Source organism: Seriola lalandi, unplaced genomic scaffold (genome assembly GCF_002814215.2).
Source record: "Seriola lalandi dorsalis isolate HSWRI2012SDOR001 ecotype SW California unplaced genomic scaffold, Sedor1 jcf7180002054519, whole genome shotgun sequence".
NCBI classification, from domain to species: Eukaryota; Metazoa; Chordata; class Actinopteri; order Carangiformes; family Carangidae; genus Seriola; species Seriola lalandi.
The window spans coordinates 217,465-289,152 of record NW_019525072.1 but is presented as its reverse complement, the minus strand read 5'-3'; the positions used below and the strand labels follow the sequence as shown (position 1 = coordinate 289,152).

The 71,688-nt window shown below is 40.5% G+C and overlaps 5 protein-coding genes across 5 annotated transcripts in view; 1 reads left to right on the top strand and 4 right to left on the bottom strand.

Moving 5' to 3' along the window:
• Window positions 1-22,176: 22,176 nt before the first annotated feature.
• Window positions 22,177-31,084, bottom strand: arf2a (ARF GTPase 2a). The gene is made up of 5 exons (XM_023413881.2): window positions 30,936-31,084; window positions 26,274-26,484; window positions 26,043-26,153; window positions 25,779-25,903; window positions 22,177-24,323 (listed from the first exon to the last, which is right to left on the bottom strand). Exons 2-5 carry the CDS (start codon window positions 26,416-26,418, stop codon window positions 24,162-24,164), a joined length of 543 nt encoding a protein of 180 aa, XP_023269649.1. The 5' UTR covers window positions 26,419-26,484; window positions 30,936-31,084; the 3' UTR covers window positions 22,177-24,161.
• Window positions 31,085-31,472: 388 nt separating this feature from the next.
• LOC111660439 (complement C1q-like protein 2) lies at window positions 31,473-32,586 on the bottom strand. Its single transcript, XM_023413722.2, has 3 exons — window positions 32,320-32,586; window positions 32,081-32,215; window positions 31,473-31,991 (listed from the first exon to the last, which is right to left on the bottom strand). Exons 1-3 carry the CDS (start codon window positions 32,570-32,572, stop codon window positions 31,705-31,707), a joined length of 675 nt encoding a protein of 224 aa, XP_023269490.1. The 5' UTR covers window positions 32,573-32,586; the 3' UTR covers window positions 31,473-31,704.
• A 914-nt stretch (window positions 32,587-33,500) lies between these two features.
• On the bottom strand, window positions 33,501-36,704 carry LOC111660438 (coenzyme Q-binding protein COQ10 homolog, mitochondrial). The gene is made up of 5 exons (XM_023413721.2): window positions 36,482-36,704; window positions 36,023-36,175; window positions 35,355-35,547; window positions 34,648-34,749; window positions 33,501-33,937 (listed from the first exon to the last, which is right to left on the bottom strand). Exons 1-5 carry the CDS (start codon window positions 36,583-36,585, stop codon window positions 33,788-33,790), a joined length of 702 nt encoding a protein of 233 aa, XP_023269489.1. The 5' UTR covers window positions 36,586-36,704; the 3' UTR covers window positions 33,501-33,787.
• A 1,758-nt stretch (window positions 36,705-38,462) lies between these two features.
• Window positions 38,463-41,617, bottom strand: hsd17b1 (hydroxysteroid (17-beta) dehydrogenase 1). The gene is made up of 6 exons (XM_023413720.2): window positions 41,506-41,617; window positions 40,673-40,834; window positions 40,415-40,594; window positions 40,155-40,248; window positions 39,849-40,032; window positions 38,463-39,170 (listed from the first exon to the last, which is right to left on the bottom strand). The coding sequence occupies exons 1-6, from the start codon at window positions 41,600-41,602 to the stop codon at window positions 39,015-39,017; spliced, it is 873 nt and encodes a 290-aa protein (XP_023269488.1). The 5' UTR covers window positions 41,603-41,617; the 3' UTR covers window positions 38,463-39,014.
• Window positions 41,618-61,936: 20,319 nt separating this feature from the next.
• Window positions 61,937-71,688, top strand: part of stk17al (serine/threonine kinase 17a like) — a 13,048-nt gene continuing 3,296 nt past the window's right edge. The window contains exons 1-4 of the mRNA XM_023413968.2: window positions 61,937-62,327; window positions 65,923-66,135; window positions 70,533-70,677; window positions 71,484-71,610. Coding sequence (XP_023269736.1) covers window positions 62,215-62,327; window positions 65,923-66,135; window positions 70,533-70,677; window positions 71,484-71,610 — 598 coding nt within the window. The 5' untranslated portion in view covers window positions 61,937-62,214. The remainder of the gene's footprint in view (window positions 62,328-65,922; window positions 66,136-70,532; window positions 70,678-71,483; window positions 71,611-71,688) is intronic.

Here is a 71,688-nt window from a genome sequence, read left to right as displayed (position 1 = left end):
AATGCATACAGCATCTGCCATTTTCATAGCATTTAACCCCTGAGCCTCACTTCTCATAAATTACCCTTTGCTGCCGGTCTGCTTCTTCACTGCGCTTCTACGGCCTCCACAAAAGCAACCGGCTCTGTGAACCTCTCTTGTTTCCTAGTAACTGTGGGAGGAATGTAGAGCTTGGTGAACTCAGCAGCTTAAAGCAGCTCTAATCATCAAGTGACTGTCATTTGTGTGCATGCATGCAATGATTTCCAAATGATCACATGACCACATGTGTACACAAAACAATTTTTTAGCTATGCCAGTGGCAAGGCCCTGAGGATGACAAGGGTGTGTCAGTTGGTCAGTCCACCATCTCGGTCCAGACTGAAATATCTCAATAACTATTCAATGGATTTGCAAATATTTTGTACAGATATTCGTGGTTATGGATAAATCTTCATAACTTTGATGATCCTCGGACTCTTGCTCTAACGCCACCTGAAGGTCAAAAGTTAAAATTTTCTATGTGAAATACAGTATCTCACCATCTGCTTGATGGATTGGCACAACATTTGGTACAGACATTCACGGTCCCCAGACAATGTATCTTAATGAATTTGGTGCTCCCATAATTTCTCCTTTTGTGCCAACATAAGGTTCACATTTGTGGTTTGAAGTGTAATGTAAAACAACTGTTAGATGGATTGTCACTGCATTTGGTACATTCCTGTGCCTCAGGATGGATTTTAATAGATGTTGAGCCTTTAACGTTTCATCTTCTGGTCAAAATTTCATTCTGGCTGGTATTTTGGTTTGTGACTAAATAGCTGCAAAAATAATGACATTCCCATTAGCCTCAGCTGCACTTGGTTTATAGTACTAATTTGCAAATGTTAGCATGCGGCACCAAACTAAGTTGGTGATCATGGTGAAACTCAGTCCTCTTCATTCATTAATTTCTACAGTAACACAGGAATAAATTTAGGCTTTGATTCTCATAACATAGTTAATTAATCAATTATCCTACTGACAGATATTAAGCTACAACAATTTAGATAATTGATTAATTGTAATTAAATCGAGCAAATGACAAATCATGACTGGTTCCAGTTTCTCAAATAAAATGATAAATAAAAGAATATAAACAAACAAAATAATCAATAATGAAAATAATCACTTGTAGCAGCCGACAGAAAAACAGAAATTAAACCTAAAAAGGAGGAACACATCCAGACCATTAAAACCTTCAAACAACCTTGTTATAACCTACAGGCTGAGCTCTGGCTTTGGCAGTGATTACCTCTGTTTGCCGTTCTCAAAAGAGCTCATGTTATTGAACAAGGTCAAACATTAGAAGGCAATTGCTTTCCTTGCTGCTGAAATTATGACCAATGCGTGACTCACTACAACCAGCAACAATAACTAGGCTACACGCGAAACCAGAGGAACCCATCCAGTCATATTCGGCACAGCCATTTTCGTCCCTCTTTCTCCTATCCACCTACTACTCACTACAATCCAGAGAGCACCATCTCTGCACAGTGTTCATCTCTCTCCTGCCTTTCTTGTGTTTATATTGCACACTGGCTGTGTTTCATGTGTCATGCACTATGTATAGGAGATGGATGCCACCCAGCAATTTGATCAGCAGACACAAAACACAGGAAGCATCGGATGAACCAGAGGGATACGGGTCTGTCTCAGGGGAAAACAGATATGACCTTTTCATACTCACTGCTCTAACAGTTTATGACAGTGAGGTTGGCCTCATCCATGGATTCCACATGTAATGTTTGTGTCTGCAGTGGTCCACATTACAGAAAATCCATCTTTTAAGCTTGGCTGGATTACTGGATAATGCAAGTCCGTATCTGCTCCTCAGCCGGTTACAAGTCATTACATGTATATTAGTGAGCAATAACATGGGAATTGGTTTCCTTGTGAGAAGGGTAGCTCCTAGTGGGGAAAATGAGGAAGGAAATGAAAAGTGATCCACAGGGTTGCAGCGGAGCATAGCCTTTCTTACGGCAGAGACTTGCAGTCACATGGATAAATACAACATAGAACAGAAACACAAGGACATGGACAACCTGAAATGAACAAGCCAGTTACGAGATTGAGACTAGAACACATAGGACAGTAAATGCGACAGGGATTTAAATGTTGACTGAGGCAGAGTGAAGATGGAAATCAAAATTTTAGCCAAACCCCAAGGCAGTGCAAACATATCTGATGCTTTGCAAACCGATTCTAAATCTCTTGTCGCAGTTTGATAAATCCACCTTTAGTCTGAAAGTAGAGAGTTGCGTGGAGAAGAAGGGCAAAGAGGGAGATGGTGAAGGAGTCTATTGAGACCAGGAGCAGAATGAGATGAGGGATATTTGGATCTATTCAGGAGCAGAAGGAGACTAATCTGCCCAAAATCATCAGAGCCTGCGCTGTCTGCTTTGTATTCCTGCCTGAGCATTTTGGGAGTGAAAATCAGAAGTGATGAGAGAAGAAGATAGGAGGAAACTGTCTAAGTGAGAAGAAAGAAGACTATTACTGCTTCTTCTTCTTCTAGCACACCACTAACACCGTCATCTTCACTTCCTCTCACTCTCCTTTCTTTCTTTCTTCTAGGAACATTTTGGGGAACAACTATTTCCCTCTTTAAGGTTTCTCAGTTGCTTCACAGTTCAGCCCCCTTCATGAAGTAACACAGATGAGTCTTTAGCCCAGAGGTATCTGAAATGTAAGCTAAATCAGGCCCTTTCCAATACGAAATGCATTCCATCCTACACTCAGGAGTCCATAAGTGATTCGGCTCAACTTGCTGTGAACCCTTTTAAGCATTCACCTGGCTTTAAATGTTTAATAATAACCACAAAATCATGTGCATGTAACAAAACACAACCTTTCAGAAAGGAGAATAGTGCAACATGATCTGCATCTCCTGTGTTTAGACTACTGCTGCCCTGTGCAGGGAGGAAGCATGTGCATTTGAATCTGACACACTGTGCCCCATTTCTACTGAATATTAAAAGCAGAGTATATGCATGCTGCTATTTCAGGTACGATATAACACCAGGTGAGACTTGTGTGGATGTTATACCTCTTTGTTTCACAAGAAGGTGCAGACGGTGTACTAGTAGATACTGTGTAGATGCATAGACAAAGTAGCCTCCTGGGACATAAATCTTGTCAGTGGACTCATATGTCCAGGTCTTTCTTTTCTGCCTAAAAAAACATTTAAAAAAGTAGCTGTAATCAATATTTCATTTATACTGTGTGACAATGTGAAAACAATGTGACAAAACAACAATGATGAACTTACAAAGAATTATGACCCAAATCTGTACCTCCCCCTCAGCTCATTGTTCAGCTGCCTGGCAAACAACTTTCCTGTTTTAGTTCACTCTAACAGCCCTCACAGCACTGTTTTCAGAGAAAGAAATCCTCTAAAAATCCACGGTCTGCTACCTGCCCAGCACCAAACAGCAGACAGACACAGGTAGCAACTAGCTGGTGAACACAGTGCATTTAGCGGGTAAAGAGCCGGATATTTCCACTCAGGAGTTGGTAAAGACCAAAAACAGAGCAAAAGGAGATATAACTCTTGGATTTATATTCAGGTGACAACAAACATGACTCCAAATGAATGATAATGTTGCTCTGTAACCACTGGGTGTGTAAATAAGCAACTGTTTGCTAAATAGTTTAAATAGATTAATAGCTCAAATAAGATCTAAATCTTGACATAGTCCTGAGATTGTATTTAATTTTCCCTTCTTTATTGGAGTTTTTAGCTGATAGTCTGTCCAGACAGGCAGACAGTCTCCACTCCAACAGAGAACACAAGCTGAACTTTTGATTTGCAATAACACATACATGGTTAAGGTAGTTAATGCACAAAGTGTTAACATTCTAGTTCAACATTTTGGGAAATGTTGTGACACTTAGATGAGAAGATTGATACCATTCTCATGCCTGTATGATAAATATGTGAGTGGAGCCAGCAGCCAGTTAGCTTAGCTTAGCATACAGAGAAGGCCCACAATGAACAGCAAATATTCATCTTTACACAGATTAAAACAAACGAGATATTAGATGTTAATTAGTGAGCTTTAGAGCTGCTCTTAAGGGATTTTGTTACTATTGGACAGAGCCAAGCTAACTGTTTCCCATTGTTTTTTAATGCAAAACTAACTGGCTGCTGGCTGTATTCATATTAACTGTGCAGACGCTAGAGTGGCATCAATCTCTTTCCTGACAAGAAAGCAAATAAATGCATTTCCCTAAATATCAAACTGTTCTATTAACCTGAACAGAGCTCAATTATTGAATTCACTACCACATGACTCATTTAGATTGGTTAAAAGTCACAGGGAGGGGTTGTGTAGTGCAGAAAAAACTCCATCTTGTACAGCAGGACTGCATCAGACGGTTGATCCAGTGAATCAATGTCGAGTTCATTACAAAACTGAAAACAAAATCTACATGCACACACTCTCCAATGACCTCAAAGTCAGTTTTACATTTCATAAGTTGATGTCTAAATTCAGCAGAAGTTCACTGGGAAACATAATAAAATGTCACCATCCTCGAAATCCTGAGAGCAGGATTAGTGTGCATGCTGTCAGTCACGTGTGGACTGATTGCCACAAGCCGGGCGAGTAGTGGAAAGAGAGGAGAAATGAAAAATTTGTCATTATCTGCTCAGCTTAACATACTGGTAAAATACATATGCATCTCAAAATAAAATGTAACCAATGCAGTTTCACTTAAAATGTAATCAGAACAAGTTTTTCAAAGAACCAAAAAGGGCAAAATGTGACGACTAATTTGTTCTGAAGCCAAGCAACTGTTTTTTGCCTATCGAATTTGAATATTAACCTAATTATCTCAAGATTTTAAAAATTAATCTGTAGTGTGCCAACTGTCAGTAAAGCAGAAAACAGATGCTGCCTAAAAATCTGTTAAGAAGCATTGTAATTACTGGTAGGGTTTTACCACGTAATAAAGTGTCAAATAGACAAAACATGGAAAAGTTGAATTTTGCATGCCATTTAAGTCAATAATTAATCAATTATTCTCATGAACATTTTGTCATTACATTTCAACACCAATCACATATGGATCTTTTTCTCTTTTTTTTTCCTGCTGCAGTGCGAAGAGCTCTGGTCAGCTCGGTCTCTCAAAGAGTCAGCAGAGAGCTACTTTTGATTTAGAGTCCATTTTGTTATGTCTCACTTCAGAACACCTTAATAGACGACAAGTTATTTTTATGACTCACAGGCAGGAGCTTTCAAGCAGCACATTAGGGCAGCAAGACTTTTCCAACATATCACAATGGACCAACTAAAGCTTTGTGAGCAGGGGAAAATCTAGAGGATAATGAAGTAAATACTGGCCTCTTGGACCCACAGTGCAATCACTTCAGGATGATGTTGAACATGAACTGCTGGGGAGTAATTTTATTGTCATTTTTTCTACCCAACAGCTGCAGCCATCTCAGTAGTCATTTGATTTGTGTTCTGACACGCAAACTTAATCAGCTGACAGGATGACTTGTTGGTTTTTGGACTGTTGTTTATTTTCATGTGTAAGTACATAGAATTCATTAGGGCTGAACAATTTGCGAAAATAATGTAATTGCGTTTTTCTATTTCATCTTCTTTTTTAAAGCCAAAATGGTTCCACACAACCAACGTACTGCTCCTCTTGCACACTAAAGTTTCCGCAGTGCCAGGTTCTGACGAGACCGAGGCCATCACACAAAAGGTCAAAGTGTAGCGTGTCAAGTTGTTGCTCCCTCTTTTAGCCAGCAGCCTTTGTGGTTAGAAAATCGCATTTTATCATATTGCGATATTATCGCAAAAGCAATTAATCATTCAGCCCTAGAATTCATCCAATTCACCTTAGTGTCTTCGTATCAGAAACAGATTGTGATTCCTCAACTCAATTTATCTGCTGATTCTGAATACTGACCTCAAACCAGAGCCATTGGTGGAGGTGAAATCATTCACATGTTGGCACAACAAAACTCTTTTCACCAGCAAGGTGATATGATCAAATATGAAAAAAACTTAAACCTTTTTATTTTTAATTCGTCCAAGCATGGCATGTTAGACTGTAGTGACATGTTTTTAGGTCAATGAATGGAAGAAATAACTTTAACATTTAACAGAATGACCAGCATGCTTTTAGAGAACAGAAGGTCATAGACTTCCTAACAACAGCTGAGGCTCAATAGCTCTCCTTTCTTTTCAATTTTTTCTGAAAAGGTCAAACTGAATGAAATTAGAGGAGGATTTCTCCATTTAATTAAATGGCTTAAAAATACGTTTGCACTGATTTTGCCATAATTTGTACATTTATCTCTTTCATAAACCAAAAAAAATTTAATTTCATCATTACATCAGTCCATCACTATGCACAGATATCAAACCCGGCCATGCACATAACTGTGGCATGGAAACAAGGACCTTTGATAAATGCATGTAATATTTAAACTCTTAAATCATTAATGACCTTGAGAGCTTACTTGTGTGCTTACCACTGAAGCTGTGAGAGAAACATCATATAGACCACAAAACCCTGGAGTAAAAGGCCAAACCATTCACAGAGAGTTTGATTTCTGACTTGCAACCTCAGTTCACATTAAGGAATCCTTGCTAAGCATGAGAAAGCTGACAAAATGCCAAGACTCTTGAATGAGATGTGAAGACAGTCTCAGCTCTGTGGCAACCACTTTTTCACAGATCTGTTATATTCTATTGAAGCATGCTTTGATCACTTTTCCTCTACAATGCCCCAGTGCTGCATGCACTGTATATAAATTGTCCCTCTGTATGCTAATAGAAAGTGCATATTTGCACACACGCATGTGGTTGTACGTATGTGAGCTCAAGTCCTGGTGCGTTTACAACTTGCTGTGACAAGAACGCAGCATGAAGCAAAGCTAACATAAAGAACAGCTTGCTGGGTTGGACAGGGAAGTCTGGCATTTTCCCATCACAAAATCATTATGTGCTCAGCCCCTTTTTGTGCACGAGAGGTTGTGCCCCAGAATATGTGGAGGCTGTATATCATGTTAATATTTTGTTCAGCTGATTTACTTTAACATCAGTACGACTCTGGTAACGCTATTCCCAGCAGGGTCAATTACATCGGAAATGCCCTCAAAACATGCAGCTCCTCTGCCATGAAGCATTGCATCACCATCAGCCAATCACAAAGCAGCATTCATGGGGCTTTGTGTGGCACAGACCTAGGGAATAAGCAGGTGCATAAGTACAAAACAATGACTCCACAAACATACTGAGAGCCACACATGACTGTGTGCTGTTGTCAATAACAGACACGGAGCAGAGCAGGGAAACTGTGGATTTGGTGATAAACATTTCTACCAAAAAATCTCATTAGTTGTGCTACGTCTCTTATCGTATTTAAACAAACCTAACAAAGGCAAGGATATAACGTGGATCATTTGAAGTTGTGTCCTTGCATGTTAGATAAATATCTACCAGGTACGTGATGACGTGACCCAGCACAGTCCACCTGTCTACTGCTTTCACTATTGTCCTCTGAAATGAAAAGATGGTAAACAGAGCAGAAGAGCTCAGCTGGTTTGAAAACAAAATCTATTGTCCTGTCAGAAAAGCATTTCCATTAATGCATTCTTCATGTAGCTTACATTAGGTTGGAATTAAGTACTGTGATAGAAGCATGAATCGATCAATGTCAGACCAAAATATGACTGAATTTGAAGTTCACAAAGGTTTATCGTCCCACATCCAAACTCTTACAGTATAGAACATCCACCCAGCTGCACTTAGCTGTAATGTTGCCAACATGTCTCAAGACAATGTCAAGACAACATCCGCTTCTCTGTGATCACACTGTCGTACAAGAAAACACATTTTCAGTCTTAGTCCAAATGGTACTGGATTGGGTTTATATCAGGCTATTCATCACCACATCATGTACAGCCTGTCAATGCTCATGTCTTTTTCAAATAGTATAACATCATTTAGACATGCAACATAGCAGCGTCTCAAACACTGCAGGCCCCTCCCAGACACGATTCTGGCTGTGCCTCACCACAGAGGATCAGCAGATAGACAGACATGCGTGTTGACATAAACCTCAGCTGAGCATACTAGGTATAACATGGAGGCATAAAGCTACGAGGATCTGCCGTCTCTGCACAATGGCAACATTACGATAAGCATTAACTCTCCAGCAGGCTAATACTGGGCTTAATGCGTGACTCTGCTTAATCTATTCTTTACGGTTTAGCCCAGCACTGTGAACTGGTACAACTCTGTAATGGGCTTATAAAGATGCATCTATTTGCGATGATAGGCTGCAGTTAAACGGTGACAACCAAATGTAAATGCCATACTAGGGTTGACCCGAATGCCTCGAAGCTTCAACCGTTGCCATGGTAATCAACATCCAAATCAGTATTCGAATGCTGCAATGTTCTTCTGCTTTTTTTATTTTTATACATTATCACAAAAATCCCAAATAGCCCATGAAATAAGCAATTGTTATCCAACATTATTCATTAAGCATCAACGTGAATTATTATTAGTTATTCACAGAGAAAGACATTTAATCTTACTGACACTGGGATAGTGACATGTGACAGGCTTACAATTTAGCAATTTAATAATCTAATAATAGCAAGACGTAGAAAAAGTCAAGCGTCCAGAATAACTTGGAATTTTTGAAGATGTCGAGTGCCAGATATGCCCAAGGAAACTGGCATATCACAAATCTACAGCCAGTTTGGCAAATCACCTGACATCTGTACGGTAACAGCTTAGCCGTCTCTCATGTAAGTGTGACCTGCATACTAACAAAGTACAACATTGAACTCTGATTTTTGTCCCTTTTTTTTTTTTTTTTTTTTAAGTTAAACTGGTGCCTTGAATTGCCACGACCAGCAATGGCAATCCTGAATATTGCATGTGTACACATCTGGTAATCTTTTGTTCTGGTTATTAAAACCTGCTCCGCTTCTACAGGAAAGAAACTCATTACTTTCAACATTCAGCCGACTCTATTCTCCATTTTGAAATAAAAGACACCAGTGGCTCTTCAGCCTAATCCATGTCAATCCCTCTAAAATAGACACACTAAAACAGACAGAACTCCTTGGACAAGCTTTACAGTGATAAAGCAAAAAAATCCAATATACTCAGACCAAAGTATAGTGTAAAAGGTCTCATGCCACTGCAGCTTTAGTCTGCCTTCACCTGAGCCTCAAACTTATTTCCTGGAGCATCTGACAGGAGAATTCAAATATCAACTTGGAGAAATGAGAACTTCCAAAGGTCACCCCCAAAAAAGCAAAATACAGCAGCCAAAAATTGACCTGACAAGTTGAAGGCATCAGTATTCTACAGCAAACGTAGCAGCTTACAAGCAAACAAGTTTAAAGAGCTGTTTACTATTCCACTGTTGAGCCTGTGCAATCATTTCAAGTAATGACCTTATTCAGACACTCAACACTGTTAAAGAGAATTATGTTGCTGTTTGCCTCTGCAACACATCAGCATTACAACTTACCTGTCCATCTGTGAGCCAACCCTTTTTTTGTCTTTTGTTCTTTCAAACTTCCTTTCATTCTTTCCCCTTCTTTCATGTCCTCTGTCTCCTGTCTCACTCCCCTGACTCCCCACTAGCTACCAGACTGTCCTTTAGTGACAAGCACACAAGGGCTTAAGGGGAGGGGAGAAAGAAAGCAGGGAGAAAAAGGTGAGGGAGAATGAGGAAGGGAAAAGTAGGTGGATGAATTTCCCGAGCTGTGTGGTGCTGCCTTATTCTATGAAAAGTGCGTGTTTACCCCCCACCCCCTCTTCTCCTTTCTTCATTCCTTTGCATCCTGATACTAGATACTTTTCTTCTGTCAGAAGCCTTTCAATCCCATGAGTGTTTCAACACGCCTCAAGTATATTTCCCCCCAATCCTTTCTTACTTTAACCCCATGCCCTTCCCACCCTTTCCTTATCATTTGTCTCTACATCCGACTCCTTGAAACACAGGTGTCACACATGGATGCAAATACACAGTATACTGCATGCAGAATAACATTATACAGAAATGCACATATAGACACATATAGACGCCTGCCTCTCATGAGGAATCAGAGACTTTCAGTTAATTTTCAAGCGCAGCATTTTCAGGCTGCAAAGCTCGCAAATAGAATTTACCATAAGGACTGTAGAAGAGAGTGAAACTGAGAGATTAAAAGAAAGATGAAGAGATTAAAAAAAAGAAAAAAGAGATATAGAGGCCCAAGGGGAAGAGAGAGCATTACAGGAAGGAGTTGACCCACCCGATCATCCATTTACGATACCATCCCCCCATTTCACTCAAGGCATCATTTCATACACCATAATTTCTTTTATTTGTCTTATTCATCTTTGGTCCTTCTCTATCTTATTGTCTTTCACACACACAAACATATACACACACACACACACACACACACACACACACACACCCCTTGGAGCGCCTCACTTCCCAGAGGTCGTCCATGTGGCTGACAGCGGTGATTGCAACACACAATCACACTTTCACACTTTGCGCTCAACTACACACACAACAAAAATCTCTCACTCATCACCTCTTACACACATACACGCGCGCGGGCGCACACATACACACACACACACACACACACACACACACACACACACACACACACACACACACGCTCACACCCACCAGCACCACCTGCTTCACTGATGGTACTTCTGCTCTACACCAGCCCCCTCCCATTTCTTGCTGCTCCCACACATGGTGCCTCCACCCAGTGTCTCCAGCACCTCCAGCACCTTATCCTCGTATTCAACATCCCTGCAAGCCTCTCCCCAGGTGCCTCATTCCTAACGTGCTACCCATTAACTGATGCTACCTCACAACATCACTCTCCGCAAGCGATGCCGCTCTCCACGAGCCCTCAGCCCAACCCCCATCCTCTGCTCTCACAGAGTGTGACAGGAGGACAGCCAGCTGGTTGGATAGCACAACACGCAGAATCAAAAAAATACCTGCTACACAAGTATGCATTGAGATAGGGTTGACATGCCTTGGGATGGTGCATTGCCCATGCTGCGACACGGACCGCTGCAGCTGAAAGTGATCGCGTTTCCTGTTCCCCCTCCTCTTTTTTTCCTTTCTCCTCCTCCCTCCTCCTGTCCCTCGCTTTCTGTTCTTCACAAAGCGCTGGGTCTCTCCTTCCTTGTGCCGGTCCCCGTGCTCCTATTCGCTCCTCTCCTTCTACCGTCCTCCTTCCCTTTGTCTCGCTCTCACTCTGGTTTTCTCTTCCCTCCGCTGGAACCTCCTTCGCGAGATGGCTGTGGTCCAGCAGCGGCGCTCCTGACAGCACTGCGCGTGTGTGACTGTGAGCACGTGTGTGTGTATGTGTGTTTGAGGGAGAGGTTGGGTGGGAGAGCCTGAGTGTGTGTGTGTATGGAAGAGAGAGAGGGGCGTACTCTTCAACAGGATGCGCCTCAAGAGACTGTGCATGCCGGTGCAGGGATGCTCAGCACACAACTAAGAATGAAGCACAAATTTTGCCCATGATAAATTCACACTCCCTCACCCACTCTCTCTCACTTGCTCTCTCCATGCCTTATTTCCTCCCCATTACACATTATACTCTCTCTCTTAAAGACACAGGCTGCCCGCTGCATTGCTACACGCCTAGGGCACATCTCATGATATGGTAATAAAGGGGAGTCCAGGGACACGGTCCTGTGTGGGGCTCAGCAGCTGAGCTAGCAGGGGGGCGGGTGGAGAAAATGCTTGAAGCATCTACTGTACCAGGAAAAGGGGGAGGATGGGGGAGGGTGGTGCTGGTGATGCAAGTAAGAGAGTGGAAGGGAGAGACAAGATTGAACGCTTGAAATATCCCCTAGTGACAAGAGCAGCTAATGATGAAGCTGTGTTGGACCCGAAGCAAGGTTGTAGCGGATTGGCATGGCAACCGGAATGCAGTGGAAGGTGATAATGACGAGAAGGACGCCACAGGAGGGCAACCTCAGCATCACTGTGGCCTGTGGCTCTTCCCTGCTGGATGTTTGTTTGCAAGCATAAATTATTACTCTTTTGAATCCTGGCAACTATCAACTCCAGTGACCAACAATCACAGTCCAGACGTAGCCCAGCATTATATCAGCAACTGACAGTGAGGAAAAATCCAAACTGAAATCAATCATGTATTATACTGTATCTGATAGTAGACAAAGGACAAAAAATGAGCCACAAGTGGCTGAGAAAAGCAAACAGATGGGTTGAAATCAAGGACAAATAGAGAGGCCAGTGGAAACTGCCAGGTGTCGTGGATGAGAGAGAGGTGCAGAGTGTTGTTGTCAAACAGAGTGAGGCTATTCTTTTAATAATAATAATAATAATAATACATTTTATTTAAAGGCGCCTTTCTTGGCACTCAAGGACACCGATAGTAGCTAATGGCTGTTGATGAATTAAGTAAGTGGGGGGAAGAGAGGGAGACAAAGTAAAATGCCAGGAGATGGAGAGATAAAAGAGGATACAGGGCCTCTTCATGATGAGAGCGATGAATAATGTATGGGCAGGCTGCTCATGACTTACACAGCACACTGGCCTGTCCGTCATGTCCAGCTGGTTCACAGTTTCCGGGTGGGAATACATTCGCCTGTCAGCCAGCACCTCACCACCTGAGCTAAAAACAAGCCGACAAATCCCTGCAACAGCACAAAGTTATTGCCTTTTTCCTGAAGTGAAAGGTGAGGGAAGTTTACAAGACTCCTTTCATGAGGTCAGTGTCTACTTTATGGTACAAACAGAAACAACCTTTATAAATGTCATGAAAGCATCCTTGGTGATCAAAATGTCACTACATTTGGCAAATCCAGGTGAAACTGCACAAAAAACATGACCTTATATGCCACAATAACTGCATTTAAATTCAACAAATTTTTAAGGAAATAAACGGTGATTCTGATTTACTGTCAATAATAATACAAGTAATAATACAATAATAATATAAGTAATACAAGTAGATAGGTTTTGCTGATCAGTAAAACACACCTGTGATGAAACCACAGGTGTGTTTTAGCAGCTTATACACTATGGCATCAATGAAGCACAGCTGGTACAGTCTGTGATAGAGACAGACTCCTTTTTAAAAGTTATCATTTCAAACATATTTATAGGTATTTGATTTATCCCACACGTAAAATGAAATCACAACTTGTATTATCTTATACGAACATTCATGCACACTTGGAATATAGGACTCAACCTCAGTCACAGCTGAAGGACCTTTGTCTTGGGGCTGCCTCGTTTACACTTTTAAAGAATATCCTTTGAAAGATGCTTCCCAAGCGAGCCATGTCCAACCTCACAGAGACCAAAACCAGTGGTGCATTGATGTGATCATGGTCATCGCAAAAGAGGCATACAACAATATAAATTTCTTTCGTCTGCAGTGTGCTGTTATTATTAACATAACCAGGCTGCTACCAAGAACAGATTTTATTTGTTATGTCCCTAGCTTCCATTAATTACGTCCTGCTGTGCCTTCTTCCATGGATTACTTGATGTGATATTCACCTCACACTTGACAGGCATTATATATGCAGATTGTAAATGTAATAACTCCTTTACACCACTGCTCTGTGGCTATATCTCATGTTGTATGTCTGCGTACTGCAAGTAAACAAACAAATATAAAACTGCTGCAGTAGGTCTCATAGATTATCAGTCCAAGGGTGCTATAGTTGTCATATTGAGATAATTGCTATGATTTGTGAAACAGCTTACCATAGCACTGAAACACTGTCTAAGAAAACAATAGTGGAGTTTAGGAAGGGCTAATGGCATGTTTTGCCTCAGGGTTTATATATTTTCCAGAGAAGGAAGCTGATCGTTGCAGAAGTGCAATTTGCTGAGTAAGTAGCTTCGTGGAGTTGATGAGCACACTTTGCCACTGTTTTCTAATAAAATGACATCTTGCTGCCTTATTGTTGGTTCTGAAACTGTCATATTTCAGAGCGATTTATCAGGATGCTGATTTGTTTTTTTTAGATGTCATTTTACAAGATTTAAAGTCATGGTCTTGAAAGAAATTTCTGGTTATCCCGAAGGAGTTAAAGGAACCCAGTTTGTCCTTGTTGTCCTCCTTCCCTCTCCCCATCTCAGCTGTGCGAGCTCATCGACCCAGAAACCCTTCAGCACATTCAGTGGCACAATAGATCTGCCCTCGCTTCAGTGGAAACTAGCCATCTGAGGTTATTAGAGGGGGGCTGGGGAGGAATGTCAATGACAGTGTGACTTGGATGCAGGAAGACAAGACACCATGGCCAGGCAGGGGCAGAGGTGCTCATACTGTATGTGAGGTAACTGTCATGACACATCCATCATCTCTCAACCTTCCTTTCACAGCATGCATAAACACCGTATGCATACATGGGCTAATGCACACAGTTGCATATGTCTTGTAACCTTCAGAGCGCTACCCAATGTCACTGCTTATTCAGAGCAGCGCAGTAGAGTATGTAGAATCCTCTGAATACAGAGAGAAGAGGTAAGAGGAAAAGTATGGGCCTTAATGTCCACAATGATTGATACCTCTACTCTTTATGTCCACTAAGCCTGCATGACACAGTGAACCAAGACTGTTCGAGTTATATGACAAACATTTATCATCATAACCATTTTAAACTTCAGCAGTGTCACTGTCGCTAATGTACTTATGACCCTATTTCTACTGGCGAGAATAGAGAAAAATTTTTATTGGAGCCAATGAGCCACATTCGGTCCGCCAACTCACAGCGAACAATTATAAATGTCTGCCAAAAACTGGATTAGATACACAGTCTGACACAAGCTATTATGCGGAATCTACTATGTGTGGGCCAGGCTGTAACTATCATGTGGCAATTCCTTTGAAGACACCTCTTACCAAGAGGGGGACACACTGTAAGCATCTTGTACTGTATGTGAGCAGTGGGTATGAGCTGCCCACTGAGATGGATAGAAAGTTGGCAATCAGACCTGAGATACAGCAGCTGACCACGACACCATAGCACAAAACTAAGGAATCTAAGATTCACAAACATTCATGGCTAGTAGTAGACCGCCTCTACCACCAATGTATTGATCAGCAGCAGATGACCATCAGTACATGGATAAGCTTAAAGCTAGCAAAGAGTGCAACCAACTGTAGCAGCATGTAAACAGGGAAAAAAGGAAACACAATTATAGAGACCACGGACTCAGCTGTGCATAAGACAACAGACATGTTTATATCTCTAAAGCCAATATATATTATTACTTGCTACTATAGACTGAAGTTTGCAGTGAGCTTTGGAGCAACCCAAACAGAACAAATGCACTAAGCTACAAGGGAAAATGCTGCAATTAAGCCTGTAAACCTGTCTCAGCGTACACATCCATTCCAAATACAACTCACAATACAGAAGTCTACTCTATACACCATATTACATTGGTGTATAGATTGGCAATACTGAGTATTCATATAACTGCCCAAAAGTTGAGCAGAGTAATTGTCAGTTGATACTAATGCACTGTGTCCACTTAATTAGGTACACCTGTGCAATCTCATGCAGCTCTGCCATAATTTGTTAATTTACGAGATTTATAATGTTCAGTTGTGAATTCAATTATACGTCTATTGTTTGAGTCAGAGCTGACGGTGATGTTGTACAGGCCTACGTTAGCCTAGGCTATACTCAGAGGTGTTTTGTCCTACCCGTACAACTATGGCACAGCACCACCTATGACCTCAATGCTAACCTCTATGATGCTAACACATCAGATAGTACAGGTGTAACTAATAAAATGGCCATTCACCGAAAGAAAGAGAGAGCAAAGACAGACAGTAAGCTAAATAGCAAATACTTACCTTAGGTCGTGAGTACTTCGCCATTTGGCTTGGAGTAGCGTTTGGTACAGACAGGTGACACGAAGGACGACCAGGGAAACGACCCAGGAAACGGGGCATCTCTTAAACACTAAGTTCTCTTGAAACAAGCGTGAGCAGAGTGCTGCTTGGAAAAACCGCCTGATCCTAAAAGGTGGGCTTGATGTATGTCACGGCGTGTACCGAATGCCAGTTCAAGTGTGACAATTTCTTCTTCGCTTAATCAAATTGATAATTCAACCTTCACACCACACTTAGCATTTGTTAAAGAACACGTGTTTATTTTCTTCTGTATAGATTTCAGCCAGTGTAAATTCACCAATAGTTTGGAAGCGTATGCTATACTTTCAGAAACTATTGCTGTGTTGTTATATTTTGCTAGTTTGATTACTATAATAAATGGATGGCATATATATAGCCTTTTTCAGTTGGAGCAGGAAAGATAAAAGTAGCATTTCCACCCTGTAGAAATAGAAATATGGTTAAGTAAAAAATTATTTGCATTCAATCAGCGTTCTCCAAATGCCATAATTATGCAGAATCCATTTCAGGATCATATTTTTTATATTAATGGATCATAACAATGGATGCATTAATGTATAATCATTACTTAAATGTTGCAGCTGGTAAAGGTGGGGCTTATTGTAACTACTGTAGCTTAACCTATAATATTACATCATAATTTGTTAGCTGAATTTATTTTGTATTAATAATTTGAATCTATGTAAATGATAAATGTAGTGAAGTGTATTTAAGTACAGTACAACGCAGTTTGGGGTTGAGTCTTGCTCAAGGACACATCTGTCTCCGCAGATCGAACCACCAACACTACGATTAATGAGCCTCTCTCCCAAGTAAAATCAATATGGCTGTTCATATATTGAAACCTCAACAAGAGGGTTATGGGAAAAAATAAAGTAAAATGGCAATTAAGTGTTATAAACATGAGTCATAAGCATTGACTGTAGTGCAATAATGACTACATTTAATGATAAGGCTTTATTCGTATTAAAGGATCTAGTTTTTTCTTTCTTCATATACAGCAAACATTTGTCTTCAACTGGGGACTATTTTAACTATTATGAAATCAAATAGTTCCTGGCCTCAGCATTAGTCTGTTGCCAATCAACTGGACAAATCCGGTGTTTCCATGGAGATGTGAAAGGCTAGAGAAGACTTGTCTTTATAAAAAGGTGTAGTCAGTAGTGAACTCTGTTTCCTTTGGCGTGTGTGTGGGTGGATGGCCAGAATTTAAAATATCACCCCAGCTACAGGCACACTGCTGAGCACCTTCTGTGACTTCTGCACGCCAAGAAATGCAAGTGGCCATTAATTTTACATATACACCATATAAGCACATAGATAGAAAATGTTGTAATGGAATATTTAACTGCACTGTCAAATGACTTAATCACTGCAGTACACAGGACCGTGTCAGCAAATGACATGTAAGCAAAGATGTACTACAACCTTTTAAACCCTTTTTTGTTTATTGCTGCTAAACATTCCCACCAGGCAAAATTAAAACAAATATGAGATACTGGATGTACATGTGATCATGGCTTCATCTACTCCTCCTCCCCTTTACCAATTTATTACAAAAACCATTTGATTGATCTTCAGAGGTTGCAAATACAGCTACAGCTGGTCAATGCCAAACAATGGTGCAGTGCCACAACTCCCATGGGATGGAAGTCATCAGTGGCGGAAAAAAATATTCAGATGCTTTATCTTAGCTTTTTGTGAAACAATGGAGTATTTTACCCCCTTTGAGTATCAAATGCTTATTTAAATGACACCATCTCAGAAGGCTGGAGGGAAAGTCAAAGAGTACTCCACCAGTTTAGTGTTCCTCCATTCAATCTTATAACATTGTCAGATTCATGGTGGACAGTTTAAAAAATGATCAGAATTGATGCAGCAGAACCAGAAATATCGTCTTTTTTATTCCATGCATTTTTCTTCCATGTCAAAATCTGGCGTTTGCATTACCCCACAGTACAACTTGACTGCCAACAGTTCAGCTAGAGATTCATTAGCGGCTGATGTTGATTCAAGCCACCAGCCTCAAGCGGAGATGAGGACCAAACTATTGAGGTCTGGTAAGTTCACTTCTTTCTAACTGTTCTTTCTAACTCTGCACCCCCAGATTTTTATTTTAGTGGGATTCCCTTTCACTTTTGGCTGGAACTGCTAATAAATCATTTACCTATGAAACATGGCAATGGTCCCCAAGTAGATAGTGATTTTTACCATGGGTCACAAGCTAAAAAGGTTGGGCACCACTGGTTTAACCTTTAATAAAGTAACTAAAGCTGTCAAATAAATACAGTGGCGTATAAAGTAAAATATTTCTTTAAAATATTAAGTATAAATTAGCATTAAAATTGAATTACTCAAGAAAATTGCAAAATGTGCTTTGTTTCTACAGGAGGTCAGAGAGAACGAGGGATGCTGAAAAGTAGACATCATGTTGGGTTGAACGAAGGGTTAATGTGCTGTGAAAGAGAGTGATGTCACACATCAGGGTGCGATTTAGTGAATCCACAGAGAGCACCCACCAAAGGTCAAGAGCAGCACAGTGTGGAAGGAGTGTGATTCTACATATCTTATTAGAATTATTTCAGGTCATTTCAGCTTTATTTGCTAGTCAGGGTGAGTGAGAGACTGGGCTAGATTATGGCAGGAAAGACGGGATATATTTGAGGGCAAATTGCAAATGAGTTGAAGCAGTGAAAATGATTCAGATCCACAGCGCTGGGATAATAACCTGAGCTCAAGCTAAATTACAAAGCAGCATCTTTCAAAATAAAAATATGACCAGATTACTTCATCAAGCACCTTGTAAATCCAGCACCCCAGCATGTGCTCTCCAAGCTAAATGAAAACCTTCATCACAGTCCCTAACTTGTTTCTTTGCTCTCCCGTCTCCATGTCTACTCAGTCCCTCTCTATAAATACATAAGGTGCTGTTTCCAAGGTAACAACTCTATGGAGAATTGGCCACCTGAAATCTAGATGGAGTGAAAAAGGAGGGTGAACAGTGGTCCGCAGGCTCCCTGATTGCCAGGAAAATACCCTCATCCTCACTGTCGATCTCTGTCCTGCACAGTGACCCCTGGGACCATCAGTCATCATTAACCCATTGTCTAAAAATGATTCCCAGTATTGTCAGCTTATTCGGTTGCTATCTGATCTGTAGCTGAGTGGATCATTTGTATATCAATCTCATCTTAACTCTCTGCCCAAAATGTTGGCATATTCCTTTCTACATCTCTTGTGATAGATCTCAAGATCTTGCTTATACTGTGGAGACTTACTTATTAGCAGATTTGAACTCCAGACACATTGCTGAACTGCATATTGTACCCAACTCATTAGTTGTTCTCAGTTACTGATTTATACTATTCCACTACATTTCAGAGGGAAGTATTGTACTTTTTACGATGCTACATTTATGTGGTACCTGTAGTTACTTTGCAGATGAAGATTTTAAAAAGGTATATGAGCATGTAAAATATAGTGTATTGTTACACAGTGAATTAAACCAGTCAACTGCATAAAAATTAGTAAAATTAGCTCTACATTAAAATGGGTACAACATTAAAATGCTTCTTACATGTTACTGCATCAATAAATGTAAATGTAATAATAATAATAATAATCTAATACATAATAATGTATCAATGCAAAGTGTGGTACTCCAAGCATATTTTTTGATAATAGTTACTTTTACCTGAGCTCCTTTTTCTTAAGAGATCTAAATACTTATTGCACCACTGATATATAATATCAGTAACATTATAATAAGTAATAACAGAAGTATAGTATAAAATAATTATTAAGGGCTGTTTCAATAAAATGTATTTGGTTTCTGACTGCTAGAAATGTTCATAGCAGCATCAAGGCAGATTAAATAGCATACTAACACTAACAAAAAGAGTCCAACTCTTTTGGGTGCTTTATTGTGAAGGTTCTATAGGAAGTATGTGTATGGTGAGTGTATTCGGTATCAAAGGTTTTTACAGCCCTCTAGTCATCACAGTGAGAAACTGCAAGACTAAATAAAATTTTAATCTAACTAACAGTTTTAATATCAGTATTGAATCATTATTATGCTTAATATGTACAAGTGTGATCGTTATAATTAACAGCGGTGACATTCAGACTGATAATAATTGCTATAATAACTGTTTTCTGGGGTGGAGACCAGCCTAATCATGCAATCTGCACGATATTGTATCACTTCTGGTGAATGCCCAAACATACTTATCATGAATGATGTATTGTTCATCAGTGGACACAGTGATCTTCTCCACATTCTTCAGTGGCATTAATATTTATAGTGAATATTATCATTATTTAGATGCATTAGGAAGGATATTCATAATCATGTTAGTAGTTGTATATTTTATTTATATATCCAAATATCACTTATGTGCCTCAAGAAGTATTTTACAATGTGTACTGCATGTCCATAGACTCTCCATTTAGATAAGGAAAAACTCCCCAATAAGCCTTTACTTGAGACAGACATGCAGCGATGACCTGTGCACAGAATAGACCAAAACAGCAGAATTACAATATGGAAAATCAAGATGACATTATAGATGGATAGTATACTTATGACATATGATTTAGTACTGTGTTAATAGAATCTATATCATTATACACATAAAATACTTAACAGTGGGAAGAATATTAGTTGTACATGCTAGGTATTCATTAACAGTTGATCTGAGTGTATTCATAATCATGCATGTTTGCTGCCCTCCAGTGGTCCCATTCAGGAACTGCAATGCCATACTATCAGCTTTATTAAGTTTTCTAGTGTGGAAACAACTCTAAGGATGTTCCCAGTGCCAAGGCCGGCATAATAGCATGCTAACACTTAGAATTAATGTAACCATTTAGGGCTGCAACTAATGATTATTTTCGTTATCAATCAATCAAGAAATCAAGTGGTGGATTAATCTATAATGAAAGTAAGTCATTTAGTAAATAAAGCAGCAAGCAAATTAGTTGTTTTGTCTATGAATCATAGATTGGAGAAGTTGGAACTAGAAATTATTTGGTAATTTTTGCTTGAAAAATAACTCAAATGTTTAAATTTATTAAATTTCAGCTCATACTCAGCTCTACAACCTTAATATATTTCATTTAGACATGTCTGCTTCTCCAGATTCACCCCAATCAGATTCAAAGTCTTGCTTACGCAAATACCTGAGGGGATCTGATATTGAGCTACACACAGTATTTGATTTGTCTGAGCAAAGCTGTTGGTAACATCCGTGTATGCACAAGTAAAGGGTGTGTCAGCAAATGCAACTCAACATGGTGTGAAAAGATCCACTGGTACAGTCTAGTGTTTAGCTGGTTGGAAGCTCATTGTATATTTCCTAAAAAGGCAGAATAATTATTCATTTGAAGCTTTAATACTGCAATTAACCTTAAAGAAGTTAATTAAATCATCACATCAGTAGTCATTATCATATTTTTTTCCCCTGATAGCACACTGGAAGGAAATTGAAATTAAGAGTGAAAGGAGGAGCTGGCAGAGAATTGCTATTAAAACTACAGATGCTGCCAGATGTTCTTCATATCGTCAATCTGATAGAAAAAAAAAAAAATCTTCTCATTAACATCTGCAAAGACCTGAAGAGCTGATGCACAGAACTTTACCATGATTGTGGATTTACCTAACAAATGTCTCAACTGTCAAGAAAAATTAATTGGAACAATTTTTGCTGAACAAACATCATATGGCCTGTAAAAAAAAAAAATCATCTCTGAGGACAGATCTGCATGGTTCTGAGCCTGCTGACTGACAGGTAACACACTGAGGAAGGTGAAAGTGTCATGTTTACACATTTGACTGAGCAGGAAAATAAGATCCGAAAGGCAACTCACATTCTTGACACCTGTCAGGTCTTTGATAAGCATTAAATATATGTGGATTTCTGACAGGAAATGGCTGATATGATCCACACTCAAACAGAAAACATGCTATCAGGTTAAGAAAATAAAGTGACGAATGAATATCATTTTTAGTTAATCAGAGCTTTTATGGTGTATGGTATGACTGCACACTGTGACTCAAATCCATTTACATTAACCATCAGTCATTTTCTTTCTTTTGAATATTTAGTTTCTATGTGATGTTTGCTACCTAAAATGTATTTTATTCATTACTTTAATTAATGCATTTCTGATATGAACACCCTGAAATTCATTTTTAAGTTATGCAAATGAGAAGGGCAATAATGCAGATGTATAATAGAGATCTCTTTATTATAGTGCATTTATCAGATGTTACAAGATGAGTTTAAAAAAGCATAAAAGGTACTTAAGAAATACATATGCACATACCTTGTTATTTGTACAGAAACGGTCTTGAAAATTAAAGCTTCACATCTGAACAAGGGTAGGTGGACGATGTCAAGTTAAAATACATTTTCTTACAGAATATTATATACATTTGTATTTCTTTCTGCATACCAGATTATGTAATGCATCTATGAAATCTACGGATGTTTAAGGAAATACCATAACGTAAGGGCGGAGAATGCCCAAAAGATTAGTCATTCAGTTACTCAAACTTTCCAAGAAAACATCTAAATGTCCAGTTATAGAAAAACAAAAGAGGGAAAGTGAATTTCCCTTTAGAGGTCAGTGTGATATTGTGACCTTAAAGTCATCTTCACTCAGTAATGGGTGTGCACTGTTCAAGATTTTTTCTTATTAATTGCAGGAGCATTTGGGATCAATGCATGTGTGGGAAACTATTCTATTACTGGCTGATCTAGGGTAACATTCTCACGTGCACATTTTAACTGTCTGCTGGTGTAGAGCAATGGGGAGAGTTATTGTCTATGGGTTCATTGCAAAGGCTGATGGATAAACTGCTTTCTTCACACAGGCCTGTGTTGTGCAAGCTGATGAGGTTATGCAAATGGCATCACAGGGACACGATGTAAATAACACCAGGAGAAGCACCCTGGATACATGCAGGGAAAACACCATACAGCCTGAAGCATTGAGGAGGCATTTACAGTGCTGATTCATACAGCAGGCCAGAGCAAACACTTACAGATCAACTGTACCGTCTATCACAACACTGACAATTTGGTCAAGAGCGTGTGTGCCCTCCGGAAAACAACAGAGGAGGCGACTTCACGCTCTGCGGGCGAATCCATAGCTGAACCAAACACAATGAGCCATTCCTGAATCCAACCAATTGGTCCCGAGAGCATTTTACTCGAAACACTGCACACCTGGCATGTCAGCTCATGCTGAAGTAAACCAGGTCATGCATGCATCAACAGTAACATAAAAAAACTATAAAATAAAATAGAGTACAGACCCTAAACCAAAAGAACTACATACAAGCGAAAATAAGACTATCAGTAAATAAAAAGCCAGAGTGGGAGCAACTCTTAAAAAAAAAAAAAAAAAAGGCCTCGTCGTTCCAATGGACTGGATGTAGCTGAAACCCACACAGCACCCAGAGGATACACACATCCACCAATGATGCTGTAGCTACACTCAACACACCTCTGTATATGTAAACATGCGCTGACTACATTTATTGCCTTTTCCAGACACAGCTGTGACAGATCTTCTTAAGCCTGTGTGTGTAAAATAAGAGACCTAATGAAAGGGTCAGGGAGGAGGGACTGATGCTGATGCAGGATATGGACTTGAGAGTTCAAATAACTATAAGAGAATCAACAAAACATCCAGTGTTTGCTGTAGGAGTTGAAACTTAAATCTGCAAAATCTCAATTTTCAAAATAATCTGAACTGATCTTAGATGTCAGGTATTTTATTTTATCAAATATCACGGGTGAATAAACAGTTATCATAAAGGCCTTCATGCCGCTAAAAGATGCAAATCATATTTATCTTTTTAACAAAAATTCTTGACAGATGACTTGTCTCGTGTTGTCTTTTGCTTTATGGAAACCAGTACCTTTGGGTGTGCCGACATTGGAAGTGGGAGGAGGTGTTTAAGAGTTAACTGTGGTCAAGGCACAGCAGGGCTGCTCCCACTCGGCTCACACATACATTCATTCTTCCAAAAAAAATACTCATCCAAACATACATACAGTACACAGATGCAGTGAGCGGGGAGCACTGGCCAATGGTCCAACTCTTCAGAGGAAAGAGAGGAGAAGAGGAGTGAGCGAGACCAGGACCAGTGCAGTCTCCCATTACACTGCAGACAGAGATGACAGACAGGAGGGGGAGAGATGGATCATTTTGCGTTTTTCAGCTGGCTTGAAAGCCAGTCCAGACCCTCATAGAGACCATCTCCACTGGTGGCGCATGTGGCCTGGATATACCAGTTACGTTGGCGCAGGGAGTGCAGGGTCAGCTTGTCTGTGATCTCAGCTGCATTCATGGCGTTGGGCAGGTCCTGAAAGCAGAAAACATGCAATAGTAAATAAACAAGAAGAGAAAAATTCCCTGTTAAGGTTTGCATAGATCACTTGCAATCACCAACTGCTTAATAATATCAGAAGCAGGTGACTGATTCAATATACTGGATCTATATCAGTGTTATTAATCACCATTTTAAAAATGTAATAATGCAGCTTTATAAAATTCACAACAGTCATGACTTATAACGACAATATAACTGAAATTTGCACAAGCCTGTAAAGTTTTTGAATGAGCGTCTCGCCAGAGTTAAGTAGTTCCAGCTAGAGCCGCAACAATTAGTTGATTAATCCATCAAAATAAAGTTAATATTTTCATCATAGATTAGTTGTTTAGTTTCAAATGTGAATATTTTATTCTATGACCGTAACCTGAATATCTCTGAGTATTTTGCATGTTTTGCTCAGATAAAACAACACTTTTTTTTTGGACCAAACGATTATTTGAGAAAATAATCATTGTGGCACAGTGAGATATATCGAGTTCATACTGAGGAAGGAGCACTGGCATAGGTTGATTACTCACTATTGGCTCATTATAACTTTTTAGAATTATAAAGGTAAAAAGTAAAACTGTAATATCAGCTCATTTGGTTCTTTTGAGAACTTGTGTGACTGCAGTTACATGAGCTGGGTGTGTTGGTACGCATCCCAGTGTGACACTGGGAGCCCGGATTCATGCATAAATGTCTTATTTTATGTGTCTCCCTGCATTGTTACTGTTGCTACTGGTGTCATTTTATTCCACACTGTGCTCCACCATGTCTCCAGTTTCCACTCTTCCATAGTTGTTATACAACTAGTTATTATGAGTAAATGCAATTAGACTGAGTGATGATGTAAGCGCAATTAAGCAGATTTAATTTACTTTTAGCTTCTAAACTTATTCTAAATTAAAATTAATTGAGTGTTTCAACTCACATAAATATAATCTCTGCTTATGACACAATTATAGTTCATAAATTTCACAGCTAAAATGAAAAAAAAAAAAAGAATCATAATAATTATATGACTGTTTTCTGGTCATCTTTTAAGAGATATGACCACTTGGGTTGTTTTTTTGTTTTTTTGAATTATTATGTTGTGTTATCATATATAGATATTTAACTCTTTACTGTGAAAATTAAATTGCAACTCAAACAACAGATCTCAATCTGCATGTTCTCTTGGGATAATGTACAGATAAGATCAATTTAATTGAATTAAATTCTCATCTACAATTATCATACCTACTGAGAAAAGAAATAATTTGTATTTACAAATGGGTTCATAAATGGGGGTTTTCTTTGATCATAACCATCAAATGGCAATGGGCCAATCTCCTGTTTAGTAAATTGTCTGGTTGACTAAGATCAGCTGATTGGTGCCAAGTTATCCGTCTAATGATTTTGTTTTTTTCTTTTCTACTTTTAAGAGCAGTGACACAAATTTACCTGTTTGTTGGCAAACACGAGCAACACGGCATCCCTCAGCTCGTCCTCAGCCAGCATTCGCATCAGCTCCTCCTTTGCCTCACCGACTCGTTCCCTGTCATTACTGTCTACTACGAAGATAAGGCCTGAAAATTGAAAAAAGGCATGGTTTACTGTATAGAAATGGATAAAGGTCTACAAGTGTAATGCAGGATTCAACCAACAATGGGCTAATCCTTGTGCAACAGACTTTGAGAGATGTGGAAACATTAGGAAGCCTATTACCTTGTGTGTTTTGGAAGTAATGCCTCCAGAGTGGCCTGATCTTGTCCTGACCACCGACATCCCACACTGTAAAACTGATGTTCTTGAATTCTACCGTCTCTACATTAAAACCTGTGGATGAGGGGAAAAAAACAAAGAGAGACACAAGTTAAAAATGTCTGAGTTCTCACATCAGTACCAAGGTACCAGTCACTCAGGGTTAAGCTCATGAAGATGCAAGACAGGGCTCACCAATGGTAGGGATTGTGGTAACAATTTCTCCCAGTTTGAGCTTGTACAGGATGGTGGTCTTTCCCGCAGCATCCAGTCCTACCATCAGGATCCTCATCTCTTTCTTGCCAAACAACCCTTTAAACAGGCTAGCAATATTCCCCATCTTGGCTCACCCGCAGAAGGACAAAAGGATATCGAGCAGTCACGTCTCTAAAAAAGTTGCACCACACTGTAATGACAGAGAGATTATCAAAGAGTTAATGTTCCACCTTTCAAAGCTGATGCTGTCTGTCTGTTAGATATACTGTCGCTAGCAATGTTGCCACAGAAAGCTTAAGTGCTGTCAACACCTCCTCAACACCGCCCCTTCAAAACCAAATTCAAATGTGTATGCACATTTTAATGACTGTAAAAAGCTCTTCTGCTATCTCTCAAGTTCCTCTTCACCCTTTTATGAAAAAAAATTAAAAAGGCAAGTAACAGATGGTAACAAGCTGGTGATGGTAACTGCTGAGGTAAACAAGATAAACCAACAATATGATATTGATATTAATCAAACAGAAAAGTAGAGGTGAGTCAGCCACTCAGGCAGTGTAAAGTTGCTTCATTTATGACTTCAGTTTGCCAAGCCTCTGTCACAGGTCAGCGGAATAAGCACAATTGTGAAAAAGAGCACAACCTGCATTTGACCCCATTCATGTGAGACTATTGTCACATGACATCGCCAGACTCCTGCCTGTAGTTCTAATTTCATAAACATAACTGAAATACCAAAAAACAGCATTCACATACATGTAATTATATTACAGAAATGAATGACCTAATACAATTAAGTTTGTCTTTGCTGTGTGCTCACTCTCTACCTCTTATTTTATATGTTGGCAGTGACAGAGAAAAGCAGTCATTTGAATGTCAATATATTAAAGTGAAATTCCCATTTATGACTGACATGTCATCACAGGCAGGAGGTCATGAACCAGGGCTAGATGTTGCACAAATATTTAATTTACAAAGATGTGAAACTTAAATTAATGCAATTCTTTTCATTGGAGAATTTGTGTTTTGGTAAATTACTTCAGGGCTGCAACTGACAGTTTCTTAATTTGCTGATTATTTGCTCAATAAAGTAATTAATTGCATGATAACTGTATGATCTATGACAGTGAACAATGGCAATCAAGATTTACTTGTGACCAGTGTGATGTTTGGTCTGGCAGTCCAAAATCCAAAGAGAATCCATTTATTATAATTTAAGGCAAACAGCAAATTCTCACATTCTCACATGATTCATTGACTTAATGTTACAGCTCTATTTGAACAATAATCACATTATATGTCTATTCACCCAAACATGCTGCAAATCCTGCAACCTTACTAGTAATATTAAACTTCATGACAGGAAAATTACTGCAGACATAAACAATCAATGAGGTCCAGGAGTAATTCAGTGATCAAATGCTGTAAATCATATATCTGTTATGTTTTCTTCAGCCTTTACCCAATAATTTTAAGGTTTTTATACACTGTCTGTTGACAACTAGAGGCAAAGTGCCTCAGCTTCTTCTGCTCAGCTGTGTATTATACAGTCTTTACAGGTGGCGAGCACAGTAGAGATAAGCACCAGTAAATAAAAAAGAAAGCACATTCCTCCAGCTCAGGAACAGCAAGAGTTAGAAACTAAGAAAACAACATGTCCTCTAGTAGTGTTGGATTGTGGACAACTGCATCTTTTGTCAGAAAAGAAACTGATATCGCTGATGATTGTTGGCTGACAATGCAAAATGTCCAGTCTAGAGAAAAGCCCTTTTGTTTGGTTTCAGTTCTGAGGAACTGGCACCAAGATCTGCTGCTCACTATTCATGTTTTAGACGGTTACAAATTCTCATGCTACAATAGGAATATTGACATCACATCACTTTGTCTGCTATAGGGCTGCAACTTATAATTAGTTTAATTCATCTTCTAATTATTTTCACTATTTTTACGCATATATTTGGTACTGGACATGATTAGTTCAACCAAAAAGTTAGTGTTTTCCTCATTTTATATGACAATTTTTTTGGAAACCTGAAGATCTAAAATATCTTGCAAAGCTTAAAGAGAAGATTGAAAAAAATGTTCAGATCTTTTTTTTTCTGCTTTCCTATCCTGAAAATCATTTTGTAATCCCTCAGATTTATCTTGCCACCATTTGTGGGGGTCAAAACCCAAAAGCTGAGAACCACTGAATCAAACTATTTATCAAAATTGTTTCAAATACATTCAAAAAATCCATGAATCGACTGATCGTTTCTAGTCCGCTGTAGGTAATGGCAACCATGTTGTTAAATCTTCAGGGATAAAAAAAGAAAAGCAGCTTTAATCCAGCTATACAGCTGCTGAAGAGCTGGTTGTGTGAATACTGACTGTTAGTGTGAACTCCATTATGGAGCATTTCAAAATACCTTCACAGCTACAGTATGTACTTGTGACCAGCAGCTGAGGCTGATCATATGGCAGGCATGCTGCAAAGCCAATAAACACAAATCCTAACCAGTGGACAAATCCTAACCAATAATGTTTCCATTAAACAACCAGACATGAGTAAAGACTGTTTTTATTTTTTATAATTGTGACTGCAGGCAGCAGCAAGTTACCATTTTAACAGTCCATCCACAGTTTTAATAGGTGGATAAACAAAATTATAGTCAGTGGGCCTCATAATCTTGATCGATTTGAGAATTTTGAAGAGAACCAAATCAGTCATGTACCAAAAACAAGAAGCACTAATGTAGTTTCTACTTCTTAAACAGCACTTCATAATAATATAGTATAGTAAGATAGTAATATGACCAAATTTGTGCAATCACTTCAACTCAGATTCAACTTATAACTTCCATGTTCAGAAAAACATCTTTTTCAGTGACGCACTCTATAAAAGTATTTTGTTTTATCAGCTAATAAAAATCTCACCAACTCTAACTCTAAGACCTTGGATACAACACTATGTTTTAAGATAGCCAAAATATTCCCAAGCAAAAGTTAACATCTGTGGGCAGGTAGCAAGATACAAGTATGGATTACAGAGTTTTCTCAAAAACTATAAACCTCTAATAAGGTCTAATAAGGCAACACCAATTATGTATCAGCTGACACAAATACAACACTGTGTATTTGACATTACAGACATGAAGCACTATGAGGTTTGTCACACCCGAGACTAAAGAACAAACCTATGACAGTGAGAAGAGCTGCCATTGATCCTTAACTCTTTGAGAAGTACATTAAAGACCACCGATAGAAGAAAACAAAGTGACAAAACAAGACACAAGACAAGTCACTCAACACTTGTTAGCATTAACAAAGAAAAGATTTCCATCGGTCCACATGATAAACAACAACTCAGAAGCAGAAAAATCTGAGAAGCAGAATTATATAGTGCTGAAATGATTAGCCAATGAATCAAGAAAAAAACATGCTGGTTGTTCCTGCTTTATTTTGTTTTACATAAATGTAAAAAAAAAAAAAAACTTTGGTTTTTGGACTGATTGGACAAAGCAAGCAATTTGAAGACATCACCTTGAACTCTGGGAAAACATGATGGGGTATTTTTCAGTATTTTGACATTTTTATAATTAAGTGATTAACTGCCTAATCAAACTAAATTTATATATATATATATATATATATATATATATATTCCGTGCATCCCTGGAAGCATGCAAAGTATAAAATAAAATCGTTTTTGGTTTTGCTTATTTTTTACCAGTATCGATGCAAGAATTAATTTCGGTACTGATAAAATTCAATTCAAAAAGACATACGTCATTCTACTATCTATATCTAGGGTTGGGGCTATCGTCCAGTCTCAGATGAACGAGGAAGTCCTGTTAAGTAAATGCTTCTTTAAGTAAACAGGAATGACTGGTTTATGTGCACTCAACAGCAAGAGGAATTCGACTTGGACTGGAGAATTAGTATTAGAATAAGTCAGGGGTATTATTCTGACGGACAACTTAAACCAGACAGGATCTTTTTTCTTTTTTTTCTTAAGTACTACATGTAAAGTTAAAAGTAATGAGCTATTGGAGCATCTCTTTTTAGCATCATCAGCATCTCTCTGTCTTTGTATAGACGTATGTGATGCTAATTTACACATATTTTTGTGTATTTAATTTAAAAAGAATGCATCTTCTATTTCGCACTGCCTTCAGTTAAGGTTGCACTTGACTTGTGTAGTTAATTCCAGCGACCATAAAACAAAATGTTAGGTGTTTAATATAGCTTTAATCTTAATTCTTACAACACTTATGTGTTGTAAATGCTGTTGTAAGTGATAATAATTTTCGGTTAGCATGCAGCAGGAAATCTAGCATAGCCTAGCTTTGTTTTGGATGTCACTAACGATATTAGATTATCAAAGCTTATAAGTAACACCATACGTAAAAGGCTTACAACGGTTGATAAATCTACTGATAGTTTAAGAGCAGAGTTAGCGAGCTAATGTTAAAACTTCTTAAGCTGTGCTAGAGTTAAACTGCTAAGGAAACAGCTAACGAACTGAACTGCAAGCTTATACGACTTACAGCCATCTGTAACCACGCAGACGTTAACTTGTTCACGCTTGTCTCTTCCCTTATTCAAAATGTAAATTGCATCTATGACACTCGGATAGTAAATGTTTTTAAATAATGTTTGTACCTTTACTAATGCTTCTCGATCCTTCTTCGCTTCTCCTGCTCAACAACAAAATGGCGTTTTCCGGCGTCGTCGTATTCTTCTTCTTCGTCATCGTCAGCCTCTTCGTCTTCTTCCTGGTGTTTTTTTTTTTTTTTTTTTTTTAAAGACGGTTGCAAACATCGAAACGGTGCATTACTGCCAGCAAGTGGTATGGAGTGTGGCTTAAGAAATAATATTGAGATACGGTGACATTATTAACACCTGCATTTTTAATACTATTTGAGAAAAATGTAACTATACAGTATCATACGGAATATTTATACTTGTGATTTAATGTGGTGTGTTTTCAGTCTTCAACAACACCTCTTTACAAGCAACATTCAGTTTTTCTTTTCTTATTGCAGATGTTTCATTTAGGCCAAATGATTTCTAGAAGGCCGGGCCAAATTTGGCCCAGAGCACAGCCAAATCTATTGTTCAAGGGTAGATTAATTGTATCTGTGTACATGTGGAAAACAATAATGCCATTGTAGAAAAACTCACGGGCACCAAATGGAATTAAGAAGATTCAAGCTTGATATTTATTTGATACCCAGACGTAACTAATACAGTAACCCATCTCAAAAATTAACCTCTCCAAATTTGCTGTTTGTTCAGCTAAATACATACAAAGCAGATGGTGTCACAGATTCCACTTTCCAAGCTACCACTCAGCAGTATGAACACTGAGATATTTCCTCTACAGTAAAACCATGAAGAGCCATGCAGACCTGAAATCACGTTGTTTAAATTACACAGTGAAGAGTAGAAAACCACTGAAGGTGTTGTAGTTCATGCTATCATCATAGACAATCCTGTTTGCCTGGAGCTCTACATACACGTTATCTCCCAGCTCGAGGGGGATGACCACAGCATTGCTGCCCATGTCGTTGATGTCAGAACCTGAGGTGTCCCAGACAGAGACCAGCCGCTGACCGTTCTTCATGAGGCTTACAACAGAGTTGGGAACAGGACTTAAGTTGTTGAACATTGAGAATCGAAAGAAGTACATTCCTTTGACCATTGCTGTGAAAATGCCTGCCAAAATAAGGGGAATAAAAAGAGGATTTAAATTTCATGGGTTCTTCCCTCATTTGGGTTCTCTCTCTCCCCCTGAAATACACTACCTGTTGAAGGATTGTAGCAACTGCCAGTGTTTGAGAAGACCCTCTTGTACTGCAGAGCGATAGCAGTATTGAAAGGTCCAATGTCTCCAGAGCCAGAATCCCTGAGAGCTACAGAAAAGGCCACCTGAGGTGTGCCTGAGAACATAAAAATTACCACAAACACACGAGAGGTAAGAATTTATACACGGAGGAATTACATTCCATTATTGTGTTCCATAAAACCATTTGTTCTATATCACCTCCAGTAAGGCTCCGCAGCTCCACGACTTCTTTTTCAGTGTTTTGCAACTTGGCCTCCAGGAGTGTTATTTTTTCTGCCATGTTTGTGATTTTCTCTTCCACTGCTCCCAGGTGGGTTATGGAAGTGAGGGAATAGATTTTACAGCAGCTGGATGATCCTCCGCACTGATGGACTTTATCATTGTTTTCATTAACCTGAACGTCACATAGACTGCAGGTGAGCGCAACAAACAGGACTACAATCTTCTTCATCCTCGTGGTTGTGAATCTCAGTCTCTGTACAGTCTTTCTCTGCTCTCACTCCCCTTTTATACTCTATCTGACCTTCTGTAAACCAGGAATTCCAGTTTAGGGAAATAACCTTGCTCCTCCCTCTTTATTGATGTCTTAGTTGGTGGAAAAACACACATATTTCCAAACAACGAACCAGAGTGTGTTTTAGAAATTTCTGCAACAACACCACTGGGCCGGACTTGATTCGTATTTTCAGGCACATTTACCAGGATTCCAGACATGAGGAGCACTTTTGCTCCTCCAGTAAATTTTTTCTTCTTCTTATGGGGAAGCAGAAAAGCAAACCAGAAGCAACTTTGTGGCAAAGGCAATTGATTTTGTACTAGTAGTTTGTATTCTGTGCTGCTAAAGTGGTCAAGCACAAGCAAAATCATCCCATTTCCTTTTAGAGGTTTCTCAACATGTAACAGACCATGACGTACATTAAATGCTGTAAATAAAAATAAAGAAAACTGTGTTAACCTCTAAACACACAAGACATTGATCAATAAATAGGTCTAATGATTTTTCAACATCTTTTGAGGGTGATTGTAATGCAGCTGAAAAGAACATTTTAAAACTGGACTAAATGTAGTTTAAATGAAGTTTTTGAATATAGGCTGCATATAGCCACATCATTTCAGTTTTAACAGGGACCTGGTTAGGAAGGAAGTATTGACTGAGGTCAGTGGTACTTCCCTTTATACAACTGGTCCTGAAAGCACATGCTTTTTTTCCCACACCTTTGGCCAGACATAACAAGGAGTAAGCAGTTTCAGATGAAATGCTTGGACACATGTTTACCACACAACAAGAGCTTTTTTCTGAACCCTTTTAGATGTTTCAGCACTGAGCAGCAGTCACTTGACTGTACATTATCCCAGAATTAAAAAACAAAACAAAATGATAATTGAAAACAATGCATTTATTCCTAACTGTAAAATAAATATATAAGTACAAGAAAATAAATAAATTAGTTTGTGGCTTATAAATAAATAGTTTTAAGTATATTTCCTGTGCATGTCAACTCAATAATAGGATATGAGTTAGTGCAAAAAGAATCTGAAAAGATCCCGTCTCCTGTGTAAAACAAGTGTTGACCGTAGGTATGAGCAGCAGGCTGGCAGGGTTTGTTTAAAGGTCCGAGTGGATGTGGATAGAGGGTAGGGTCGCCTGGTGTCACTGAGGAGGCGGTCATGTAGACCGCCTCCTCAGTGACACCTGCTGGTTCCTGTAAAGTGTTGCCGCCCGTGACTCAAAGGCACTGACCATCTGCTTCACCACTTCGTCAAAGAACACGCTGGCCAGCTGAGAGTGCAGAATGGACCTGAACTCAAATGACACCTGTAGGGGATACAGGAGGGGGAAAAATATGTTAGCTTACTGTTTAATAGACTGTTGTTAATTCACCTATGAGTTAAATTGATTGCTTGCAAGTATCTAGACACATCACTGTCAGTTCTCTGGTTGTTGTCTGAGGTGAAAATCACAACCCAAAACATCTTTGTCTGATTTAAAAGTTGTTTTTTAACAGTCAGACTTTACTTTCTTTAAATATTCACTGATAATCATTCCCACAGCATCCTTTATCTAATGTTGTGTTCCATTGAAATCTAACTACTTCCTGACTGATCCTGAGGTAATCTGAGCCAACATTAGGGTTTAACTCCTGTCATTGGCTCTTTAACACTGTTCCCTGCCCTGACAGCTATTTCAGCCCTCCAGGAACACCAGCATGCTACTCAAGGCTAAATTTAGACTATAATGAGATTTTACTCAACACTTCCTTTCAGTTGGTAATCCACTCTCAACAGTACAGAAGCGAAGACTTGGAATTAGTCTGTCCTTAAACATGCGACCTGATCTGGGTTGTTCATTTCATGGATTTGCTGTCACTGTTTTCTTCCCTGCCATTCTTTACATTATTCTACTTTTCCCCATGTCTCAATATCTCCGACTACTGTGGGTGCTGCAAAGACCTGATGTCCTTGTGGCTCTCAGGGTCAGATATTAATTTAATCATAATATCACATAATATAATCTTATACACTTACATAGAAATCCACTTTGCATGAGTCTGGTAGGTCTTTGGCTCCAGGGGCAAACCTCCATGTTGTTTCAAGGTGGCTGAATAGGGATCCATCAGTGCACACAGCCTGTTTCAAAACAAATGAACATTTACTTATCATTGATTGCTAAAAGGCAGTGAGCATACCCTGTCTCAAAGTCCAGACAAAGCGGTTTTCATCTCTGCTCTCTGGAGGAGCCCAGAATCAAGATTAAAGACATCTGTTGATAAAAACTGACATTATATCTACAATCCTGTGCATGATGCAAAGATAAGAAGGAACCGATAGGAAGCCACTGCAGCTGAGAGATGTAAATGTGAAAGCTGCACTTCCCCTAATGCCTGCTCATGCTGGTCCAGAGAAAACTTCCACTGCATTGATGTCACTTTTCTATTCAACACAAATTACAGCTACCTTTTTTTAAGCATTTCACTTCTAATATGTGTCTTGTTGATGATCCAAATCCAAATTCCCAGCTGTGATTTGCAGAATTATGGGAAGTAATTCACGTAAATCCAGGTGCCAAAAATGGCACAAACATTGGGAAGAGAAGAGACTTTGCAGCACGAGGGGGCTGCTCACTGTTCAAAAATGTGAAAACCTAAAGCCTTAAATGTCGATTTTCTGTGTTTGAGGAAATAAGAATGTATTTGTAATGATTATTTTCTGGATCTACCAGGACCAGGACTTACTCTGACTTGATGGTTTGGGACAACTGTGACCTCAGAGGTGTAGCGCTCCACGATGGGGGGAAAACCTATTTCGAGCTCCGCCCGGACGTCACCATTTTGTCCCTTCACCACCTGAGACTTCTTGCACCAGGGAACAAAGTGGTGGTACTGGTCCACACTGGCCACCACCTTGTACATCTGCTCTGGAGTATACCTGAGCACACAGTGACAAGCAGACAAAGGCACATCCAATGAGATGATGTTACTACGGTGATATAGAGTTGTGAGTTTAAAGTTGTTTTTCATTTCTATTTAATATATATATATAGTTTTGCATATTCTGGTACCATTTTTAAGGTTTATATTTACATATTTTTTAGTTTAATATTTATCAAAGCTCTATTTTCAGTGTTTTTTTAAATTAATATATAATGCTCTCAACTGGGGCTGCAACTAGAAATTGTTTTCATTAAAATGAATCTTCAAAATATTCTCAATTAATTGATTAATCATTCTGTCTATAAATCCTAAGGATAGTAATAGTAATAGTGAAAACTTATATTCATCATTTCCCAGAGCCCAAGGCTATGTCTTCAAATTGCTCAGTTTGTCAAACTAAATTCTTTTTTTTGTGAGTTACTGTTTTCTTGTTCCAGTTGTTTTATCACATATTACATCAGGGCACTCACCCTAATGTCCGGCACTCGGTGTACTCCATCCTGCGGGTGCTGATAGGAAGAGCCAGGTTGATGAAGCTGCGGCTGGGGATGCAGATGGAGGTGGCGGGGCTGAGGGGCAGGCTGCTCCTCCTCACTGCCAGGGCCCCACAGGATCCCAAGTGTCTGAGGAGGAGGAAGTTGTATGCATGACAAGACATTGATGAATTGTGCCCTGGTTCACTTAGGAGGACCTGTACCAGCCACCAGACTGATCAGTTCAGCATTTGCCTGTGCATTCAGTCTATGAGCTTACCCCGTATGTAATTTATGTTAAGTGTCTAAGTGTTGCACCTTTCTCAAAAAACTGTGTTGAGTCTACCATTCTGAGTAATAAAATAACTAAATTTAAAGAATATGAAGAATATGAACTTAACTTAGCATTCCGTCTACCTGTACACATCTCTGCGGGAAAGTCCTAATGTGACTCACCTGAAATTTGCTCCTTTAGTGTTTCCTCGCACAACTTTCGAGGAGTGGACTTCAGACATGTCCAGCAGCGCCTTGAAGAGAATAGGTGTCGTTTTGTTCGCCATTGTGAAGTTTACACACACACAAAAAAAGAAGCTAATACAAGTTCTTTAGAGAGACGACGGTGTTTTTAACCGCAGCAGCAACAACAGCACTCAACGATGTCCAGACTGAACAAGTCGCTGCACTTGACCATTAAGGACAGTAGTGACGTAACGGGAGGCGCTATTGGCTCTGGCCAATCAGAGAGAAAGGTCGAAAAAGTTTAAAAAATGAGATTGACCAGTTATAGGTGAACACGTGATTCAGGACTTATATGAGTCATGCACTGACTTGATTAAATGGTTCACTTTTGCCACCCAGATATTAATGAAAAGAAAATACACATTTGTTTCCTCATGTGAAGTGGACACACACAGTATTGAACATGTTTGACAGTTGGGTACACAGGGTTTGAGATGTTTCTGTGAGCAAACCAAAGTCTACATGATAGTGTGTGGTTGAGGTAGTGAGCGATGAGTCCAACAAGCACACGCTATGCACATGATCAACCTGGACTTTGGTGCTACACTGGAATGAAGTCATCACCTGCACAGAAAAAATTTACTGTAGCAATGTTCAATGGAGGATCACCTATCTGAAACACTTTAAAGCATAGACTGATAGTAGGAGAAAGGTTTAGGAAAACTAAGTTTCATATAAGTATGTTTTACAACAGCTTTTACTCTTTAACTCTCCTTATATTGATCTGCATAATACTACAGACTCTAAGAGGCTGACACCTCTCATTGCTGCTGTACTAAGTGGCTGTGTGGTAACACAGTAAGAACTGGAAGTGCAGGATCCATTTCAGGATCTTCAGACTGGAATTAGGGCACTTGTTCATGGGGGATTTTAGAACCTCAGTTAATCCTATCAAAGATTGGCCAGAAGCGTAACACTTCGATGTGCAGACAAGATAACCTGTCTCAGGTTGTAAGAGAACATACTCGAGGGCTTAACGGCCCAGCCAAGAGTTACACAGCTACTGTTCCAGCTGGCGCTCGATCAAGCTTTGATCTTTAAACTTTGAACAGATCAGTGATTCAGTGGAAAGCCTAACTGAAGCTGGTTAAAATCCTCCTTACAACTTACTTACAACAATTCAGAAAGTTTTAAAAGACATTTCCTAATGGTCCATAGACTTTAAATGACCTCTTTTAGATTTCTAATGAAAAGGAAGGCTAGTAGAGGTCATTCTAAATTTCATACATCTTGAATTGCAGTGTTTCTATTTGATTTTTTTGTTTGTTTATGCTTATTTGTATTTGTGGGATTCACTTAACTATCCTACACGTTTGATGAAGTCACTCTATTGATGTCACTGGTTTGTGAGGACGTCAAAGTCTACGTCTCTAGCTCACTTGCTTTTTAACAGATGTATTAATCATTGACAGGTCTTCATCCAAGCGATCAATGAACGTAATTGTATGTGTAGATTTAAAATATGTCTCCCAGTGTACAAAATATCACTTTTGATTACTTTTCTAAAAAACCTGTCTGACAAAGACCCATAAGGATTCCTTTCAAAGATTAAAAATACATATCAAGACATATCGAAATCTAATCACCATAGAATAAATGAGGCCATCTCTCTTTTTTGTTCCAGTATGTACGAAGGACCAGAGAACACAGAGAGAATCCATTTCTAGGTGAGAGGGCACTTTCAAACTAGACCAGCTGTTTGAAGGTTGCTAAAAAAAAAAAGGGTTCAATCACATACTGCATTTCCTGATTATTATGTAGTTTCATAAATTTTTGACATACAATAAATACTTGTGACATATGCCTTGTGAGACCTACCTCGACTATTTAATATTTAGAGAAAGTTAAGACACAGGGGTGACAACAACATGAACACCTGCACAGTACAATCTGCAAGTTTAGTTCATTTGAAGCACTTTATTCATTTATGACTATATGGGAAATTTAAGATAAGAGGTAAAGCCAACAACAGAAAAGAAAGACAACTTTCAGTATCATTCATTCATACAAAAATCAAGCACATTGCTTTCAATGCTTTTAGGAGTTTGCTTAAAATGGCCAATTATAATTTACATAAGTAAATTCTTGTGAGTGTTTTCACTTAACAATGTGTCCAGAAACATCCCAAGGAAAATATGCCCCCCAGTGTGAGTGTGAGCGCACAATCAAATGTCTGGAATGCTAAAGCTGCTGTATTACTCAAAATATAAAACATAATCTCCATTTTTATCCTTTTTTGTTATAAGGAATATAACTTTTGATAAGTGACATACAAAACATAGAAATGTTGAGTTACACCCTTGTGTGAACTCACTGACCTTTCGTGTTGAGCAACAACAGTCAGTCAGAGGGCATCAACTTTAACCCAGAAATCTAAACTAAAACAGCAAAATATCAACATCTACACATAAAATAAAGGAAGAGCAAGAGTGGAGGAAGTGCATGAAGTGGAGCTTTGCATGCGTAACAGTTATTGTTCCTCAACTGAGAAGATTATTTTGCTCATAGCACGGACGCACTGTGAGCCATCTGGCTCTGTTATCTTCAGTTGGGTTAGAGGTGGAACACCACCACTGGTGAAATATCTGAACGTGGGGCTGGGTGACTGGATGGCATCTAGAAATACCTTGCACACAAAAACAAACAAAACAGTGAGATGTAGAGCTGTTCTCATCTTGACACTGAATTTGACATATTTGTTGTGATAAACCTGTTCTACATATACTGTATATCTATATTCTTAGCCTTCTACTGTAGTTTTATATAACTACAAAAGTCCATTATTCAAAAAAAATTAAAGTAAATATTTACATAAACATTAACATAAGATATGAAAGTATTTGCAGAAAAAAATTAAGTAAGCATTTCAAGTATAGAAAGTAAGAACTTAATACACAGAATAGCTCCCGTTGGTGATTTATTCTTGCATTATTGAATGATTATTATTAATGCATTTAAATGATGTATTTTAATGTTATAGCTGGATGAAGTGGATTATAAATGTATATATACATATATATATATACTAATATATACTAATTAATAAAATCTTGAACTAAAACTAACTGTACTATCAACATCTTTTCCAGCCCATCAATTGATTTAAAATACAGATTTTGCTTTTAATCTATGGATTTTTTTATTTATTGAAAATAAAAAGTCAAAAGCTATAGATACAGGATTATGTGCCAGCCTGCAGACAAAACTGTGCATAAGTAACTAAAACTGCATTTCAGAAATTAACTGTTCTTCATGAATACATTTTACTAATGCAGTTATGACCTGCTGTAATCGTTCAACATACCTTTACAATGTCCTCAGTGTCCTGTGCTGCGTTTTGGAAAACAGAGTCACAGTGCTGCAGGTATTTTTCATAGAGGCTGACTGTCTTGGTATCAACCTGTTGGAGAGAAGTATTCCCAAGCTCCGCCTTCTGCATGTTGACCAGGAAGTCTGTGTTGACTGGACCACACTCAATGAGACTGACACTGCAGGATGAAGGATGAAGTCACTAATCTCTCCTTGTCATCAATAATAACGGTTCAAAAACTATATACACTCAACAGTCTCTAAACTCAGGGTGCAAGATGCAGCGAACTTTAAAACTCACTGGATATTGAAGTTTTGCAGGAGGACGGCCAAACTCTCACATGCTCCCTCTATTGCAAATTTACTGGCACAGTACACCTCATTAAAAGGGAGACCTGTGAGAGTGCATTAAGCTTCAAGATGGGTTATTTTGGCAATGTCATGCATGGCATCAAGTCTTAATTTGGTTTGTTTACATGATTTCAATCAAATCATTACAGAAACTGCACACGTGGAACTCTGTTGACATTCAGTGACTCCTCAACCATTTGCTTGTCTCACCGTGAAGCCCTTCGGTGCTGCCCGTGACCAGAATGCGGCCCTGGCTCTGAGCCTTCATCTCTGGTAGGAAAGCCTGGATGGTCTGGATGGTACCTAAGATGTTGACCTCCAAAATTTGCCTCATCGTGTCCGAGGACTGCAGCTCCAGGGGCCCCATCAAACCCACACCAGCATTACACACTGTAAGTAGTAAGGATAAAGCTCATTAACACACACAAATTGCAATCCTAATCACAACACACGGACACTATGTCATACCCAGAATGTCCAGTCGTTTCTCCACAACCCTGTCCCTCGCATCCAGAATTGACTGCCGGTCCGTCACATCCATTTGGAGAATGTCCAAGGTGTCTTTGTGCAGGCCTTTCACACACTCTAAAAGACGCTCTTTCTTGGCCAGGTTCCTCATTGTGGCATAGACTACAGAACCAATCAACAGAATCAATCATGTCAACATGGACGAGAATCTCAAAGGAATGTTTCCAACATCATGTGGACTCCATGCATGCACAAAGAACTGAAGCTATTTTGAGAGCAAAGAAAGGCTCTACCCGGTGTTGTGGAAACCTTACAAAAGGTAAAGACTCAGACCTGTCTTTGTGGTTTTAATTCAACTTAGCATATGCAAATGGGCTGAGTACAGAGATCAATGGTCCCCACAAAGTCTGAAATGAGAACAATCCCAGTATTTTCTAAATGTGGGAGTATCCGCCTCTAGCTGAGAGTTGGGAGTATCCGGCATCTAGCTGTAAATTCTCAGGAGACAAAACCCGAATGCAGATGAAGAACTACTCCTTTACCTTGAACTACAAAGAGGTTAAAATGAGGTTACATGAGAGCACACATATGATGGATAAAATTTTTCCCATTACAATAAGAAGACAACTTACAAATACAATCACACTAAGATATTCCACAACACTCAGTATTGGTATGGAGTTCCTAATAAAGTGCTTCATGAGTGTATGGCACAATATTACATACTATAGAGTGTCTCAGTGGGGTTTAAAGGTCCTTAACATCAACCCAGTGCAAGCTCTCTTGGAAATACATAAAAAACACCATGGTGGGTAGATGTCAGCTCTTGTTACCTTTGAATGTTTTTTCAGGGTCAGATGCCAGACGGACAGCCAGGCTGAGGCCGATTCCCGAGGAGCAGCCTGTGATCAGCACCACCTTCTTGTCCATGGAGCCCGACTCACCAATACTCTGCTTCAGTAGAGAGCAGCAGGAGCAAAGTGAGGAAGACACCTTTGAATTGGGCCAGACAATGGGATGGGTTGGCGGCATGTGAAAATCTGTCTGTTATCAGCCAGATGGTCTCCTCCCGTTTTTCTCATGACCTTGTATAGTTGGTTTTTTTTATCTATGTATGTGTGGGAAACATTGTGTGCATGCACCACTCACATGAGCACCAGGTGGCAACAAAACATCAAGATATCAGTCCTGTACTCGGTCATGAATAAAGCCATACTGACCTCTGAGTGCTCCACTGATAACATCCAGAGAGTGAGGCTGAGAGCGGCCACCAAGGAGCACAGTTAAAGGGATCGAGGAGGGAAATCCCTATGTTGCTCACAAACAATTTCTGATTTGAAAAACTTTTCCCAGGCTTGAGTTGAGTGAAAATATTTCAGGCAACAGAGGCTCAGAACAGTTGACGGCAGTGAGTTTTCAATTGCATGTCACAGCCTTTATTGGCCGATGAAAGCGCTGATAAAGCTGGTAAGTGGGCAAACTGTGTTAAAATAGAGTCTTTGAGACAGGAGAGAAAGGGCGGGGAGGTCAATGGTTTCAAGATGAGGAGACTAAACTAAACTAAGATCTGCTTCGGTATCTAAATGAATCTTAATAGGTCTTGTCAACTGCGATCACATGGTTTAAGGAGTTAGACATTTCAAACAAAGGCTTTGCAAATCTGCAAATCTGCAAATCAAATGTAGTTGCACAGAATGGGAACTAAGAGGAAACTTGGCCCATTGTAAAGAGATTCCAACCAAAGCCCAGGTCCAGAAGTGTCTATTATGCAGTTCAAGTAATCCATCATTCAAGTTCATAGGAGCAACTGGAAAATTTGTGGTGCAATTACAGGGCACTAACATCATGTGCATGTGAGTGAGATTTCACTAGGTGGCGCCAAAGCCTCAGGTACAGTTGGCCTTTCTTTTGACCACAGCTTAGTCTTTTGTTCTTTGGTACAGATGTCTTTTGTGTAAATTTGTGTAAAAGTAGTAATCATGAACGTAGCATCTTTGTATTATTAGCTGTCAAAAAACACTTGACATTCTGCTGGGTTTGGATGAATTATTGTGTAAAAGTCTCTGTGAAGATGCTTCTTGCATGAAAGTTCAGCTCAGCTTCAATTTAGAGGCAATATTTATGTGGTGAACATGCCTCATATACAGTAAATTGTCCTCTCCTGTTGCCTTGTTGTCATCTTGTTTCTGCATTTAACTGGTTACCATCCCATGTGCACTACAGCTAAGATTCTGACCAGTAAAAAAAAACACTTGCATCTTTATGCATTTCAGAGGCCTGATTTGAAAGAGTTTGTTCTGCAGATGGAAGCAAACCAAGTAGGAATTTCCTGCCATTTTGTTGCATTCCTCCCCTTGAGATGGCATCAGCTTGGCTGGGCTCCCAGAGTCTGTGGGACAGATAACAGCAGGCCTTGAACCTCTTTCAAATATCTATAACTCCCAAGCATTGTTACAAATCTTGAACTTACTTGACCTAAGATGTTGCCAAGTTTTCAGTGTTTTATGGCATAGAGTGTTTCGTTCATTTGATTCTATATTGAGCTTTCTGTCTCTAAATTCCTCTTTCTCACCTATAAACAGTAAAACATCTGTCGGGCTGCACTTCATCTATTAATTTTCTCTGAGTCTGTCCTGACAGCATGGTCTAGTCTATGCTCCATGGTCTTGTGCGCTTGGGCTGCTTTCTGCTACAGGTGGCCTTCCTTGTCCCTGTGGCCCAGTAATTAGCAAGTGAAGGTCGAGTGGAGGTGCACAGTGGTCTGGAAAAGCCTTTAAAACACCTCCTGAGCAAGCTTGGCCCACAGCACTGAGTGTAAACAGACTTTATGAAGACCTTACAGCTGCTCAGGGGAAAGAGCAAGGACATCCCACGTGCACAGCTGTGTGTCTTTGTGGCATTTCTGGGGAGAAAAGTAAAGTGTTTGTTGGAGCTGGTGGAGGCAGCAGGCAAGCCTCGTGCTCAAAGGGGAAATGCATGAGATGGAGCAGTCATGGATTCTGCACTGTGACAGCAGTGCAAACAATGAAAAGGGTATCTGCTACTGCTTCAGGAGGAAAAAAGCATGAGAGCTTTCTGGTGTGAGTCTGTTCATGTGCTCACCCTGTGGAGGACCAGGCCAAGGCAGTCACATTGTGCTGTGCTACTCCAGGACAGACACATGTAATAAGTGCATGGTGTAGACACAATGCAAGGTTTGTAATAACACTGAAGAAGCAGATGTACTCGACAGGATGTCCCATGTGAGACTGATGAGCAGAAGTGAAACAGCTGAAGTCGTGTTGTGGTATATATGATGAGCCTGAAATGTCACGCTATACCTGGCAACAAAGTCATATGAGGCTAATTTTACTGGAGGCATTTCAACTGAACTGACTTATGTCAGATCTTACATTTATCGGAGATGTTTGCCTGACTCAGTTTATTTGGCCTTTTGAATCTGGTAGACTCAAACTTGTTGCTCATCTAAAAAAAAAAATGAGAGTATAATAACAAGATACTCTACATCACTTACCAAGGCTGCTTTCTTTGGCAGATACCAGGGATTGTGGAGTAGCTCAGTCATACGTATTTACATACTGAGTTACAACTGGCACGCATGAAAAATAGTTACTAAACAAGTAAAAATACGTTAGTTAGCTAAAAGTAATGGATATATCGTTGAAATAGTTAGTAGTGTAGTTAAAATAACAGATAGATGGTTGGAAGTAGTTAGCTAATGCTAAAATGAATTGATAAATGGTTGAAATAGTTAGCTAATGCTAAAAAAAATGGTTGAAGTTGTTTGCTAATGTTAACAATAATGGATATGGTAGTAAGTGTAATGGACTGGTTGAAGCAAATTAAGGATAAATGGGTAGCTAAAAGTAATGAATAAATGGTTGAAATAGCTATTTGGTTGAAATATCCAGCTTCCTCCACGCCAAGTGGCATATATGGAGCCTTAACCAGCCAAAGACATTCTCATATCACTGATAGTTCAATAATATTCAACTTAACATATTTGGGACACGACTCTGATGTCGATGAAAGGATACTGGATGGCTGTGGGGGTATGTCTGGCAAAAGTTTGGAAACCACCTGATCACTCACATTATGAAATGATACACCAAATTACTCTCATTTTTCATACATCTATTGGACAAGTAACCCAATTTTGAGATCCTGTGACTTTGTGTGTTAAGCAGGTCACATTATCCTTCGTCATTTTGTTCAGTGAAACCACTCTTGCCAATTTCTAAAGTCACAGAATAAATGCTGATGAATGCTACAATAACAATAAGGCTAGTGTCTCTTAGAAGACAGAAATTTGACATAAACTTAATATTTTTACTGGTGTTTTTGTCTCATGTTGTCCCCATGCCAATTCGTTCATGTTGCTGCAGATTTCCCATCTGATATCAAATTGATTCCCCTCTACCTGTCTGAGAGGTTGTGTTTCACTTTGTAAAACCACTGTTTGACTGCTCTGGTCTAGACTTGATGGATTTTGTGATTATGACTATGTGTCTGCATCTGATGAGGTAGAGTTACAGTCTGTGACCTTTTTCTGCCTCTCTTCTCATCACGCAGTAGATACATTTAATCCATATCCCTTTCCTCAGCTATGGCTGTAATAATTCATGCAAGTCTGTATTCTCTCAACTCTTCTACTTAGAAAATGATTTGCCTGGAGACATGTTATTTCTGGTGTCTTCCCAGAATTTTTTCTTTTTCACTATTATATGTATGCATATCTGCTACGTAAATTTCCAAAGTAAACTGTCAACGTTTGAGAGAGGTTTTGTGCTGATGTGTGTTGCCGTTAGACACAGGACTCTTATATTAAATGTTGCAGGGATATATGGTAAGGAGAAAGTATCCCCTGTTCTGTGAAACCCATCCAGCATACAGGACAACTGGGACTGGAGTGAGAGATTGAAAGAATTCCCTCCTCTGAGAATCTAATCCAGGATGATAAAAACCCAAACCAAGGAGCTATAACTTTATATGTTTGATTATAAACCACCTACCGATGAGAGATGTGGCTCTGACAAATCGTTCTGTTGTGACAACCATGGATTGTATATGGCAGGTTTACTTCAAAAAAGTGTAAAGAGAGAGCCTGAGAAATGCACAGTGTATCTTTCACAAGGTAACATAGAGGGACTAGGGCTCGCTTCTCTCTGGTAAAATCATCATGGCTGAAACAGGAGAAGATGTGTGGAAAGTATGAATGGTTCTGAACAGCCATACAGTGTACAGAGGCAGAATCAGCACATTTTCAATTTCTGATCTACAAAATAGAATTCCTTGAAACCACCAAGCATCATAGCTGAAAGATTCATTCCTACATTAAAAAAAAATTAGAACTGCACTTACATGCAAGTTTTATTCTTAGGGAAGAGAGAAATGGTGCAATCTGTCAGAAAGCATTATTAAGTCTGTGATTCATCTGTGCAAAGTCAGGACAGAGAGACACAAATATATAGTCATCAATATTTCAAAGTGCAATAACATTACAATATTGCTGTGGGCACAAGGGAGGGGTCTGGCCAAACATCTATTGCAGAGCAAAGTCACGCAGGTCCTGTCATGGGAGGGGATTAGTGCATCATATTTTATACATGTATATTTTCCCAGAGCTTTTGATATACAGTATGAGGTTGTGCAGGGTTTATAGCACTCTGCTGGATGCGAGGCTTTACGTCAGCTGTAACCCTGAGGGCCACTGCCTGACCTGCCGGTTTAGCATTCCTCAGGACCCGTTTGTATACAAAACCTCAGAGCTCCAGGAAATAGCAGGGATTGTGTCATGGGAAATGTCCCCTCTGTTTTGAATCCACCGCTCAAGGCATTCTTTCTCGCTGTTATACTGGGGGAACGTCCTGTCCCTGTTCCTATCTGGGCCTTCAGGCACTCAAGTCTGTCAGGGGACTAGACCTGACCTGTATTTAGCTCAGAGCGTTGATATCTTAGTCATAACTTTAGCTGGAGGTCAAAGGAGGGCAATTTCAATGTCTGTACACAGCTCCTGCAGCTGCACCATCATGGGTACCTTTGTTTGTTCGACAGGCACAAGCATATCTGAACTTTGTATCGGAGGCTTGTTCTGTTGCGAGATACAGCTCATTAGATAACATACACAAGAACATTTTGACTGTCTGAGTGCAGATCTCATCAGTGGAGGTTTGCTGGGTCAAATCCATGGTGTGGCTGGGAAACAACAGTCAGAGACAGCAGACTATTGTACATTATATTCCTTAAATATTCTGTGGATGTTTCTTCTATTTTGTTTCTTGGCTCTCCGTCTTTTAGCTCCAGGTGCAGCAGGCGGAGAATGCCAGGCACTCCATGCATCAGTTCCTCACCTGTGATGTGGTGAAATCAAGTGATGGGTTGTGTGTTGGGGCACACCAAGTGACTCAGCCACGCTGGTACGTACCCAATTTTGCATGAAAAAAACTTCTCGGCAGTAAATGCAGTCATACTTTAGCACTACCTCTCTCTCTTTGCACAGTTCTCATGTTAACAGGTATATTTTTGCCCTTACAGTTAGCACTTCCTTTCTCTTTCTTCCTCTTTCTGTCTATGCCCCAAAGTCTCTGCCTTTCTCTCTCTCTTTGGTCTGAATCATTTCTAAATAATGCTTCTCCATGTGCATTCTTGCCTTCCCGCAGACACTGATGAAATCAGCGGCGCACTCCACCCACCACCTGGTTACCTGGTTACCCTCTGTTTACAGCTGGGTTTGGACACACTGTAACTAAGTGTGTTGATGTAACACGATGCATTGTGTCAGCATACATGAGAGTAAGGGGCAAGACTTCCTTCTCAGATCTTCCCACACACATGCTGTAAACAACCACCACACATTAAACACCTTTAAAAAAAAAAAACCACTGCAACATTTTCATTTGCATTTTGTGCTCACACGTGCTACAGCCTCTATTTTTCCGAAGCGCTTTCATCTGTTCACATGTGCAGATGTTTACAAAACCCACTTCCCCTGACTCTCAAATGCATACAGTTGACCCAAAAGGAAAGTAGCATGCTCTGCAGTTAACATATTCAGTCCTCAGACCTGATGATAATGACATCTTGCCCCGATGTTTGTCTTGGTGACTGTATTGTTTCTGTTTTCTTTCTTTTTACTCCTGGTCAAAGACACCCCACCTATTTTTCTAGCTTGCATAAGCTTGCTGCAGTGAAACCTTGGCAGTTACTCTGTTAATGACTGTTCCCTTCGAAAATTACAAGAACGCACCCCAGATTGCCAGCCAGTACCAGGGTTGCATAATCACTGCCTCGACTTGCAGTTCGCAAAGAACACACAGTGACACAAAGTTTTACACCTGTGGCATGCAAACCTGCTACGTGTTTATCACTGTGAGCTGTATTTTTTTTTCTCCCACGTTCTGTAATTGACGCTTTTGGAGGCTCATATTTCCTCAGCGTCCTTTGTCATCTGCTCTTGGCACAAGCTGAGTATGCCCCGCACTCTCACAGTGGAGAGCTAATCCTTGTTATTACCTCGACAAACACCTGAATGGAGAGAAATGTTGTCCGTCTTCATTTCTAACATGACTGTCTACTATTTTCAGATACTGTGGTGGTGTTCTCATTGGTTGAGGCCTCAACGGTTTGGTTCATGCTACATGTGAGAGAAAGCTGCAGTGAAACAAAGATAGCCTTGCCCTGCATTAAAAGGTAAAGATAAAACTCCACCTAGTATCTGTCACATACTGTAAATCCACCTGCTTAGAGTATTTGGGTTACATGCTGTATGCGTTGTTTGCTTTTCTCTTTCACTTCCTGCTGTGGTTCCTATCAATTACAATTTACAACAGATGGTGAAAGTAAACTCACTAAGGGAAATTTTTAAGAGGTTTAAAGTGACATTTGAGGTTATTAAAATGCACAGATATATGTAGCAATATTTCATATGACAACGCGATACTGTGCATTGGTTAATATTTCTGTTTTTTAATGTATGAAGGCCAATAGTTTATTCTGGTAACCATGCCAGCAAAGTCTGACAACCACATATATTTTAAACAACAGTAAGCCTATTATTTCTAATCAGAATGAATATCACACAGATTTTTTTTTTTATAAAGGATTATAGGCAACAATATGCTTATCATTACCTGGATTGATTTCTCTTCTTTTCTGAACTTAAAGCAGCTGGAGGTTATTCAGTGTCTTGCTCAAATGCTTGCTGACAGGCTGACTTTAATCTGGGACTTTGAAGGCTCCTTGTGGTTATCCCATACATTATCCCACCCTGCTGTGTAAAATATGATGCTGTTAATGTGGAAGAGCTAGTAAAAGTCAAAAAGCATAATTGCTCAAAAGAATAGCAAATTAAAGAAAAGTAGTATGCCTCTTAAAATCTAACAATACACAGAGAGTTTTATATTTGCACAGAGTTTTGATCTTAAATAAACAGTGGATTATGTGAATTCACTTTTTCTACACAGCCTCCCAGTCTGAGCTGAGGATGCATGTGCAAAACATTCCTAAGGACCATCTGGCTCTTATCACCTCTCAACATAATTTCCTTCATAAAAAAAATGACCACGATCGGGAGCCAAGTCCCTTAAGTGTGCTGGGGCTTGCTGTAAATGGTGGTACGTGCTTATCACACATCACTCCATATTTTGTAATTTCAGTGGCCTTTCATTTTTATTGCTAATGCGGTTCAGAGCTTCTCCTGTCTTCCTCCTCTTGTATTAACAGTCCCCCCACGCTCTAATGCTGCTGTCTTTTAGAGATGATGAGATTTGATTAGAGGGAGAGTTAAAGGCTAAGGTACATTTCGACAGAGATAGAAAGGGTCACTGTGACATGCTGGTGACTTTGTCAGACATCCCTCTGGTAGACAGCATTATGTGGTTATGAGATGAAAGAACAAAGGTCAGAAGAAAGCTATGGGAAACGTGCTGTGCTCAATGGTCCTCCATGAACTGTAGAAGTCCTCCAACATAAGCAGGTCACTCAGCTGTATCTGGGGCGAACACTTTTGCTGACAGTTTATCATACTTAGTAATTATTACATAAGGACTTTTTGGCCTATAATTTAGGTTGAGAAAGCTGACTTCTGTGGAAGCAGCAGATGACGTAGCAGGAGGAGGAGCGGAGCCCAAACACATGATTATTAGCTGCTGGTTATGTAAGATGGGTTTTTTTTGTGACTTTGCCAAGCCAAGAAATCAAGTAGATTTCTGGGAGTGACGATCTTCAAGACAGGCATGTTGGGAACGCCACATGGCATTTCGGCCTAATATGGGCATTAAAACTGAGCTGATGGGCCAGTTTGACTCTCAGTAATGCTTCCCTTAGTTTCTGTTCATCAAGCTGGTATGAACTCACCTTCACATTCCTTCCTTGTTTAGGGCTCATTCTTGTGTTTGGATTTGTCTGTCTGACAGTATGGGTGGTACGATTAGCCTTCACGCCCTGATACTCAAAATAAACTGAAGCCGTTCTGCCAATTAATGCTGTTGTTTGATTCTGACTCATGACATGTCCATGACCTTTTGTGGAAACAGTAGGAATCACTTTTCTCATAAGTTGCAAAGTTAATATTCTATCTAATGGCTTTCTCAATGTTGACAGATCACTGATGTGTCATAGACTGATAATTATTAGTCTTTATTCAAATTTGGGTGTTGCCAGGTTATTGAAAACCCTCCAGCATTTTGATGTACCTTTTAACTTGTTGTTTATTGCATCACAAATGCTCCTTTGTTGCATAATTTTGATTACCAACATGTAAAAAGACTCCACATTCAAACTTTCAATTGTATTATCAGCTAAAAGTATTTAAAAGTATATAAAATAAAAGTTCTGCCCCTTCCAAAATGTAGAAGACGGTTGATTATGCATTTGTACTCATCTTTTAAAAACATTTTCTCTAATCTTTGCTTATATTGTGAAATATTGGATATTTATAAATTTCGTCTGCCGCCGAACATGATTTCTTGCCAGGAGCGGGTGGTGGTGGTTTTTGCTTGACAAGAGCTTCAGCACTTGTTGCCTTTACAAGACAATAGGTTATAATACGCCCTCTGAGCAGCGCTACGTCTTGAGGGGCATGTTGGAGGCTACAGTGAGTCGCTATCAGAAAGTGGCAAGATGGGCTGATAACTATAGTAGAGTAAAAAAATATTTCCCTCTGAAATGTTCTAGAGCAGAAGTATGAATTGGCAGAAAATGGAAATGGAAAAAGGCATGATGGCTCATTAGCAGCTGAGTAAAATGTTAAAATAAGTTTTCAAATCTGAAGTTGCAAATAAGACAAAGGAAGTCATGGATGACTAAAACATGAGTCTACTTCAGCTGATCATATCAGGATCTACTTGCACTTACAAACACTGTCTGAGAAAATCATTAGTAGATAAAAAGAGATAAATTTAGTTTTGAATACATGTGCACATTTTAATTTTCTGGGAGTTTACATTCATAAACGAGGAGACACTCTTCTGGGCCTCATCCATGTGATCTTTGAATCTATTTAATTCATGACTGTCCTGGCTGTCTGAGTCTCACAGTAAACTCCGCCAGATCTCATGACTGATCTGTCTCTGGGGTCTTTGATCAGTGCTTTGGATCACGTACTGCAGTGGACATATGCTGTTCTCCTCGTTAACATTACACTCCAGACAAAGGTGAAGCGACATCAAAGGTGCTGGAAAACTCTTAGATGAGAGAGATGTCAGACTAGATTTAGGGAAGGTTGTTTTTCATAGTAATTGCTGCAAACATGTATATATCATAATATCTGAAATGTTTATACAAAGACATGATATAATGTGATATGAAACAGTAGATGATGTCCTGAAGTTGTTTTTCAGTAAACCGATAAGTGGACCTGCAGTTTGCAAATAATTCATCTGACTCAGTGCTGGAGTCTGAGTCTTGCCTCTGGTTTAACAGGGATGTGGCAGCAGATTCCTCTGGCCTGGCCTTCCATCAGCGGCGGGATTCCTCGAGGTCCTGCATCTGGGTGCTGCATGCTTGGCGACCCTACGCATTGCCATCGCGACGCTCACGAGACACAACAGCTCAGCAGCCTCAGTGGCAGACAGAGTTGCTTCCTGTCCCCCCCAGCTGGAGTGAGGGGTGTGAGAAACATGTTCACTGAGCTCAGAGTTATGGCCAGAGAGGCGAATAGTCGCACTGAACCAAATAACCCCATCCCACAGTGATGATGGTCCCCTCTCCAGCAGACACTTCACTCAATAGACGAGGAAGAGAGACAAAGGGGCAATTCAGTGTCTGTCAACACAAGAGGCACTGTCTATAATAAATACAAGGCTATGAATGAAGATAAAGATGAGTAAGATTTGTGACCAAATGTGAAAATCCAACTTCACCAGACAAAACGTGCAAAGATCACCAGCGCCACACATACATTATATTCAAATTCCCAGACAAATGACTGGAATTGATTAGGAAGATTGTGTTAAAACCTGACAGATGGTGCTAACCCTTGCTTTTATTTGTGGGGTTTCAGGGTTTAGGATTAGAGGAGAGCCGGTCAGGGGTGGGTGTCCCATCAAAGTGGGGACACGCCCTCAGCGTGGCCACAGACATTGGGCTGGAAGGTGGCTAACTGAATCTGAATGCCTGCCAGAGTGTTTTATGTTCCCATTCAGTGTGAGGAAGGAGCTGCAGACCACTGAAAGATGGACACTCTCCAACTCTTTACATATTATTTAAAGGGCAATTTATTTTACATTTACATCTTCTGTTGTCAGCTGTACGTGTACACTTAAAAATCCTTCACCGGGTTGTAAAACAGGAGTGTAAAATGTTCATTTCTGTTAAAAGGCAGAACAAATCCTGTCCTGGGGAAAATTAGATTGTAAGAGAAAAGCATGTTTAGAAATGTTTAATTCATTGCTGGCTTTGAGTCACTTGTCTGATTTGTGATGTGATCGGCTGAAAAGCTGAGGTGGGCAATAAATAAAGCAGTTTTAACACAGAGGCCTAGTGACACGCATGAATAACTGGCTGTCAACGCGAGCTATAAGTCATAGCTGCGATTGCTACACTGGTGGAAACACACATGTACACACACATGTGAGTTTACACACTTTAGTTGAGGTGTCTCTCTGGGAGGTCTTGTTGGGGCAAAGAACTAAAGAAAGTGGGAACAGAATACAAAATTATGGGAGCGGATGAGCAGCCGGATTCTCGTTTAGGATTCAAGCTGCTCTCTGGATTTAGTGAGGCTGTAGTATGAGTATTTATTTTTGTGAATGAGATCAAAACACAGGAAAACAGTAGCAGGATACAGGGCCACAGCCAGTGCAACAAAATGGAATGGATGATTTCTGTGGAAGAGGAGGGCAGGAGCCTCTTCATCATTATTTCACCTCTCTGAGGCTTTGCGGGGAGTTGAGAAGATAGATTTCTCAGTAGTGTATCAGGTAAATAAACAAAGGTCATTGTTTAACCTCCTAGGACCTGGCGTCCACATATGTGGACCTCACATTTTGGGTTCTCTAGACCACAATACTAACTTTTTCTCAACAAGAGCCTGGTGACCACATATGAGGATATTATACTGCCACTCAGTAATCGAAATTTAAAACTAATGTCCTCATATGTGGACATCATTTTTCTCAGGTCCCAATCAGCCTAAATAGCAAAGAATAGAGTTCGGGTCTTAGGAGGATAATGCAAGTTTGTGTTTTGTGTTTTTTTTGCTTTCTGTTCAGGCCATGATTTCCATGAAATCGGGTTTGGCTATTCATGGTCCCTGTATGATTCCTATAACCTGTTGATCCCCTCACCTCCTGCCACCACAGTCAAGGCATATCAAAATCTTATGGCTGGATTTGCCGTATATATTGTTCATTCCAACAGTTTGATTCTGAGTGAAGAAGAAGAAATATCATAATCTTAAGGGCAGAGTCCCATAAAATTTATTCAACAAATGAATTCTCCCCAGAGGTTGAACCATTTACATTTTAGACACTTGTTGAGTTTCCTCACACTCATAAATACTTTTGAATTTATACCAATGGCATTTCTATCACCACCTTCAGGACAGTGAATTTTAACCAGAAGTTGGTATGTTGTTTGTGAAGTCCATCTTTGTCATGTTGTGGAAAGAAATCTTTTTGGTTGAACCACCTTCAATGGAGTTCGTTTCTTATTTGATCACTAGCAACCTCAAAAAGAGAAACAATCAAACAAACAAGGCTGAATAATGACAATATGACACGCAGGATACTAATAACATAACATAATAAAATGCAAAACTTCCTGTTTTGGAAAGGAAGTAGATGGAAAGACTGATACCACTGTCATATCTGCCTGTTAAATATAAAGCTGCAGTTTTTTTCATGCAGAGCCAGGCTGTTTCCCCCTGTTTTCAGCTTTTTCTGCTAAGCAAAGCTAAGCTAAGCAGCTACAGTTCTTTTTAGCACATAACAAATTATATTGTTTCCTGAATTACACAGTGCACCTGTTCACAGTATTAATACAAGAGTGGCCACAAAGTGTGACATTTGCAGCAAAGGAGAAGATCATCCATTTTGTCCGACCTTTGACCCAAACCTCCCCCTGCCCCCTTCCTCGTGCACGTCACAGAAGGCCACACAGCGACAAAGCAAGCTGCCTGCTGATTACATGTGGACAAACACAAAACACCAACACGAGCACACTCGGAAACAGGCAAACACAAATCACACGTATATGCACAGCCGAACACACACCGGTGCACAAACCTCTGGCTTTACTCGGCGCAGTGTGAACTGGTAGAGTAAGCATTAATTAATACACAGTGGAGTGCTGGGTGATCTCATACAAAGCTGTGACCTTTCAGCTCATGAGATTTTGTGCGGTTTTCACCTCACAAAATCGTTACCGTTGTGTGTTTTATGAGGTCTGGTATGATTTCTGCCCGTCTTTCACCTCATTTGAAGTTGAGACCTTCCCATAAACCAAAACCACAAAGCTCTCCCTGATGGCTTTGTGGTGAGATGAATATAAGGACAAGACTTGCCTCTTTAAAAAATCTGCTTGGCCTGGTTTAAAGCAAACTCCTCCTCCCACTCACAGAGAATAACATGAGGAAAATTTTTGAAGTAAGGAAACTCCTGAGCCAACAGTGTGTTTTATTTGATAAGAGTTTAGCAAGAGTTTATATTGTTTCACATAGAATTTTATTTATTTATTTATTTCTGACCTCTTATAGCAGCTGGCATGGTGTTGATGGGAGGTGTGTGTGCGTGTGTGTGCTTGTGTGTATTTTCAGTGCCCTGGCTTGTTGCACTGTCACCACGGCTACGCAAACAAACACAGGACAACTGAAGCGGCACGGTTCAGCAGGTAATCATTAGTAGCAAGCTGACCTTTGGCCCCTGCCATGCCTCAGATGACATATGGTTGCGTCTACCTGCTGCTACTGGAGTCGCTGGGCCGTGGGTTGTACCCAGTGCGGCGTAAATGCAGCACCAGTTAGATTTGTTTCATTCAGACTGGAGGCTCACTGACAGAGGCTGCAGGATTAAGTGCAAAGCATGGTTTTCAAGTCGAAGGAGCACATATTGTACTTTTAATACAAATTTCCCAGAGGTATCATGTGTCCATCTGCCATGTCCGATAACTGTGTGGGGAAATATTTCCCTTTAAACAAACCCACTATTAAAAAATAATCAGGAAATTCCCTTGGCAAGACTTTGCCACAACAAAATAGCACATAAATGTTATCGAATGACCGTTGCTGATTTCCTTGCAGACAATCATTTTCTTTGTGCATGTTCAAATACTTGTTTACAATTCTTAATTTAAGGGTTTACAAAAGGATTTCCTATAAAGCATCATAAGTGTTCCATTGTCTTCATTCTCCCCTTCAATTTTTCTTTGTTTCTTGACATGTTTTTTCTCTCTGTTATTTCTGTCTGACAGCTGAAGACAACCTTATTTCTTAATACCTCTCCCCACTTCACATGTTCACTTTCCAATTAAAATACATTTTTTCCATTTCTCTCCTGAGTCAGACATTCCTGAAGGATTTCTCTGCTTCCCCCTTTCCTCTGTTTCCTTCTCTCATCTTCTCTTCTACCAGCTGGCATGTCTTCTATCACTCTCCTTCACGTTTGAGCAGTTTTAATATTCTCCCAGACCCCTGCTGACTAATTTTAGGTTTATCTTAGAATCTCAGAAAGGAGTAAAACCGTTTTTATCTCGAGTTGCAGGGAAATCATGTTCATTATGGTCAGACTGCAGTTGAAAATTTTTTTTTTTTTACAACTTTATTTTTCCCATGTCATCAAGCCCCAACTGAGACAACAGTAATTTGTTTTGGCAACCGACCTGCACAGATAAGCGTCTGATGGATGGCGACGGGTGCAGGGCCACGCTGGCCAGTGTTTTTTTCATCTGTTCCAAGAAGGTGCCGGGTATTCGATTACCAAAGTGGTGTTTAATCCCTTTTGATACTATTTGAATAATGCAAGCATTGTTTGGCATAAAGCATGTACAGTGAATTGAGCTGTGAAAGATTTTATGTGCCTGTTGTTGGATGGATTAATGAGACAATGATGTGGCTGTGAGGGGGGTGGGTGGGGTGGGGTGGGGGGAGTAGGAGGCTAGAGACAGAAGCAACAGCTGAGAAAGCCCTTTCAGTTTCTAAGTTGGTCTGTCCGTGCTGTGTGTCTGTCCATGCATGAGACTGGCTGCATCTGTTAATGCCCACACCCACCCTTTACAGCCTTTAGGGTGGTGTTATATCTAAATATGCATGCAGCTATTTTGGCCAAAGCTTTGTTAAGCTGTTTGCATGTGGAATCAGCCAGACAGAGCTCAACAACATGCTTCTTCTATTCTATACTTTGTTGTTGTGACAAAGAGGATCTAATACCTTTTATCCCATGTGATTGCTTTGTGCTTTTGTCACACTATCACTTATGCTATAGTCTTACTAATTCATCTGCCAGTGTCGTACATGTTTACTCTCTTTTTGTGTATTTTTTGCCCGAGGGAAATAAGCTCTTCACCACAATCACTGCCTTTCCGTGCAAACCATGTCTAGCAGACATGTGCACAGCTGTAGTTATGAATTCCTGCCAGAAAGTAAGGGCAGGATGTGGCAAAACGTCTCCTCTGCCTCTACCTGAGAACAGCTTTCATCTTCTCTCTGCCTCATCCCTCTCTTCCTGTGCTGCTGCTGTTTTGCACCAGCGCACACAGCGTGGGCTGAGAGAGATCAAATCAGTTGCTGCAATGAAAAAAATGTCATATTTGCGGGCAAAAAAAAAAAAGATGTGTAGTTCACACTCAAGCTTTCCACTGCAATCAGTGGGCCTGCAATTTAAACACAAGTGCTCCCAGTGCCCTACTTTGTCTTTCCTCAGTGTTTCCCATCTGCTGCATTTATCCTGAGCACTGTGTCAATTTTTCCCCATTGGTTTCCTGGTCAGGAGAGATGAACCAAAACCAGCTGCTCGCATTTGATTAACATCCATAAGTGTCGCCCCTTTGAAAATATTAGTACACTGAAGAGGTAGCTGACTTCACTCCTGTTGCTCATTTTAACACCAATGCTGTCAAATAGGCCTGTTGTTTTTTTTTGGCTAATTTGTAACAGAGATGCAATCAGAGCATGCATCATGCATGCATGTGAGCCTGGAGGGAGGCATTTGACAAGTGATGCTCCGCTGGGATCCGGAGGAGTTGAAAAACATGTTCACTTGCTCACATGAGACATCATGGTGCAGGTTTCCTTCTGGAACAGAGGTTTAAAGTAGAGGCAGGGTCATGTGAGGCGCGAGAAACCTGGAGAGAACTTATTAAGTATAGAAATATTGACTGTTTCTCAGCTGAGCCAAACATGTCAATTTGAAACTGAACACACGCTATAACTCAATGAAGCCATACAGCCTACTGTACGTTCTGCAAAGTTCTTACATGGTTGCAGTGGTCAAGAGAAAGTCATATTATAGGATGTCTGTTCCAGCCAGTCCATTGCTACTTGTTAGTGTTAGTATTATTTATAAATGCATTCATTATCATTTTTTTCATTGTTTGATTTGTATAAATGAAAACATGTGAGAGACAGTTCTCATCTTCTTTCTTTTCTTTAAACATAAAAACATAAAGAAGAAATACAAGTCATAACGTGCCCTGCATCCAAATAAACAAAATATGATGACTCTTTATGCAGAAGATTGAAAACACCATTTGAAAACACACTTTACTTCTTAGATTAAAAAAAAAAAATCTTGTTATCTTTATTCACAAACATTATAAACAACCATTGACTTCACATCATGGAGGACTTTTAAAAGCTCTGACTCTAAAGCTCCAACCTCCAATTATAAAATAGCATGACAACCGACGACAACAGCGAGGCCACACATCGCTTCCCCTCTGAGGTCTCTTTGCCATTTGTTGCCTTTAGATTACAAACAAGGCAAAGAGATCTCGAGCCTATTCTCATGTCTTATTTTTATCCCTCCTTCAATGAGTTTCTCTGTTGCCAAAAGGATTAGGAACTGATCTTCTAATACTGTTCGAGCATCAGCTCTGCACGTCATCCTGAAGTCTCGAGGGTGAATGACTTCCAGCACCAGTGTTTGGGAACCCACTGATCCTCCCATCAGGCCACAGAGGGGATGTTTGTCCTTTTTCTGTAAACCACAGTGGTTGTTGTGGCAGGAGTACCAGCAGCAGTTGTAGTAGTAGTAGGAGGGGGAAAGAAGGGGTTAAGACTTGGGTGGTGTGTTAAGCATCTAAATCAACTGGAGCTATCGGGCTGTTTAGTTTTATGAGGTGTGGGACCTTTGCCGCTCCATTCAGACTGCTTTACACTGAGGTCACTGCAAACGGATTAGAGATCACACCAGTGTGTGACCTAGGCTCACCACCATTACACCACTGCACAGATGATTTATAGAGCTAATGAACGCATGACATCATATATTAAATCGCCATGTTGTTAGCTTTCCCTAACCCTGTAAGTGGTAACACACACGCTATCCACCCGGGCAAATTAGAGTTTGCCAGTGGTGCAGAAGAGACTTGGAGCTTTTTTTTTTTCTTTCTTTTTTTTGCCAGCACATCAGCTGCTTGTTAATTACAAATTGCACAACACATGACAGATAAGATATGTACTCATACCCTGCATGAGCAGCCAAAGAAGACAAGGAACGCTTATCGACTGAGGTGAGATTACCTAGTATAGGTCTCCTGAATCTGAACCTATTCATTAAATGAAATCCTCTCTCTGCGTAAACAATGGTTTATAACTAAGAACCATAAACAGAGACAGCTAGTAATCATGCTCTGTAAGGATTCAGCATTTTGCAGATGTTGTCTTTCAGGCCTTGTTAACAAGGCAAATTTCCAACGAGAGGTTGATGGCTTTTTCATTCTCACAAAATGCTGCTTGTGTGAGAGTGACTATCAGCAGCCATCAGGTGCTCTCACTCAGAAATGGAGCAAAGCAAGGGAAACAAGGGAAAGAAAGCGATGAAAGAGACTCAGAAGCATTTTTATCAGTGAGAGCTGATTCACCCTCATCTGCAAAACTCATGTCTCACAAGGACACCTCATCACTCAGACATTTGTTGGTGCTGGATGATGGCAGACTTTCTTCTCTGGGTTATAAGCAAAGGGTGGAAACAGAAAGGAGAAGTCTGGGATGTTATCAAAGTCGGAGATCTTAACATAACTGCAGAGGCCTCCAAGCAGCCTCATAAATGAACAGCAGCAAACATTTAACAGCACGGTATCACAGAGACACAGGAGAAGAACTTACATAATGAGACCCCCCCCCCCCCCCCCCCCCCCCCTTTTTAACACTCCCTTGGGCAACATAAACGATAGGAGAGATAGGATATCTCTGAAACTGCGGACAAGAGACTGTCTGTCTCTCTAACACATTTACCTAAGGGAGTCATAAGAGAGTTTAATAGTGTACTTTTACCCTGATCCTGCAATCGTCACTTCTTTAACACCGGATTGCCTCCCTCTGCTCCTCGACCTTTCACCTTCTCCGGCACTTCAGCGGCTCTCTGTCATGATGGCAGCTCCTCTGATTATGCAGCCTGTGTAAGGATGAGATGCCTGCTGGACCACAATGAATGTCATCTAATTCCATTACTGGATAGGCCAAAGATAATTTTTCACTATATGCAATTCAGGCAAAAGTTGAAATATTATCACATACCCTTCTACCCTACTTAAAGGCATTAAACCCCCTCGTTCACATCAATCAGATCCATATCTTGGACACTTTTTTGGAACAGAGCCAGGCTTTAGCTGCAGCTGAGGTCTTGTTAAAAAAAAACAAAAAATAAATAAATAAATAAGAGCCATGTTTTCTGACCCAGTCATGACTAGGCCTATTTGTTCTAGTGGCTCGGAAAGTGTTCGCGTTCCCCAGGTCATGGCTGAACTTCTCATATTTATGTTAGCTTAACTGCAGGCTGGCAGCCTAATTCACTGGTATGTGTTTTCATTAAGTCTCCGGGGGCCCGGTAGCGCTCCCTCACTAACATGGCTCCTCTGAACTCTGACCCCCGGTTTTAATGGGAAGGCTGGCAGAGAAAGAGGGTCAAGGCTTCAAGAGAGGGCTCGCTTAGACTTAAGGTAACAATTTGAGGAGGCGTAACAGGTTATGTAACCTTGTCGCTGGACGCTAATGACTCAGTATGGCCTGAGGAATGTCCACTCTCAATAGGTCTCTTTTACATCAGTTGCTGTTTGTGGCAACAAAATTAGCTTTGGTGTGGTAAGATCGGACAAATCCTGCTCTGTGCGATAGATAACAGCTATGTAGGGCATGTGACTGAACATTTGCAATGTGCCCAGCCATGGGACATAAAACCAGTGCATGAGCAACGTGCCATTCTGTCATCCCGGCACAAATACTCATCTCCTCATTTAGGAACATGAAGAACACAGGCTGGTATGAGTCTCTCCCTTCTTTAGTATGTGCCTGCCATTATGATGACGAGATTGCTGAAAAAATGTCTGAAGACATTTTCTCAAATCTTTTACGATCTAAACGATCAATCTAAAGAATAATCCATAATGGAAATAATTGTTAGTTGTAGCTCTATAGATGGCAATGACATCCTGCATGAGTCAGGCTGTATTACCTACTGTTAGTAGTCACAACAATGCTTTTGAGGAAGACAAGTGTCTCACATGTCTCACATGTCTTCTCTACACGAGGTGTAAATTGGGGGCCAAAACCACAGACTCCACCACTAGTTCCTTTAGTGTGTTGGATTGACTTTCAGCAGCGGACGGTTTGCTGTATTTGTGTGTGTGTGTGTGTGTGTGTGTGTGTGTGTGTGTGTGTGTGTATGTGTCTGTGTGTGTGTGAGGATGGCGGGGTGCTGTTCTGTTTGCTTGGGGTCATTCCAGGCCTCGGCCTTTCTAACATCTTCACGGTTTTTTTTTTAGCTTCGCAAGCCCCTGGAGCTTAGGTGACACATTTCCCATGGAGTCCAGGTCAACGTCACACTGGTCCCTCTCTGCGGGCCATAAATACCAGCACATTTCCTCATTGCCTTGTTTTTATATTGACCAGAAAAAGAAATTGTAGCACCCGTACATCAAAAAGCACAGGACTTTCCAAGTGACAAGTTATCTAATGGCATGCTTTGAATTCTTCCTTAATGGCACGCAGGTTCAGTAAGTTGACAAACCTCTCATAACCCAAGGGCATCTTCACATTCATGGGCGTCGTGTGAGAAAAACAGTTGAGCCTCACCTGCAGCACAGCCAAGCCCAGTACAAGCAGCAGGAAAACACATACCAGCGATCACGTCAGAAATGCCTAAACTGATTGTAAGGGTATGTTTGTGCACGCGAATGAGAACACTATGTTTTGCTGACACTTTATGTTTCTTCTCTGAGTAAGATTGGGTTGAATAAGTAGAACATGGGTTTAGGAAAAAGGTTAATATATGTAGTCAAGGACGAGGATAGGTCACCATTAAGTGCTTTAAGGTTGACAAATGTGTACAAATCTAAACTGACACTTTACAACTAATAGACTGTTTGACCATGTTTAATCATTATCACAATTTTATTAAATCATCCGAATAACTATCAAGCTAATGATAAAGGTGTTTGTTTATGTTTTTGTACCTGCACTAGTAAGCCCTTCGCTGTCACTAGAGCGCACCACTTGCCAGCTGGCTCGCACCTCGGTTCCGTCCTCTTCAGCAAACTCATTGGCTTCCACAGCTGAGCGTCATCGCAGGGGGCCGGGCCTGACAAGGAGTTTATTGTCAGGAATGTGTAGTAGCACTCAAACTAATTCACCGCACCGACTGTGTCACGCTCCTGCAGGGCATCATCCTCCCGTTTCGGGACGCGCTCAGACTGGATTATCTCCCGGTGGTTTGACACACAGCTGCTGTTGGCTCTAATCGACTCTTTTTTTCTTTTCTTTTTTTCCATATCATGCGAGTTTTGACTTGATCGGATCAGAAAGTCGTCCTTGTTGTATATTGGGTTGTTTTGTTCTTTCGGTGGAGGAAGATTGTTTTACTTTAAAACTTTACTACCAAGGCGAGACTTCAATGCCAGATCCAGCAACGATGAGTAAAAAAGGAATGGTGACAAAGATCCACACGAGGATAAGAGCTGACCCGTTCACTGCCAGCTACGACTTGGTCGGAAAAGAACTGGGCAGGTGAGTGTGTTAATCGCATGAGCGGTTTCCAGCGTTCATTGATGAGAAAACTAATGTGTGTGCTGCGTTTGTTCGTGTGATGACTGGCTGCATTTTTCCCCTTACAATATCTTGATAATCTTATGTCAAATCGAGTTAATCGTGTTAGATTTGTTCCCTGCACGTGTTAATAGGAAGCGTGTTAATTGAACATTTCCAGTCCCGCATTCCATCCCGTGGTAAATGCGCTGATGGAAACGCACTCTGGCACCCGGAATGCGCAATGTTTTATGCGCTCTTGTGCGTCTTGGCTGAAAGAAGCTGAGAAGTGTTGGGACATTCTGATCCAGTGAGGAGGACAGTAATAATATGTGAAGATTTTTGGTAGATTTTTGGGGGGGGGGGGGTGTATGCCATCTGAGAAAGAATGAAAGCATCATATTACTATCTGTATCTCTAAACTTCACAAACTGCGGTACTGTCTCTGTTGATGCTCACCTCTAATAGGTCCTGGCGCATGTGGTGGTGAAAATTACATCCAAATTTAAGTTTTAGTCTGGGGTCATATTCTGAATGTGATGTTAAGTGAGAAAATATGCAAGAGGACAAATGAGAGAGCTATATATATATTATTATATAATGTTAACACTAACACTTATGATTTATAGACTCAAAGGATTCACTTTCCTGACAGTTTTCTGTCCCATACTTGTTTGCCCGGGAGATGCAGCATGAAATATGCACAGTCAGACACTTCTCTGTCTCTCTCTTTAACCTAATGCATTTTGGGTGTCACGCTGATTGATATGTAGATTTGAGACATTCAGGGCCAGCATGCCAGACATTAATGACTTTTTCCCCCAGAAAGCATTTTTTCGAATTAAGGCGAGTAACCACAGTGGACGTCTTGGGTTCCATTAAATGCAACAGCTGTTTGATCATGACTCTGGCCAGTTCTGCATCTGTCTCTGTAATTCCCCATTTTCACTGTAAATTTGCTGCGCTGTGGTGGGAGACAGGCTAAATAAAGAGCCCGCTGGGTTGAGTTTTCTTGTAGGACACCATAGGATATCGTGGGACAGCAGCCACAACCCATGGTGACGCTGCCTATGCAGTTTAGGCCACAGCAGCTTCTAAACACCCCCTCACCCTCATACCTCAACCCTTCATCCGTCTTCCCTCCTGTTCTCATGACTCCGACCCAACAACATCTTGAGATCAGGCCTCATAATCGCATTAAGGGGAGGAATGTACATAGCGCTGCATGCCAGGAGATCAGCTATACACTCTGTACATTAGGAGGGTTGTTGATCATATTAGAATTACTTGTTGAATTCTTCCGCCCACTGCTTCTTTCAGCTCTCTTGAAGTTGGCAGAAACAATGAGGCTCATCGACCTCATTTTCAAAAGCCCTGTCATTGTCAAGTTTTGCATCATGAGCTGTGATCCCCTGCAGAACTGTATACAATAAAATGTTGTGGCAAGCTTGAAAGCAGGAAGAGGAACTCATGTTGCGTGTCAGGCCGTCTGTGAAGCAGGCAAATGAGAGTTGTCATTTTTCACTGCACTTCAGACATGAGTCAGTGCCCCACTGAGAGAGCAAAAAAAAAAAAAAAACGCAGACACCACAGGAAACCGGTTTCTCAATCAAATTATCACCATCTCCACCTCTGGGGAGGAATTAGTTTGTTACAGTAAAGTTGATGGTGATGATGATGATCACAGGCTAGTTTCAGACTGATTCAATTGAGGATAAGCCTGCAAATGAGCTGTTTGATCTGCATAACTGTATTTGTGGAGCTAGACAGGATGCTTGAGAAAGCATCCATCAGTGTTAGTCAGAGTTTAGTTGAGAGCTTTTCTACTGTTACCGTGTGTTTTAACTCCAAAAATAAAACAGATATATAAAGTATAAAATACTTTAAAGTCCTATGATGTTTTAACCAGGACGCTCTGTGCATCTTTCTAGTAACATAGCAGAGTGTGAACATAGCCGGCTGGAAGGTGGCCGTGTTAAGTAACCTCTGACCTGTTGTCAGCCTTTGAAAGGCCTCCTGTTGCTCCTTTCCGTGGCCAGCGGTCATTCCTTTTCACTCCATATGTAGTTCCCAGCCCACAGTGAGTTGCTCTGAACTTGGCTAATTAAGGATAAAAAGGCTCTGACGGGTTTTGCCTTTTCATTCTGCACAATGAGTCGTCACCATTTTGCAAGACTGGGAAAAGGCAAAAGAGAAGGAACAGGCCCCCACAGCAGCCGGGGCGGTAGCCAAAACAGAACCAGGCTCTGGCCAGAACAGTTGCTGTTTTTGGTCCGCAAGCACAGTGGGCTTGGAGTAACACTGTGTGGGAAAATGACTGGCACCATGCTGACTGGACCGTTCTGACTTCATTTAGATTCTGCACAGTTCACAGTCATCTTTTCACATCCTGTGTTCACTGCTCCTAAGACTGTTGCAGTGTATCTGTGTTGTGCAGCTCATTAAAACACTGAGATGTAAGTTGGATATAGATGTTGAGGTTGCAATATCCATTCTGGCATGCTGCTCAGGCTCCAACCTGACTGTAACAGCAGTTACACCCCCCCCCCCCCCCCCCCCCCCCCCCCCCACCGCTTGGCCTATCCTGCTGTGGTCAGGTTGGGTGGTCCTGGTCTCGGGGCTGCTGTGTTAACCGACTGGTCAGCTTTTGTACGACTGTCAAAGGAGAAGCACTGGCTCTGGCCAAGGGTCTGGGCGGAGGCGTCAACACAATTCCATTTGTCCCTGCTGCTGTCAGCTGTGAAGAAAGGGAAATGGACAAGGCCTCATTATCAGCCTGGGAGGGGACGGCTGGTGATTATGGTCTGCTTGACACAGAGAGGCAATTCTGCACACATCGGACATCCTGCCCACACCCACGGCTGACCCTTAACACCTGCTGTGAATCTAGTGTATACATCAGTGTATTTGCAGAAAAATTAAGGGTAGTGATGTGGTTGTAAAAGTGGATGTTCTTTTTTATTTTCCATCTCATGCTTTACCAGCGACATTGAGCAACGACGCTGTTGCATCTCTTTGTTTTTTGCTTGACCTGTGAAGTTGTATTAGCCTTATCAGGTCCCTGCCCACTATTCAGCAGCTCTTGCCAAAACTGTCAGCCTTATCTGCCTCCTGTCAGACCCTCCTGAAGGCTAAAGGAAAAGGAGGAGAAGTGAGGGAAATCGTTACCGAATGTCTAATGACGCCTCCTCAGCTGAGCATATCAGTGGTCAATAGCAGTGTCTGTATTTTTTCAAACGATGCCACTTAAACTCCTTATCTCTGAACTGTTCTTTAACCTCGCCTACAGTGTTGCACTCGTGGCTTGTCAGTGGGCATTTCCAAAACGTCTCGCTCTGTAATCTGGGTTTCACCTCATAGCAGTGTAACTGTGATGAGTGTGTCCAGTAATTTTAGCTTTTCATTTGCTGCAGTTTTAAATGACCTAAATACGATCCAGTGGTCCCATTGGACCACTTGGATACAGAATAGAACCATCTCTGACCAGATCTATTTGAAAAAGCCAGTAATGTGGTTGCGATTACTCCGTCTCCTCACTAATCGCTCTCTCGCTCTCTCTCCCCTCTTTGTTTCCCAGGGGAAAGTTTGCGGTAGTGAAGACGTGCATTGAGAAGGCATCGGGGAAGCAGTACGCTGCCAAGTTCCTGCGAAAGCGACGGAAGGGCGCGGACTGCCGCATGGACATCTTGAACGAGATTGCTGTGCTGGAGTCGGCCAAGGCAAACCCCTACGTGGTGGCACTGCATGAGGTCTACGAAACCAACACTGAAATCATCCTTGTTCTTGAGTGGTAAGACATTAAGCATTACAGAAAACAAACAAACAAAAAAAACCAAACATGAAAGTCTTTTTAAAAGTTCACAAAAAAAACAACACATTTGAACAGTCCTGCCTGTCAGACTCCAAAATTTGTTTGTGATCAGACCCTCATGCACACGCCCAGCCCTGGCTTGCACCGCCACTGATATGAGAAGAAAATGATTATGGACATTTAATGGCCTTTTAAACTTTCCTCACTTTCCTGGCGTTTGGTCCATGCCAGGAAAACTGGAATAAAAATGATTAGGTTCTTAATCATTAGGGAGATGAATATCCTTTTTATTGCTCACCATAAACACCATAAACTTTTCTCTCATGCAGAGTGTCTGAGGGACTCCAACCCACCGATCTGGCTTCCAAAGAACTTTCCTTGACATTCATTCATTTCTAATTGATAAGCAACTTTGATGTTTTTTTTTTTTTTTTTTTTAAGAAGTCTTTGACTGGGGAAACCCACGCATCAAATCACATTATGCAACATCCTGCATTTTGCATGATGAGAATGTCACTGCTTACGTCTTTTCATGTGAATCGTCAGCTTTTATCTGATCTGAGAACAACGGCAAAAAAAAAACAAAAAAAAAACTTCTAATTACTTCCCGGCTTAGAGTTATGTGCTAGTTGCTGAGAATGTCACTGCATGTCACTCACTGACTCTGTCTCACCTCAAAAAGAAAAAAAAAAAACATACATGTGTGAAATGCGGAGCCTCTCGCTATTGTGACCTAAACGCTGCCTTAAATGGAAACTGTCTCTTTGTGGTTCGTTGCTCGTCTCAAAACAGGCTCCGCTAAACACCTCAGCTCAATGCAGGAAGTGTCACTTTAAATACCGATGTGGCATAACTGCACTGTGTGAAAATGACAATATAGAGCCATAAATGAGTCAGTTAAACCCTACTGTGAGAACTTATTGCTCAGTACTCTGGAGGGTTTGTTTGACTGTTGCGATTTTGAAAGTGCAGGCGAACTGGCTGAGACGAGCTGCTCGTTCAGTGACGCTGTTAGGTCATCCTGGCCGTCTGGTTCTGGTCTGTCGTGGGTTGGGTGTTAAATGACATGATGCGTCTAGTGATGGCCTTTAATTAGGATTTGGAAGGGACACTTAGCATCTTAATTACCTTGCTCGCCTCATTACAGGGAGATTACACCGGGCAATTACACTTGAACCACGTTACCATGACCCTCGGTCGCTGCTCAGGCAGGAAACCCTCTCCTTGCCCGCTCCTCACTAGTCATCCTCACCCCAGACGTGGAATGCCTCTGCAGAACAAAAGCCTTTCTGTGGAGCTGTGTTTGACCTCTGACTGAAGTGTGAAAGGGGAAGTAGCACCACAGTTCACCCCTGCATGCCTGCAGAGAAAACATAGCAGGAGGTCAGTCACCACTGGTCCACGGTTCCTCTCCAGCTGCCAAATTGAGCTGCAGTCTTTGAGCGTCAAATCAGGCAGCCTGCATGTGCACAATATTTTAGCATTCAAAAGAGCTTGGTTTTAAAATACCAGCTCATGCTTTTGTCAGTTATTATATATTGTACTGTATTTGCCCTTAAAGGCTACTCATAGCAAGACCCTTGGCCACTGAAGGGCTGCATCTCAAAAACCGTCTGACCTCAGCATGAGTTTCAAGAAATTGCAAACCATTTTCCATTTCCTGTGGGTTTAAATGTGAGCAGCAAGCAAAGCTCCCAAAAGTAGCACACCACCACGCTGGTATAAAGTGTTGCAAGCACGCACGCATACATACACACACACACACACACACACACACACACACACACACACACACACACACACACTTCTTGTAGCCACAACCACATCCTTGGTAATGTCAGAGAAATGGAAGCGAGAAGTGAATTCTAATCATCTTTTAAAGTGAAGCTCCGGCGTGCGTCAGTACCACAGAACAGCCCAGCATAATGACTAGTTTGAGAGATGGCCACTTTGATGAAAAATGAACATGCATCACCTCTGAGCCTCTGAAACTTTTTTTTTTTTGTGCACAGTAGCTAAAAACGATGAGTTCACCATGAGGCATAGTCCTTTTTGTACTGCAGGAAAGTGATGAATCTTATTCAGCTGCCTAAAAGGTTTAATATGAAGTCAGCTGTGTGGCTAAAGGAATTGAAACTCACAAAATCACAAACCCCCAGCTCTTTAAATGTCAGGTGTTCTGTAAAGCTAAAGGGTTTTCACAATCATAAAATCTGTGTTCAGTTTCTACCACATTTGCGTCTTTTAAGTTGCATGATTCTCCTTAACATTGAATTTCATTTAATTTCCTCTTTTAAATTTCTTTAGAGAGCCATGTTTCATGTAAATTTTTGTTTCAATATCCCTTTTTGCGTGTGCTTTAACCCAGAGCACTAATGTCCTCAGTGGACTATAATTGGACTAATACACTGGAGCAGAAGTGCTGTCCAGAAAATTCAGCCAACAGACAGGTTAGGCTTGCGGAAGCTGGTTGACAGGTTGCTGTTAAGGTGACGTCAATGAGTACCTAAGCTTGGTGGATAGCCAAGAATAGCTTGGACCAGATAAAATAACTAAAAGGAGGTTGATTGTAAGATATAGAAAATAGTTGTTCCCAGGTAATAGATCGAGGTAAGAGATCGAGGTTCATCTGTTCTTGAATCTTTATGCCCCGGCTCATGTTGGTTACAGTGGGTTCATTCTTGTGGTGCTGGTGCAGAGGAGGATGTCTGTCTACACACTGAAGTAGTGAGTGCATTAACTCTCCTGGAGGGAGGGAGGGTGAGTGCAGAGACAATATTTAGAGTTCAGGGAAGTATCGGATCATTCTTAAGTGCTTGGCCAGAATGTGTGCAGTCTGTGTGAACTTAAACAAGATGGTCTTTATCGAGATTTTCAATCCTTTCAGACACTCTGCTGACAGCTTAATGAAGCTATTAAAATACTCCGTCACGTCAAGTCTTTAATTGCTCAGACAGGTACGCTAAATGCTTACAGGTCAGGTCCATGTTAAGTTCATTCTGGATATAACACAGACTCAATATGAGGCATTAAAGGTTAACATCAATAAAATCAAAAGCGTCCATCAAACCTCTTTCATTTCCTCTCCCAAATGAAAACACTAACACCCGGCTTGCTTGCATTTGGTATACATGAGCAGATCAATGTAAACAGATTAAGTGCAGAGTTTCACTGTAAGTCTCCGCTGCTCTGGGACTCTCTGGGGGTTGTTAGGTGGGATTGAGCATGTTTGTTACAAGTGGGGTAGGTGGCAGGTCAAGTATTTGGTGCTGCGAGCAAAATAAAGATTATAAGGACCATTGACGGATATCCTCAAAATCCAACAAAACATGTGCTATTTTCACAGCTGAGGATAGTAAAGAGCACAGGGTTAGGAGGCTAACGGGGGGGGGGGGTTGCTGGTTATGTAACATACATGCCTAGGGCCTGGTCACAAAAAGTTTTCTTCTGAAGATAAAAAGCATGTGCGCCATCTAAATCCCCCACACATGGTTCTAGTTTTTTTTTTTTGAGCGAACTGTCAGCTTCAGGCATCGATCTGACTGATGGAGTATCTAACGTAAATCCACCATGTCTCCACTTAACCTAACGTTGTTACACAAGCGCAGCAAGACCGGGCGGGATGAATCTGACTATTTGATTCGCAAAAATGTGAGAAGTCACCACTGAGACTAAATTCCAAAAAAAGGATAATCCCTGATGCGTAATTTATTTTGTGCAAACAAGCAGAAAAATATGCAGGCTGAGGCTCATACGGTACAGTATCTAGTTGCCAACATGACACTATTTTCCTGCCGCCCTTTATGCACCTTCTCCGGCATCTTTATTACTTATGTCGTCTCTGATTAGTTGTTTCCCCTGTTTTGATTTAGTAAGTTAACTGGCAATACATCAGGATATATAAGCTGTTATCAGAATGTGCTGAAAGTTGATATGGCCGTTGTTATCGCCAGTAATATTCCTGAGGAGGGGAAAGTACATGCAAAGGCGGAGTACCAAAAATGATATTGATTCATGTTGGACTCACATGCAGTTTGTAGATGTGGACAGACTTTGTTCCTCCAAGCCAAAGTACACTAATGAAGAGACGGGCAGTTCGGTAATTACAAAGAAACTGGAAATGATTTTGAGGCTTGTTCACTAAAATTGTACTTATGGGATGGGTTTGAATTTACCATTGTCAACTTTCAAACTGAAAGGAAGGGCGTATATGTACAGTTTAAGGTGCAATTTATTATGACAAGTTAAAATTTATAATCAAAAATGAAAGCGATCCAAACTAAACTCCACTTGGTGGCTATCCATGTACACTTGTTTTCTTCACATCTTATCCGTGTTTTGTTTTCTCAGTTTCCCTTCCTGTGCTTTCCTTCCAGCGCCGCCGGTGGTGAAATCTTCGACCAGTGTGTTGCTGATAACGATGACGCCTTCACGGAGAAAGATGTGATCCGGCTGGCCAAGCAGATCCTCAACGGAGTGGCCTTCCTGCACCGAAACAATGTGGTGCATCTGGATCTGAAAGTAAGCACACCGAAACATTATATGACAATATAGGGCAACGTATTCCCTCGCGGGGGGAGACTGAGGGAGATATGATTTCTGTTATGCAAGAACGGCTCATTCAGTGTGTTACGACCCTGTTCCCACAAGGAATCATTCGTCAAAGGAATGTCACTGACCTATCGTGTTTTCTTAAATAGACCCTGAGGTAAAAAGGAAGTCATCATGGAGGCTTTCAGTCTACGGAAGTGTGTTGAAAAATTAACCAAGCGTCTGGTTTCTCATTACACGTTACACAATTCTTTTAAAAGTGAATGAGCGACTAAAAAAAACTGCATTTGCTCTAGATGAAATGATCAGGGTAGGTGTATAATGACATGCTGTAGTGTGAGGTAGCGTTTTCAAGAGGTGAATCTCATGTTCTCTTCAGTCGCTCTTGTGGTTTGATAGACTTAAGTGGCCCAGGCTTGTTTTCTCCTCTTGTGTTTATCTCAAATGCTTCAACCAGCTCTGGCATTAAGCCAGTCTAACCCAGAATTAACACAGTTGTACGTACACTAGAGTATTTGCACACTCAAACCAAGTGGTTGGCAGGACTACCCTACCTGTTTTCAGTCTCGTCTGATAGGCTTAATGGATGATCTTAGCTCAGAGGAGCAACTAGTACGCTCACTGACAAACCAGAGCCCGGATCCTCTTGGGACCAGTTACCTCAAATGCTTTGACTCAGTCACAGTAACATATAATTATAGACCTCAGACATCTTGAATAATCATCAGTCCTTATGTAACGTACCTGTGTCTAACCTGTGTTTTCGTCATTTCCAGCCCCAGAACATCTTGCTGACCAGCGCCAGGCCTATCGGTGACATTCGTATCGTGGACTTTGGCTTGTCCAGATGCATGGACAACATCACAGAGGTCAGGGAGATCCTGGGTACCCCAGAGTACGTGGGTGAGTCCTGGTTTTAAGTCCTTAAAAAACAGAGAATCACCTGTTTCTTTTCAATCTGAGTCTCATTTATCGTGACTA

Coding starts and splice junctions, on each gene's coding strand:
- arf2a (XM_023413881.2), bottom strand. CDS start 26,418: ATGGGGAATATTGCTAGCCTGTTTAAAGGGTTGTTTGGCAAGAAAGAG. Junction 26,154..26,273: donor TACCACAATCCCTACCATTG/GTGAGCCCTGTC, acceptor CCTCATCCACAG/GTTTTAATGTAGAGACGGTA. Junction 25,904..26,042: donor TTACTTCCAAAACACACAAG/GTAATAGGCTTC, acceptor TTCAATTTTCAG/GCCTTATCTTCGTAGTAGAC.
- LOC111660439 (XM_023413722.2), bottom strand. CDS start 32,572: ATGAAGAAGATTGTAGTCCTGTTTGTTGCGCTCACCTGCAGTCTATGT. Junction 32,216..32,319: donor GCTGCGGAGCCTTACTGGAG/GTGATATAGAAC, acceptor TTATGTTCTCAG/GCACACCTCAGGTGGCCTTT. Junction 31,992..32,080: donor TTGCTACAATCCTTCAACAG/GTAGTGTATTTC, acceptor TTATTTTGGCAG/GCATTTTCACAGCAATGGTC.
- LOC111660438 (XM_023413721.2), bottom strand. CDS start 36,585: ATGGCGAACAAAACGACACCTATTCTCTTCAAGGCGCTGCTGGACATG. Junction 34,750..35,354: donor TCCCAAACCATCAAGTCAGA/GTAAGTCCTGGT, acceptor GTTTTGAAACAG/GCTGTGTGCACTGATGGATC. Junction 33,938..34,647: donor CATGCAAAGTGGATTTCTAT/GTAAGTGTATAA, acceptor TATCCCCTACAG/GTGTCATTTGAGTTCAGGTC.
- hsd17b1 (XM_023413720.2), bottom strand. CDS start 41,602: ATGGACAAGAAGGTGGTGCTGATCACAGGCTGCTCCTCGGGAATCGGC. Junction 40,835..41,505: donor CCCTGAAAAAACATTCAAAG/GTAACAAGAGCT, acceptor TTGGTTCTGTAG/TCTATGCCACAATGAGGAAC. Junction 40,595..40,672: donor GAAACGACTGGACATTCTGG/GTATGACATAGT, acceptor TACTACTTACAG/TGTGTAATGCTGGTGTGGGT.